The sequence below is a fragment of the Mirounga leonina genome, unplaced genomic scaffold (genome assembly GCF_011800145.1).
Source record: "Mirounga leonina isolate KUSES-001 unplaced genomic scaffold, KU_Mleo_1.0 Mir_413, whole genome shotgun sequence".
Classification (NCBI taxonomy): Eukaryota; Metazoa; Chordata; class Mammalia; order Carnivora; family Phocidae; genus Mirounga; species Mirounga leonina.
Window position 1 is genome coordinate 2223153 of NW_023270734.1, and position 72089 is coordinate 2295241.

Sequence of the window (72089 nt, forward strand, 5' to 3'; positions counted from 1 at the left end):
TGCCTCTCCCCAGTCAGAGCGGCAAAGGCAAAGTTGGTCCCTCCCTCCACGACCAGAAAAGCCCCGGCGCCCAGAAGGGCTTCTCCTCCGGCCGCTGGGGACCCCTTCACCGCCCGAGACCACCTGGACGGTTCCAGGGGTTGGCACGCATCCGCGTTATTCATGTCACTGCATTCCGGGAACTAAAATAATGGGGGGGGGGGTAGGGATTTAGTGCGGACATAGTCCGTCAGCCCTGGCTGTTTATTTGCTGGTTCGGCTCACTTTTACTGATGGGCTCAGCTACTTGTCAATCACTTTTTCAGCCTCATCCCTGCCTGACCGGAAGCACAAAGAAATGATAGGAGTTAAGGTCCTACGAAGGCCTTGCTTCTCACCTACGCTAGCCTAGGTCCGTCAGCAGTTTTCAGTAGGACTCCTCTGGATCGGAACAGCAACTCACTTTCCACAGAAGAAACGTGGAAAGCTCTAGAGCGGGTCCGACGCCGTTTTGAAAGCGCGGGGGTAGAATGAGAGTGGGTACTGGAAAAGACCGGGCGTGGACTCAGAGTCGTGGGGCTTTTGAATGTGGGCTCTCTGCCTGGGACGCCCAACATCCTGGTCGGTAAGACCCAGAGAATATCCACCTTACATTCTCTCTCTTTCTCCGGGCCGTCTTGCAAAATGTCTGGTTTATGGTGGGTGCTTGATACTAGGGAAGTACTGAGAGGCGAGGGGGTAGTGAGTTGCGACTCAGGTATTGGGAATGCCCTGCAGAGTGGATTTCGTGGACAGAGGCGCTATTTGCCCTAGAACTCGCTTCCCGCTTCACCTGGAGGAAACAATTTCCACTCTGCAAGGAAGAGTACTATGAGCACACTTTGATCTTCCCAAGCTGTACAGAAAACCCCAGACTCGCAGCCGGGGTTAGGAGGGGGCGATCAGTACAGGTACATTTCGTAATGGGACGGCGCCGCCAAACAACCCGTTCCAAGAAAGGCTGCAGAGAACGAAACCAGGTTTTGCTGGCGGAGGACACCGGCCCCTCTCCAGGTGCTACACCACCAGGCTCTGGCCCACCTTGCGGCAACCTCTGCCAAATCTTTATACGGGGGGCCGTGCGTGCGGACCACGGATCCTGGCACTCACCGTGCGTGGCCGTGAACCGAAACCTGGCAGGGCGAACGGCGCTACCCGCCGTCGGGTGCACGGACCCGGTTCTGAGAGAAGGCCGGAAGCCCCTGCGCCTCGGTCCTCCGGAGCGTGCGGGTGGGCGCAGGAAAGGGCCAGGGCCGCGCGCCCTCCCCGCCGCGGCCCAGGTCACCGGAGTAGCGCGGAGGGCGCCAGCACATTAGGGACACGATCTTCTTTCCGGGACTAGGAAGGGGTGCAGAGGCGCGGTCGCGGGGCGCCTTACACCACCAGGCTGTCGGGTCCCCAGGTCCGAGGGAAAATCCCTAGGTGTCCCAGGCCCTGGACTGGAGCCGCGGCTGCCGTCCCGGGGCCCCTCGGGTGGCGCGGCGAGTAGCCACTCCAGCCCTCGGCCGGCGCCCCTCCCAGCGCCGCGCTCCGCTCCTCCCTCGTCCAGCCTTCCGCTCCGCCCGGGCGCCCCGAGGACAAACGGCGGGGGGGGGGGGGGGGGGCGGGACGACGGAATTTCCCAGAGAGGGGGCTCCGGCTTCCCCGCAACGCGGCAGCCTGTTTCTGTTTACGGAGTGAAAGGGGAAATGGAAAAGGCGGGGAGGCGGCGGCTGGCGTCCGCTGCGCCGCCCCTCGGCCGGCTCAGACGCCGTGAGTCAGGGGCGGACAAGGGCGGCCCGGGAGGACAGCCTGGGCTGGAGGTCCCGCGCTCACTGGTGCGCTCGGCTCGGGACGACGCGCCACGCTCCGGGATCGGTCGCCCTGGCTCCAGCTGCCGCTGCCGCCGGACCTCGCCGTCCGCGCGCGCTCGACTCCGGGGGGGTGGGCCACCGGAGGCGCACCGAGCCGTCCGGGGGCCGCGGCTGCAGCGCTCCGCCCGCCAGGTAACCCTCCGTTCGGCGACTTCTGGGTGTCTTTGTGGTGGCAGCCCTCCAGGGAGCCCCGACGGCCGAGCGCGGGTGCCCCAGGCCGAGGGGCGAGCTCCCGGGCTCCCGGAGGTGGGGGCGTACCCGCCGGTACGCGCTACTGCGCTTCCGCGGTTCTCTCCCGTCGCGGCTGCCGCGGGCACAGCTGGAAAGCACCTTGCGCAAGGGTCTCACGGGGTGCAGACTCCGACTCCTCCCCCTTCCTCCTCCTTCCCGGATCCCTAACGCGCGAGCAGTGCGGGTCTGGGCAGTGCGCGGGGACACAGAGACCCTCTGTCACCGCGCCTCCCGCCGAATACACCGCCCGGCCTGCTGCACTCTCCCCGCCGACGCCGGTGAGTGCGCCTCGGAGGCTGGGGACCCGGCTGCCGCCCGCCCAGATCGTGGGGGCTCTTTATAGTTTACAAGCCCTTGGTAGGCTTCCCCGGCTTTAAAGAATAGGAGGAGGGGAGTGGGGGCGGCGGTTGACGGAGCAGAGAACTTTTTGAATAGCTGAAACTTAATTTCATGCTTATGTAACCCGGATGCTATTCTGTGACTAAAGGGTCGTTATAGAAGAACGTGAATGCTGGGCTTTCGGTCTAAGAAGAAATGTTGAGGGGAGGGTCGTAATGTGATAGCAGGACTCCAAAATTCTTTTAGTTCTGGGCGGAGAACGACGATTAGAAAGAAGAACGGCGTGCACAGAGATTGCCCCAAAAGTTAATAAGGAAGGCCAGGAGCTGCCTTTAAGAGAAACGGCTATTTCACTTTTGGTAAGACATTTTGGCACGGAATAAAGAACTCCTACTAAAAACAGGGAAAGAAACACGACTACAGTTGCATTAGGTATCTGTGGCCTGTGTCTCATGTATTTGCCAAGTAGAATATAATCTGAATCCAGCAGACGCCCCCAACTCTCTGATGGATTGAGGTTTGTATGCAGTACTTGCGACGGCTGGCCCTTAAGGCCTTTTTCTTACAAGGAAAATTGGATAGTTGAGGTGTCTAGAGGTTCTGAAGCAGAGTGGCTGTGCTCCTATATAGCTAGAATGTGTAATTCTGGGGCTTTTGGAGAAAAAATATAATAAGAGATATGCCCTGAGGGGCAACGTACTATTTTGGCAGTAAAATCTTTTAAATGGGAAGTAACCAAAGGTATAATTATCCTTTGTTAGGCAGAGGTTTATATCTATAATCTTGGCCTTTTTTCGTTCACACTTGCTAGGAATTTCTCCACTTTTGTTTATGTAAATGGAAGTAGCCAAGAGTGTAACAATGAATAAGAATAGGATTTCCTCTTGGTGTTATTGCTGATTTCTGAAATAACTCGAAGCAAATCATTTTGACAATATCTGCCCATTTCTCCATTTCTAAGATGGTTGTAGTTGTCTACTCCCTTGTCAAGTGGGGATTTTAGGAGGATTTTTATAGTAAACTACGTGGGGAAGAGTCTTTATTGGTAAAGTAGAATACCTTCACAATCCAGTTTTTCTAGATGGCTACTGATCTGTATAACTCGGAAATCACTAGCATGCTGTCTGCTTAATGAAGACCTGAAAGTGCTGAGGCTTTTTGCAGGGGCATTTAGCAGGCTGACTGGTCATCAGGGTTGCTGGGGTATACTGATTTGCGTGACAGGAGCCCTGCTGTTGCTAAGGAATTACCCCTGGCATCAGTGTCCTACACTGCCCTCCCTCCCCTCTCCCCTCTCCCCTCTCCTCCACCCTTCCTCCCTTCCTCCGCCTCTCCCTCAGCACATAACTTAGGGGTGTGTGTGTTCAGACCTCTTAGGCTTCACACATAAATGCTCCAGACTTTCTGCAGAACTTGAAAATCAAAACCTGTCTTTACTCACTGGATCAGCTGACTGACTTGTAAACTGTGTGGACTTTTTTTCTTTCTTTCTTGAGTCATGTTACTCCTGGGAACTTTATTTTCTCTCCAGCCAGCCATTAGCTAAGTCCTGGAGCCTTGGAACTTTTCAGCCACTGGGGTCCTCCATCTGGCTGGTTTTGTTTTAACTTCCTTTTCTCAGTAAATTCTACAAGCAGAAACTGCAACTGAATGGCCCATTGAAATCAGAGTCGAATGTTCCTCCGTGAACCTAAGCAATTCCTTTCCTAACTCAAGACTCCAGGAGCCTGAATCAGTCTTCCTCAAAGACACAGGAGATCTGTGAGGGGAGCTTCCTTCGCTCTCTAGATGTGACCGTGGCTAACAGCTATCAAAGCATTTCAGAGGTTTTTGCTTTTTTGTCTTTGTCTCTTGTTCTAGATACAGCATTTAAAACCTTACTGTGAAGAAACCCAGGGAACAGGTAGCCGCATCCCATTTGCAGATAAGAAAGGAGGCCTAAGCAGTATCTGCAAAGCCGGGACTTCTCTGTGTTGTGCACATACCAGCAACTGCAGAAGGCAGAGCTCTTTGACTCTGCACCAAACACCTTACACACCTGAACTTCTTTAAACCTCACAACCGCCCTATGAGGTAGGTGCTGTTATGCCTCCATTTCACAGACAGGGGAAGTAGAGGTGCAGAGTGGGTAAGGTGCCTGCCTAGGAACGTGTAGGCTGTGAAGAAAGGGCTGGGAGTCCAGCCCAAGCAGCCTGAGTCCAGGTGGAATATCAGACTGCAGGGTGCGAGATAGCATGCTTTCTGCAGAGAATGCTTGCACATCAGAAAATGGTCATCAAGTAAGTGAATAGCGTCCCTGGATTGCCTTGGTCTTTTCTCAAATGAAATTGGCTCAGAGACCAAAAGTGGAGTGGTAGTCACGAGAGCTATAGGTGCTCCCCCCAACCCCCCAGGTGGAACATTTCCTGGAGCTTTGTACTTGAGCTCCTCAGATGGAGGCCTGTGGCTTTTAGCACTGAGTATTGAATGTGTTAAAGGTTTGTGCTTTCAGGAACCAGAAGCATCTTTCAGAGAGGCTTTCAGGAGCACAATAGTTTAAGTAGATGTTCATGCCTCTAAATTCTCTTAGATGTCTTAAATCCTTTGATCTTTAATCCTCTGGAATGGAATTGTTCTAAAATCCTGAGCAACAGCATCATTTTTTTTTTTTTTAATCCTGGGTTTACCTTCTTTTTCTCATTTACAGATCCCAAGATGTAGCACCTGATTTTCATACAAGAACTAAAATACAGTATTGGCTAATGTAGTTAGCTTAGCTGGCCTTACCTGTGTCTTGCTTAGGATAGATTCGGCTGTCCTGGCCTCTTTGTAATACCACAGCTTCTAGAGGGTGATTGATCTAAATATTACATTAACTTTCTTGGGTCATTGAGATACATGCTTTGTACAATTAAAGAATTCTGGTCTCAAGAGGAGACAGCTGATTCACAGCTAAAAGAATGTTCCCCTTTCTCATAGGTCGCTGGCAGGAGGATTTGAGGCTTGTGGTCCCCAGTCTAAATGAGCTGTTTATTTGCATCGGAATTATTCCTGAAACTTGATCTATCATCATCAGTTTGCTTAGATTCTAATCCATTTTACAGGCTTTTGGCTCCACGGCCTGAATTTTATTTGCCAAGTTGGCTCCTGAATTTGATAAGATAGTTCTTTTTCTTTCTTTAAGAAAAAAAAAAAAGTTTTTTTTTAAGATTTTGTTTATTTATTTCAGAGAAAGCATGAGTGGTGGGGAGGGGCAGAGGCAGAGGGAGAAGCAGACTCCCCACTGAACAGGGAGCCTGATGTGGGACTGGATCCCAGGACCCTGGGATCATGACCTGAGCTGAAGGCAGCTGCTTACCTGACTGAGCCACCCAGGTGCTCCAATAAGATAGTTCTTTTTCTTTAAAGTCACCAGGGCATGGAAGCCACAGAGGTCTGTATGGGGAGGGTTGCTCTCTTGGAGGAACAGTAGGGTTGGAAGCTGTCAAGGGCCAGGAGCCTCAGCTCCTCAGATTTCTGAGCCGCGCTTATTCGTGTTTATGTTTAGTGAAATTTTCAGTGGCTGTAACTCATGCCACCAGCTCAGTGAGTGAGTAAGGAGTAAGCTCTCTGGATCTCAAGTTTCCCTTCTGCAAAGTGAACGGCCGGACTTAAAGGTTATCTAAGGTCCCTTTCTTCACCATCTGTCAACTTGAATTTACACACACTGTTGACACAGAGCCCTCATTTTATAAACCGAGGCATATGGAAGCTGTTCCCAATCCTTTGATGTCATTTTCCCATTGATCTTAAAGGCAAATACAAATATGGTAACTGTTTGTCTTTTCTTTTGCAGACTCTCTAGAAAGCATAACAGTGATGGAGTACATGAGCACTGGAAGTGACAATAAAGAAGAGATCGATTTATTAATTAAACACTTGAATGTGTCCGATGTAATAGACATTATGGAAAATCTTTACACAAGTGAAGAGCCAGCAGTTTATGAACCCAGTCTCATGACCATGTGTCAAGATAGTAATCAAAATGAGGAGCGTTCAGAATCTCTGCTGCTCAGTGGCCAAGAGGTGCCTTGGCTGTCATCGGTCAGTTATGGAACTGTGGAGGATTTGCTTGCCTTTGCAAACCACATATCCAACACTGCAAAGCGTTTTTATGGACACCGACCTCAGGAATCTGGGATTTTATTAAATATGGTATGTTTTTTTCCTGATCAGTTGAGTGCTGTGTGTTCAGCTTTACTCTTGCAGCTTCGTGTAAGGCAGAGGGGCAGCTAAACTTGGTTTAGACTGGCTATCATGTACGACTTTTAAAAACATAGTATCTGTAAGAATCATCTCCATGTTAAAGATGCAAAAAAGGTCTTCATTCAAAGTTCCATTTAATCTTTTCCATGTGTCAGTGACAGTCGTACAAATAGGTCATTAAGAAGAATGTCTTTTAACTTAACAATTCATTAGAAAGCTCATTCATCAGGTAGGCAGAAGAAGACTTAATGAGAATTCTTCATCTGAGGGGAATCAATACTTTATCTTTAATTAATATTTTTGAAAACTGGATTTTTTTGCTCCTCTCTTGTCACATCTTGGAATGTCACAATATTAATACTGGTTAACTTCAGTTCTTGCAGAAATATAGTTTGCAGTCAGGCAATAAGTAGCAATGCACAGATTCACTCTCTTTAGTGAACTGGCAAAGTATGAATGACAAATGAGATATTTCCTTAGTCAGACCAAGTATGCAAATAGTCCAAAATATTGTGACAACACGTTGTCACAATAGTTGATCAGATGATGTGTTTGGGTGTGCCTGGGATTCTGGCAGTCTTAGTGTGTCAGAGGTGAATGTAGGTGTTGGCTAGGGGTCATCTAATCTTTTAAAAAGGACATTTTACAAAGGAGTAGGTAGTAACTTGCAAAATGTGCATATTGACGGAAGTGACTCCTTTTCCTTTGGTGCTAGTTGTGTGTGGCAAAATGGCTAATGTAGGGGGAGGGCCAGTGTTGAATGATTGGAGTCTGGACAGAGTACTTAACTTTTTTTTTTTTAAGTAGTACATTCATTCAATTGAAAACAACACAGTAATTTAGGTCAGCTATGTAGTAAATTGTTTTGTTAGAAACCAGTTGTGTTTAGCTCCAGCTCAGTTTGGAGCAAGATTACTTTTTGCATAGTTGCATGACTTGCTTTGGTCTGGATATACCAAACTGTGTTTAATAGTTGACTAAGTACTTTACCTTGAGAATATTATTTCTTCTTATACATGGAAGTAATATCGAACTAGGAGCACTACCTAATTTTCTTAACATTAGGACTACCTAATTTTCTTAACATTGTCATAAACAAAATATTTTTGCTTATAAATATGTAGAAACTTGCATTCATTTCTCCTGGCCCATCAGACTGAAGAGAGGTAGGCCATAGAACTTTATTGGGAATGTACAGAAGAGAGTTCAGGAAAATTATAAGGAATACAAAGAAATAGCTTCCTAAAGGTTTTGGAGTGGAAAAAAAAAAAAAAAGCCAATGCAGAAAAGGAGAGAAACAAAGACATTACAAGGAAGTGCAAATTTTATCAGCAAAGGCTAGGAGTAAAATGTTGTCAGTCCCCGCTGTGGAGTCTATGCTCAATAAGTGAACAAATGCGTATTCAGGAGAAAATTTAAGAATAAGACATATCATAAAAGCAGAGATCTTTAAAACTTTAAAAAGATTTTTAATTTAAAAATGATCAAGAATATAAAGCAAGAAGATTTAAAACCAGAGTGGAATAACAGGAGAACCTCAAAATCTGCAGGAATGCAGACCATGCCTCACTGGGAAAATCATCCCAGTGGTCAATGACTCTCGGGGCTGTGGTGGACTTTTCTGTCACTAAGTTAAGAATCGTATACATCCTATGACTGCTAGTAACCAATGCCAGGTCCGTGCTTTATAAATAATGGCATAGGAATCATGACTTGCCATGCTTGATCTTTGGCAGTTTGAGACAAGATGATGAAGGAGGCACGGTTTGCTTTTGGCTCCCACTCATCCTTATATGGTGCTCTCCTTGGAACCATCCTGTGTTTGAGATCTTTGACTTCTTGAGGCCCTCCCCCTAAGACCCTATCAAAACTTTTCCATTCTGGGCTTCACTTGCTTTAATAAATGATCACTCATTATCTAACAGACAGACAGGCTGGTTCCAAGGTAAATTTCATCTATAAAGTGTATCTGCATATAGACCAAATGCCTTCATTCAAGTATTCATCCATTCACTTGCTAGACATAGGTCAGCTATCGACAATGTATCAAGTACTTTTCCAGGTGCTACAGATCCAGTATGGAAGAGTCTGGGTTCTCTGGTAGCTTACTGCCTGGTGAAGGCCCGAGGTAAGTAGAACAGGTGATTATAATGCCGTGTGCTTCTTCCCGATACAACTACACCCTGATTGCTGTGGGGATGCTCAGGCAGGACACCTCACGTGGCCACAAGGGAAGAGAGACTGCCAGAGATGCTTCTAAAAGGAACTGATGCCTAAACTGTTGAGTTGGAATCCGCCAGATAAAGGGGATGGAGAGTAGAGAGTGTTCCAGATGAGAATAGCATGTCCAAAGGCCCAGGGGCATAGAGACATGGTGTGTTCCTGGCAGCCAACAACCATAAAGCCCATGGAGTTAATTAGACAGGGTGGAGGATCAGGAATTACAAAAATATCCTGCAACAGAGGCACGTAAACTGTTGGTCTGCGCGTGTATGCAAATGTGTGCTCTTTTTCTAAAAATATTTGATAAAGATTCTACCGACATCCAGCAGGACCTGGGGAAGAAACTTTAGGAGACCAACCTAGGCGTTGCTTGGTATGAGAGTGCTATGAGTTATTTACACTCTAGACCAATTCATAACCTGAGTGGGGAATGAATAACTGAAAATGGGTTGCAAAGACTGAACTCATTGGTGATTAGATGGGGAGCCGAAGGGCCCCAAAGCGTTCGCTCATAGATACGGGTGTGAGATGTGGGAATGCTGTTCCTCAGGGGTTAGTCATGGAGTCCTGGCTTCTCAGGGTTGGAAAAACCTTAAAGATACTTGAGTCAAGCCCTCTGTCTGATGCTTACATCACTCTGGTCATCATATCCAGTAATTGTTGGAACATTTTGGTCTGTGCCTGAAAATCTCCTTTGACAAAGTTTATCACAGACTGGGGCATTTAATTTCATATTTAGCCAATTCTGATTGTAGGAAAGTCCTCCCTCGTAATGCATTAAAGTCCGTCTCTGACTCTCCTTAGCCCTAGTCCTACTTTTTGGCCATAAAAAAGGTATAGATGTCGAGTAGTGTGAGGATGAAGGCCCATGAATTACAGTGCCTGGGTATGTATTTCAGCTCTGAGATGGATTAGCTGTGTGACTTTGGGCTAGTAACCCCTCCACGGCTCAGTTTACTCATCTGTAAAATGGGTCACATCATAGCACTCACTCTGTGGGGCTGTTGTGTGGGACAAATAAGGAATGCACAGGACCTGTTTACACAGAGTGAGTGTTGAAAGAGTGCAAGCCCTTGTGGTAGTTGCTGTTGCAAATAATTGTTACTCTCTTTCTTTAGGACGGTCTTTCCAATACTTTAAAACTTGCATGTTCCCCACATCTTCTCGCTTTTGTCACAAACACTTCTCATTGTGTCTGCTACTTGTCACTTACTGGAGGGTTACTTTCATCCTCAACCTGGGCTGCACCCTCAGAACTCAAGCCCGGGTCAGTGCCTGCCTTACAGCCCTGAACTTGAACATGGCAGTCCATTGAGTAGGAAAGAGCCACCTTTGCCTTTGTTCTAGATAATATGCCTCTAGATAATAGCCCAAGGTTGTATTTGTGTCCTAGCAGCCATATCCTACAGGTTCTGTATGGAATTTATTCCTATTAAAGTACTTAAGAATTTTTCTCAAGGCCTGCTGCTGGGCCCAGCATTGTTTAGTGTCACTAGTCTGGAGAAGGAACTCAAAAGCATGCTTATAATGTCTGCACTTGATGGTGGCTTTGGTTAAGCTGAAGAATTGGCAGACATGAGCAGCATAGAGTTCCATAGGATTATTTGGTAGGGTCCCTAAAAAAAGGAGAAGGGGGGAAAAAAAAAACCATTGCAAACCCAAAGAGGGAAGGTCTAGGGCCAGGAGAAGAACCGGGGACTTTGCAGAAGTGCTGACTAGTCTGTGCTCGCCTATCACACTGAATGTGTCAGGGCCTATCATCAAAGGAGAACCTGCCTTTGGAGGCATGTCCCCGGAACATGGGAGCTTGTAAAACAGGGATGAAGGAACGTGCAGTATTCTATCTAAAGAGGCGAAGGCTGAGGTGCTCAGTGACTCATAAATGTAGGCTTTTAGTAACTGGCTTTTGATCCTGGCTGAGCTTTAATTCCTGTCTTCTGGAAGATAGAAGGCACACAGGAGCTCTGGCTTTGGGGTCAGACAGACCTGAGTTCCAATCCTGACTTTGTCATGGCCTAATGAGTTACTTAACCTCTTGAAACCAGTTTCCTCATCTGTAAAGTGGAGATAAAAATAGTACTTACCTCCCAGGATGGCTGGGAGATCTAGATGAGAGCTGAGCACAGTGCCCTCCTTATAATTAGCACTCATTGCATGGCTGTAATGAGTCTTCTTCATCCCTTGGGTCAAACTGGGCTATCACAGATTGAGCTGGACAAGAGTAAAACTTGCACGAATGAAACCCTGAGTGGATAGCTGGAGCTGAAAGTGAAACAGGAAACGTAAATACTTAATAACAAGAACGAGGCAATGAGCAAGTACGGTTGAGTGCCGTGGGTATGGTTCTGTCTACATGTGGCAAGGGACTGCATTTATCATGTCCTTAGCATGTTGTAAAAAGAGGACTTCAGTAACTTGAGGTGACACACTTCTTGAAAGGAGGTCATATTTCAAACAAGGCAAGACCCTGGGCTGTGGTGCTTCTTCATTTTCCTGCTAGGGCTCCACTCGGGGGCTGGCTCAGGGGAGTGCTCAGGAAATACTTCATTTTAAATGTAGTGACTTCACATCTCGAAGGATTGGAGTCGTCCTCCTCTTCATTCCCTGACTAAGAGCACATGCATCCATTTGTGGGGTACAGCTAAGATGAGTGGTAATGGAGTCTGAATGAATAACCCTGGGATTATTACAACTATTCTCTTGGCAGTGGCCTGCTGAGGGGCCCGCGCATCTGCCGATGAATCAGGTGTTCATTCTTTTCCCATGTGGTCCGCATTCCCCTTCAGCCTCTTCTGCACTTGAAATAACTTAATGTCATTTGGATAGTTTCACACTTCCTGAATTCATAATCTGAAGTCGTGAAGTTGCTAAATACACAGAGGCAAACCTTGTATTTTTGAGACCCTGTTCCCCTCAAGAGAACATGGTAAACATATTGTAGGCATGTGCTCCAGGTCATAACTCAAAATAACATATCTTATTAATTTATTTTCATATTTATCATTATAATTCTTCCTCCATTTATTTATTTATTTATTTATTTATTTATTTATTTATTTATTTTTACTCTTAAAATTGAGATATACTTTATATGCAGTGAAATACACAGACCTTAAATGTCTGGTTTGTTGAGATTTGACGAAAGCATCCACACTGCTCCCAGGATATATGTCTTTTAATTTTTGAGTCAACTGGTTTTGAAAACACTTGTTCCCAGTGTTGGCCTGTTCAGGAGCTCTCGGAGGTTAAGGGTCATCTCTCTCGTTCACAGCTGCCCTCCTCGGCACCAAACACAGTGCCTGGTGCTTTTTATGCACTCAGTAAATACTAAGTGAGCAAGTAGATGAGAAGTAATTCTGTCCCTTGTTGATTTATGCAGCACTGTCAACTCATAGCTCTGGCATAACACCTTATTTTCCAGAATCCTCTACCATCATCAGTTTATTTCCATGCTCTCTCTCCGTATGCGTCATGTGTGAGTAATAGCTATGCGGACTAACAGGTTAGCACATTATAATTGGAAACGAGTCAACTTGCAGGCACAGTTTATATTTATGCAATCTTTATTTTCAGCCTTTTGGTCACAATAGTCGTGTTCCCTTAGATAAATAATTTTTAAAATGTTGACAATTAATTACTCACCAGGAGGTGGAATACGATCAGGTCTGACCAGGGACATGTTTCTGTTACATGCTTTCTCTGGCTTGCTGAAGCTCTAAGTATAGTCTCCCTACACTGTTAGCATTACGTAACAGTGACATTAATTTCAAACACTGCGTAGGAATGCAGTTTAAAGTAACCAGTTTCTAAAGGTGTGTCTTTTTGATCTAAAGTAGCCAGTTTCTAAAGGGTGTGTCTTAGAAAAGGAGTCTGCTGGAATTCTCACCCTCCTGCCTGTTTGTTTTGTTGTAGGTAATCACTCCCCAGAATGGACGCTATCAAATAGACTCTGATGTTCTCCTCATCCCTTGGAAGCTGACTTATAGGAATATTGGCTCTGATTTCATACCTCGGGGGGCCTTTGGAAAAGTGTACTTAGCACAAGATATAAAGACTAAGAAAAGAATGGCGTGTAAATTGGTATGTACTTTATAACCAGATATCCTGTGCCGTATGTATGTTTAGCATTGTGGCTCTTGTTTGCTTGCATTACTCAAAGGTTGTTGCCATTTGATTGGATCTTATGTAAGGGTGCCCTGTCCGAAAACATCCTTCTTTTTCTTCTTTTTTTTTTTTTTTGGACTTGCTTGCTCCCTGGGGTTCAGTCCCTAAGTCTGTTTAAGTGCATAGTTTGTTTTAATCTAGTTTGCATTGATAAAAAAGAAAACACTGCTGGCTTCTATAGCAGGACCTTGGATAACGTCATCCCTCTGCGGTAGGGTGGAGTGGAGGGGAGCTCTCCTGCAGGAGCAAATCTGTGTGCTGCTCCTTTAATCCCACCCACAGGGAAGGGAACCAGGCAGGGAAGCCAAGCTGGGAAAGCCGCAAGGCTTCTCAAGACTGTAGATTAAAGGATTGAATATAAATAGACCAATTATTGCAAAGACCCTGTCTCTTCTTAAGTAGCCATTGCTGAGGCATCCCTGCTTTGGAAGACTGCCGAAGCTGGACACGTACACACCCTGTGACCCAGCAATTCTACTCCTATAGGCACACACCCAAGAGGCATGTGCACTTGCTCACCAAAAGCTATGCACTAGACTGTTCATCATAGCACTCTTTGTAATAGTCCCAAACTGGAAATTCTCCAGATGTCACAGTGTGGTATATTTACACAGTGGGATACTGTACAGTGAAGAGAGCAAATGGTTTACAACTGTAATAATGTGGATGAATCTTATCACCATATGTTAAGCCCAAACAGCCAGATACCAAGTAAGATCTACTCTATGATATTCCACTTCTATACAGGCCAAAAATAGGCTAAACAAATCCGTGCTGTTGGAAGTCAGGATAGTGGGTGCCCTTGAGGGGCAGTGACTGGCAGAGGTCAGGAAAGGGTTTCTGGGGGGCTGGTAGAGTTCTGTTTCTTGATCTACATGGTGGTGACATGGGTGTGTTCAGTTGAAAATTCCTTGAGTTTGATACATAACCAGTTTTATGCATTTTGGTATGTCTGTTTCACTTTAAAAGTTTTTAAGAGTGCTCAAAAACTAATGATGTACTGTATGGTGATGAAGATAACATAATAAAATAAAAAAGTGATCCATATCCATAAAAAAAAATAAAGTTTTTAAGAGTTCAATAAAATAAACTCCTTTTTGATTTGCCGAATCTGGCCATAGTCTATCTTATTGTAATTAAAAAAAAAAAAGACCAACAATATATTGGCCTCATTTGTTCCTTCATAAAGATTTGCTAGAGTATCTGTTATCAAAAGAAAAGGAGATATTATAATAAGCCATTTGAGGCTTGCATTTAGAAGAGACACGTTCCAATTCTTTTAAGAGACTCTAGTGACATTTTAGAAAGGTCTTAGAACCAAAATGTCCTATTTTACAGTTTCATCACAAAAGGCATGAAAAAATAGCTTTGCAGGTTTGTTTTCCCTAGAGTACTTACATTTAATTTTTAAGCTGTATTTTTTTCTTAAAAGGAAAACCACGTAAGATGATTAACAACACTTAGAAGATTCAAAAGAATGTAGGTTGAAGAATGAGATCTCTTTCCTTGAGGCAACTACTGTGAATGAGTTCTTATACATCTTTCCAGAAAATTTCTATGGACATGTGTCATGTATAGCTTAAGAGATTTTTACAAATGGGAGCATAATACATGTACTTGCGCATCTTGCTTTCTTCATCCGACACTGTATTTTGGAGACATTACGTATCTATCTGCACTGAAAGATCTACTTTTTTCTTTATTAATGACTTTTGATTTTCCTTAGAATAGATTTTAAATGCATTGCCAGAGCATGAACTGTGGGTCCAAACACATTATATTATTTCATAACAAGTGGAAATATTGAAAAGACAACCTAAAATCTAGGTGCCATAGAAAGTACATGCAAAATAGATGGGAAATTATCTCTCTTTTGATTCAATTGTAAATAATTCTTTGGTTGGATTGCTACATTCTAAATGAAAATAATATTTTACATTTTGTTCTTATTTTCTTATTTTGAACTGTTTACCTAAAGCTGACGTCATGTAAAAGCAGGTTTGAACATTATTTTAACTTGGCAGTATAACTTCATGCAGATCATGATCTCCTTGAAGGCATTTATCTGCCCTCTGGATTGTGAGTTGACCTATCTTGTATATATTTTTGTCTAGAATCTTACTGGTATTTTTGTGTTCTAGATCCCAGTAGATCAATTTAAGCCATCTGATGTGGAAATCCAGGCCTGCTTCCGGCACGAGAACATCGCTGAGTTATATGGCGCGGTGCTCTGGGGTGAAACTGTGCACCTCTTTATGGAAGCAGGCGAGGGAGGGTCTGTTCTTGAGAAACTGGAGAGCTGTGGACCAATGAGAGAATTTGAAATTATTTGGGTGACAAAGCATGTTCTCAAAGGACTCGATTTTCTACACTCAAAGAAAGTAATTCATCATGATATTAAACGTGAGTTACATTTGGATGTGTAACCTCTTTGGCTGAGAGATGAGTTGGACAGGAGGCAGATGGGCTCCTCTCTTCAGTCTAAAGATCCTCGGTGGTGAGGAGGAGAGCTGCCCTCGAGGGCTTTTCACCTTCCTCCCCTGTGCTCCTGCAACATGTTTTAGCACCAAATGGGATCACTAAAGCTTTCAAAGTCATGAGGAAGGATGATTATCCAATTGTGGAAGATTATGGCCACACGTCTATTAAGTACTGGCTATGCCCTTGTTCATAAGGCTTTAAAAAATAGTAATGTACTTTAAACACACACAGAGTTACATAGTTCTTGAGAAACAAATAGCTTTTTAATTCTGAACACCATTTTGGTAATAATTCATTAAACAAGCCTTCACTGACTGCTTTCTAGGAGTAAGAGATGGTGGGAAATGCACAACAAAGACCCACTATCAACCCTTAATATTTAATGCTACATTGAACTAACAAAACCTTTACTTTAAAAAAAATGGGTATTTTATTTTTTCATTTTAGGAAAGTGGCATGATAATAATATGCTTATATCTTAGGATTTGAAAGTCCAGCTCTTGAGCATTATTTTATTTTTCCAGCTTTATTGAAATATAACTGGCATAACATTGTGTAAGCCTAAGGTATATGATGGAATGATTTGCTATATGTATATATTGCAAAAAGATTACCCCATTAGGCTTAGTTAACACATCCATCACCTCACATAGTTAAAACCGTGTGTGTGTGGTGAGAACTTTTAAAATCTACTCTCTCAGCTACTTTCAAATATATAATACAGCATTATTAACTATAGTCACCATGCTGTGTATTACATCCCCCAAAACTTGTTCATCTTATCACTGGCAGTTTGTACGCTTTGACTGCCTTCACCCATTTCCCCCACCCCCGTACCCCTGGCAACTGCGATCTGTTCTCTCTTTCTATGAGTTCATTTGTTTTAGATTGCACGGACTAGTGAGATTCGTACAGTATTCATCTTTGTCTGACTTATCTCAGTGATTTCACTTAGATCTTCAAGGTTTCATCCATGTTGTTGCAAAAGGCAGAATTCTATCCTTTTTTGTGGCTGAATAATATTCTATTATATATGCATATACACACACGTCATATTTTCTTTATCCACTCATCCATCGTGGACCCTTAGGTTGCTTCCATGACTTGGCCATTGTATCTTGAGCGTTATTAGTGTGTTCAACCATTTACTCCCACATTGGCTGCACTCTTGGCACATATGAAATGATTTTCACTTGAATTCTCACCTGGATTTATCCTCCTCTTTTGAATATAATATAGTCATCTCAGTAGGGAGCACATTTCAGTCTATTCTGATTTGGGACTCATCGTTTCAGATGATGTTTTTATTTTATTTATGGGTATACAGACAATTTTATACTAAAAAATGTCCTCTTTTTATAGCTAGCAACATTGTCTTCATGTCTACAAAAGCTGTTTTGGTGGATTTTGGCCTAAGTGTTCAAATGACTGAAGATATCTATTTTCCTAAGGACCTTCGTGGAACAGAGGTAATTCTATTCCCACAGGAAAAGTCAATACCTTTTTAAGAGTAAAATTTAAAAATGTTCTGGTGTTATTGCAGAAAGGACAAAAAAGGGGAGGAAAAACATTGCATCAAATGTTATTATCATTGAAACATATTTAATGAGCAGTTGCTCTGTGCCAAGTACTAATTTTAGCATTTTATTTATTTATTTATTTATTTATTTTTAAAAGATTTTATTTATTTATTTGACAAAGAGAGGCAGCGAGAGAGGGAACACAAGCAGGGGGAGTGGGAGAGGGAGAAGCAGGCTTCCTGCTGAGCAGGGAGCCTGATGCGGGGCTCGATCTCAGGACCCTGGGATCATGACCTGAGCTGAAGGCAGACGCTTAACGACTGAGCCACCCAGGTGCCCCTAATTTTAGCATTTTAAATTAATTATATTATTTAATCCTTGTTACAGTGCTATTATTAGTAAATACTGTTATTGTAGGCAAATACTATTATTTACAATAAGGGAATAAGCTTGAAGAAGTTAAAATAAATTGCCCAAAGTTACTCAGCTAGTGACAGATCTGGGACTTAAACCAATTTTTTTTGGAGTCTAAATTCTAACTACTATGTAACTTTTTAATATAACTAATGTATATATTCTTAGTATAACATGTATATATATATATATATTCTTGGTATAACTAAGTATTATTGTTTCGGTTCAATTATAGTCATAATTGTCATAGTCATTAATAATATATATTGAGGAACAACAATATTTTAGGCTTATCTTTAATTCTAGAGAGCCTATAATAAACATCAATATAGCACAAATAAATTGTATTTAGAGATATAAACTAGCTCTAATACTTATTTCATTTGTGAAGCAAAAGCAAAACTAAACCACAAACTTTTCTGAATGTAAATGAGGTTGTGAGGAATGCATTCATGGGTTTTCAAATAATATATTTAATTTAACATATACATGATTGGGCTGAAGAGTGGATTCATGTGGAAGCATCTATTGAGCATCGTTATGTGTCAGGCTGTTGTAGGTATCAGGAGCACTGGCCAGGGGTCAACAAGGACTGTGGACTTGGTGGTACTGCAGCAACCCCCACTCTTCGCTGAGAGGACCTATTTTAAATTTACCTGAATTATTAAAAGAGCAACAGTTTAGTTCATAGTAGATTATGATGGGCGTGGGGTTGGATGAAACTGGGAAGGTAAATGGGAGTGGAAGCTGCCTCCCTGGCCCATGCTTAACTATCAGACCCTCCCAGCCCCATGCCCTCTCTCTGCTCTAAGTGCCCGCAGCAAATGGAGAGAGGGCACTTGGCTGCGCCTTTGCCTTAAGATTACTAGGTCAGGGGTCGGCTCGGCTCATGACCTCAGGGTCCTGGGATCGGGTCCCAAGTTGGGCTCTGCGCTCAGTGAGGAGTCTGCTTGTCCCCCTCTGCCCCTCTGCCCTCTCAATTAAATAAATAAAATCTTCTAAAAAAAAAAAAAAAAAGATTACCAGGTCAGTCTTAGTGTTCAACCAAATGACAGCCCTTAGTCTAGCTCGTAGATATATTGCACTGAACCCAATTGCAGTGCAAAAACAAGCAAACAAATAATCATCGTCTGAAACCAAGATTGTATTAGTTTTTCCTTAATTCTCTCAAAGCAACAACTCTCCTGGGAAGCAGAAGAAATTGCTGGTATTACTGAAGTTATTCTGTAAAAAAACTTGAGGAAGGATCCTCGATAGTTGTCTTTGAGCAGAATGATATTTAGAAGAGAAAACTGTAGACTTCTTTAAAAGAATGTTTTAGTCCCCAGATCTTAAGAATACTTCACCGAAGCACAAAATCTAATAAGACTTAATGCTTATGACATGTTTTTTTTGGAGAATGTTTCAGCATATTTTGGCATTAGTCAGAAGTTCAGATATGTGACATTCTACCCTTTTTCCTGGAGCCAGTTTGAGAAACAAACTATTTATGGTATTAAAGATAGAAAATACCTTTCTCTTCCCGGCAGTGTGATCAGATTGAACATTTTGCAATGGCTGGACAAAGAAATGTCTTCCCTGGGATTCTCTAACAGAAAGAGAGTGTGTGCTTGAACATGAGATAATAACATAGTGTTTACTCTAAATAGTATTTTGGATTGAGTTATTTTCAGCAAATGTAAATTGCTTTTTACAAAGCACTAAACTGACTTTGATGTTGAGAGTTATAAACTTCCTTCAAATCAGCCTGCATTTACTATCTGTATGGTGCTCACCAGTCAAAGTTTGATAATGGTGTGAAATCACCATTGAAAGCTTTCAGCGAGCTTATTTTAACTCTTCCTAGTTAAAGAGCCAATAAGATGTTGTTAGTCAAAATCAACCATGTAGACTTACTTTCCTTTGGAACTTGATCACTTGACTGCTGAATAGCTGTAGATGATTGCTGATCCTTGCAGTGTAGCTGGTCTGTGTTTGATCTCTCCCAGCATTCATATTCAGAACATTATACTGTAACCATAAAATATAAGCACAGGGTTAATCTGGCATATATTTAACTTACTGTTTTTTAATTACATCATACAGAGAAAAATAATGAATGTAAATAGCTAATTAGAATTACCTTTTTTTTTTAAGAGAGGGAGGGAGTGGGGATAGAGGGGGAGATGGAGAGGGAGAGAGAGAGAATCTTAAGTAGGCTCCATACCCAGCACAGAGCTTAACGTGGGGCTTGATCTCACGACCCTGAGATCATGACCTGAGCTGAAATCAAGAGTCGGTTGCTTAATCAACTGAGCCACCCATGTGCCCCTAGAATTACTTTTATAGCGTGATTCTTTTTTAAAAGTTCTTATTTTCTTCTGAGTCTGTATTTGGGCTTACTTGATGTAAGTTAACGTGTCATCATCACCTCACGCGCGCGCTCGTGCACACACACACGTGACACATTTCTAATAAATGTGTTGAGAGGTGAAGGCCTCGACCCCCGGACATATAGGTTCCCTTGCTCCAGTGCCCATGCCTGAGGCTGTGCAGGTCTCAGAGAGCCTTCATGGTTCCCACCGGGTCTGTTTCATGCTTGCAGTCAGCCAGCCTGAAGAGTTCTCGAACACCATGCCCCGTTGCTCTGGCTCAGGTATGGGCTGCGGAAGCAGGAGCTCTGAGCCATGGAACGCTGGGGGATCTGCCTGGGGGGGAGCAGCTACGTCACCAGGTGGAGAGAATGCTGCATCCCCAAATGTGACGTCCCCGGGGGCCTCCAGAGCCCTGTATACAGAGCCACTGTGGGTTACCCCAACAGTAAATACTTTGCCTGATCTTTGCTTAGGAGGGCAAACAAGGGGAGAGGAGATAGACATCCTCTATGGACAGATAATCCTTCCCACTGCATGTGTTTAACTTTGTAATTATATTTAGTAAGAAAGTCTGTGGGGATCCAAATGCTCTGCCTTCACTTCAGGAAATGTTTGAGAACAAGGAGCTCAGTTTAGCCTGTTCGTTGAGACAGACAGACAGAATGAGCAAGGGAACAAAAGCAAGCCAGCCAGGAAGTGTGTTGTAGGATGGTGTTGAATATGGTTGGGATGGGGAAACTGGGAAATTTTCCCAGTTTTTGTAAGCCAGTTTTTTTTTTTTTTAACTTACTGTCTCTGAAATATATTCCAGGAACACTTACCCCTTTCTCCATATTCAGATGATGGGCAGCATAAACATTTCTTTTTTTTTTTTTTAAAGATTTTATTTATTTATTTGAGAGAGAGAGAATGAGAGAGAGCACATGAGAGGGGGGAGGGTCAGAGGGAGAAGCAGACTCCCTGCCGAGCAGGGAGCCTGATGCGGGACTCGATCCAGGGACTCCAGGATCATGACCTGAGCCGAAGGCAGTCGCTTAACCAACTGAGCCACCCAGGTGCCCAGCATAAACATTTCTTAATGTTAAATATTGATAATTAGGATTTTAACTACGGTATCTGTATCAGCCATAAATACAGATCATTGGTCACCAGCATTTGCTTGCTTTTTCTTTCTTTTTTAAATTTATAAGCAGAGACTTCTTAGAAGAACTGTTTCTGAAACTAGCCCTGCTTTTCCAGCCTGAAACCAATTTTAAAATGGCATGCATTTAATACTTAGTCACAGGGCTACGTGGTGGTAGAAATAAGAAGTAGTTTGTATAAATGACCAATTAGGACCACTTTTACAACATTACACTCGAAGTGCTTCTCTTCCATGTGATTGGTGTTAATACCCAATGGATCTCTGCCACCTTTTATCACGGCAGATAAGTAGAGGTTTGGCAATTTAATGACAAACGTGAAGACACGTATTTGTAGTATCCATTTAAATATTGAAAGGAATTTTTTTTTTTAAGATTTTATTTATTTATTTTTGTGCTCGTGCGTGAGAGAGCATGCGTGTGTGGGCGCATGAGTGGGGGGGAGGGGCAGAGGGAGAAGCACGCTCCCCAGTGAGCAGGGAGCCCGATACAGAACTTGATCTCAGAACCCTGGGATCATGACCTGAGCTGAAGGCAGACACTTAACTGACTGAGCCACCCAGGCCCCCAGAACTGGTGTTTTAATAGAGAAGTTAAGCCTCGGTCAGTGCCTTCCAGAACCTTGATGAGTGGGTGTCCCAGATGGGTTCTTGGCTGCAGGCCCATGGCTGCCAGGTCTACCTGTGTGTTCAGTATGTGGAAAAAGAGTGTTCTTCATTAGGCTGCAGGGACACCTCAGGCCAAAGCTGCCTGACCCCCCTCCACCCCCAAGGGTGTCCCTCTCCCTAGCTTCAGGGAGCACAGCCGTGACATGCTCTTCTGGAGGGCTGAAACGTGCAGTAAATATGGTAAAGGTGGATGAGCCAGCTTCCAGAAATGGATGAGGGAAATGGACACCCCAGGAAATGGGGGAGAGTCAGACTGATGTTTTCTCCTTCTGTTTTAGATTTACATGAGCCCAGAGGTGATCCTATGCAGAGGCCATTCAACCAAAGCAGACATCTACAGCCTGGGAGCCACACTCATCCATATGCAGACGGGCACCCCGCCTTGGGTGAAGCGCTACCCTCGCTCAGCCTATCCCTCCTACCTGTACATAGTAAGTGGGGGTCAGCCAGGGCTGAGGGTGCAGGGGAGGTCCACCTGCTCAGGAGAGCTGCTGTCCCTCTTGTAACACACCCGAGTGGGATGATGTGAACTAGTAACTCAGGAGGCGAAGCTGAAAGTTCTTCCTACATGGAGGAAAGTCCCATTCCCGCAAAGAAGGCATTGCTATTGCAGTGGGAATTGGCTGAAATGTGCGTGGGGCATAAATTATATGCTGTTCTGTTATTCATGACTCATAAAATGCCACTTAGGAGAGTCTGAGTAGCGTAGATCTCTGAGCCAAAGAAACTGTGTATATGTGCTTTGAACACTCGTAGAAGAGAGATGAGATTATAGATCCCCAAGCCAGCATGCCACTTCCATTTTACCACTGAGAGATCACAGAGCGGATCCTTCCCCTTTACAGCACAGTGACCCTTGAACTTCATGCACCCAAAGGATGGGTTTAACTCGGGGTGATTACAGAATTAAAGGGAAACTCGTGTAAGGGCATGACTGTATTCGCTGCAGGGCATGTAGTGGGAAACAAAATAACTTTCCAGGTCTTGTTCACTAGAACACTTGAACTGTTGAGGGTGTCTTTTCATACCGTTGGTGCTAAGAGAGCTGGTGTGTTGCTAGATCCACAAGCAGGCGCCTCCGTTGGAAGATATTTCGGATGATTGCAGCCCTGGCATGAGATTGCTGATAGAAGCCGCCTTGGAGAGGAACCCCAATCACCGCCCGAGGGCAGCAGACCTACTCAAACACGATGCCCTGAACCCCCCCAGAGAGGATCAGCCACGCTGTCAGAGTCTGGACTCTGCCCTCTTTGAGCGGAAGAGGCTGCTGAGTAGGAAGGAGTTGGAGCTTCCTGAGAACATTGCGGGTATGGACACCTGCTGTGTGCCGTGCCCCTTGCTTCCCTTCTTTCTCTGTCTACCTCAGACTGCCGACGTTGTTCACGAAAGCAGTGGAAAGAAAATGCAGTGACTTCTTGAGTGCCATAAGTTGTCTAAGAAGTCTCAGCAAGAATGTTATTTAGCAAAAGCATTAAAAAAAATTGGCTAAATGACCAGCAAATCCTAACATGTTTCAGCACAAATGTAGGTAACAACAGTCCTTGAGAATCGCCTCTGACTTGCTTTTTTGCACTAGGGAGTATCATTTGCCTTTAAAAACAAATCAAGCCTGGCAGTCTTGCTTGTTGGTTCTGAACAGGGTTCTATTTCATGCAATTACGGTAAGCCACGCCAGTCCTTGGTTGGAGACATCAGGGCACTGCTCCTGTATAGATAAAATATTGAGTTTGAAGTCAACTTGCATTTTTGTCTTCCTCTGCTTAAAATCTCCTTGCCAGCTATGAATCTTTCCCACTTAGCAAAGTCAGTACACATTCCAGGAACATTAAATATGCACGGAGAGGGTTTCTATTTTTATTACTGAAATCTGTGGCATTCTTAATCCATTTAGGTCCAAACCCAGATGTCAAGCCTGGAATGTTTATTTGCATTTCATCCTCTTCTTGTCTGACTTTTCTGTATTTAAAGAGAGCCATCTGGGGTGTTGGAAAACATGCCAGAATTTCTAGCTAATTTCTTGTCCTCATTGACTCTTTTTCGAAACCTTTCGTCTATGTCATATTACATAAACTAGCCCACAGTCTGTAACTCTAAGTCTGTAGGTTTTTAATTAAACGATAGCTTGAATGCTGTTTGATTAGGGCCAAGTGTTCGTTGTTGTTTTTTTTTTCCCCAGAAAAAAACAAGTATTTATTGTTGAGCATGTCACCTGGTCATTAATTTTAGTTTTTTCAATGTTTCCCTTTCCAGATTCATCATGCACAGGAAGCACTGAGGAATCTGAGATGCTAAAGAGGCAGCGTTCTCTCTACATAGACCTTGGGGCCCTGGCTGGCTATTTCAACCTTGTACGGGGTCCACCAACACTAGAATATGGCTGATCGGTGGCATCATTTGCTCTAAATAATTAAGACTCATCACTGGGCTCCTGGAAGCTGGTTCTGCTGACTCCACACCGGGGCTCTGTATAGGGAATCGGCCTCTGTATAGGGAAGCGGATATGGGCTCCCTGTGACTCATGAATGTGACTCCACGTGGCTCCCATGGGTTTGATTCGTGAAGCTGCCTTGGTAGCCCCCAGTCTAAAGGTTCTCATGTCTCAGGTGGTGTAACTCAAAGGAAATTGAGAGTTCGTAGAAGGATCATTTCTGGTGACTGATTCCATTCACTGTGCACTTTGCTCAAAATGTTAAAAATACCGAGGGTATCACGAGGATAATGTCTTAGCCTGAAATTACTATTCTTGGTTCTAATTTAAGGATGAGAACTTCATTTAACTCAGAATAGTTGTTTTGTATATATTGGTGTATATTATATGATAACTCCTTGAGCCTTTGTAGGTAGGTTCTAGTATAAATTAAAGTCATTGTATTTTGGGTGAATAGAACAACTTGAATATTATAGCAATAAGCTGGACTAGTGTCTTAAAAATGGCTGATTATTTAGGAGCCATCTGACAGCAGACCACTAATGACAGGTTCTGTTATGTTCCTATGGAAACATTTTGTACTGTATATGCTATGCTTAAAACATTTAAAACATGATGTTTTGAATGTGGATAAAACTGTGTAAACCACATAATTTCTGTACATCCCAAAGGATGAGAATGTGACCTTTAAGAAAAATGGAAACATTTCTAAATTCTTAATGATGCTACTTTTGTAACTCTTCTGACTCTACTTTCTTCTAAGCATTTGTGTATTAAAATAGCATACTGTGTATGTTTTATATCAAATGCGTCCATGAATCTTTCTTACCTATACATATATTTTTACCATTGTTAATATGTGAGTATTCCCACTTAAAGTATGTTTTTACATCATGCAAATGAAACCAACACTTTTATCCAGTATAATTGATCAAATCAACCAAATAAACTCAGTATTTTACCTTAATTCTTGGAAAGAGTGTGATTCTCAACTGGGACTGGGGGTGGGTTATGGGGTTTGGGATATAGGTTGGAGGAGAACGTGTATCCTGAGGAAGCAAAGAACACCTGAGAGGTTTGCAAATTATTTATAAGCCCCTCTTCTATTGTTGCAGCCTTAAGCCATTGTTATCTGGATTACGCCATGTCCCTCCCGCGCATGGGGCAGAAAAAGAATCGTCAGTCACTGGTTCAGGCTAAGTGTGGTTCTGTTTTGCATCTTGTTTTTATACATTTATACTACCTTTGAATACATGCTTGTCGGTGCTGTGTCTGTTGTTTGTCAAGTTAATAACTAATTTGTCTTGGGGGCGCCTGGGTGGTTCAGTTGGTTAAGCGTCAGGACAGTGGTTTATAGCTCAGGTCCTGATCTCATGGGTTGTGAAATGGAGCCCCGCATCGGGCTCCACACTCAGCGTGGAGCCTCGTTAAGATTCTCTCTCTCCCTCTCCCTCTGACCGCCACCCTGGCTGTTTGTGCACTCTCTCTCTCAAAAAACAAAATGAAATGAAATAAATAAAATAACTAACTTGCCTTGTATAAGGTAAATTTTAATCCTGAACACAAATTCTGATGAAAATTGTTGGATGGGAGTTGGATTCACTCATTCTCTGAGCAAACCGTATGACGCACTTCTATGTGTGTTACCTAAAGCCATCCTTGGAATCCTCACAGCACATGCATGAAAGATGGACCATTGCCTCCGGGTTTTTTTCAGAGGGGGAAGTGAAGCACAGTGAGGTAGGTCACTTTATGCTTCAGATCACAGAGCAGGTAAAGAGACAGAGCTGGTCGTGGAAGCCAGGCCTTTCTACTTCTAGTTCGCCTTTTCTTCCTCTTTGTGCTCCTGGCAGGTGATAGACCATCGTAGGTGATGGATTGTCTTGCTGCAGAAAGCCCTGTGCTCTCGCTGGGATTCAGATCTCCAAATAAGGGCAGAGGTGGCTTCACCACCAACCTAATGAAGCTTCAGCCTCAGGGCCCCTCGCTTGCCTGGGCGCCCCCATGGCCCTGTGCCTGCTTCTATATTATCCTACATCAGGTCCAACAAAACCTGGACCTGTCCCTGGGCCAAGGTGTACAACCTTTGATGATTTTCATGAAAAACCGAAACAGTCAATATGAATTGTCTAGTTAACAAATTCCACTGGGAGAAAAAGCATGCCTTTTAAATAAACTGGAGCTCTCATGGAAAGATCTGGGAATGTTTGCCAAAAGATCATCAGGGGCGGTGGGGGCCGAGAAAGCGGTCTTGAGGGCTAGCAGGGCACGTTCAGGGCTGGCATCTGTGCACGGGGCACCTGCGGAGCTGTTGACCTAAGAAGCCAAGAGCTGCAGCCTGGGGTGGGCCAGCAGACAGAGTCAGATTAAGAGAAGAAGAAGGCCCTGAGTTGGCCCTGAGGGAATCCATCATTTGCTTCCTGAGAAGGCAAGCAGGGGGGCTGTCAGGCTTGAGTGTAGCTGGGACAGAATGATCACACCCTGAAACCTACTTCTTGCCCCCTTGATAAATCATGCCTCAGGCAACAAGGCTTCCGATTATGTGCGGACATTGAAACGCTTCATGGAAGACAGACTGGACCTTTCCCGCTTGGGTCTGGAGATCATCGTGTCTAAGCCCCTTGTTGGATAGGGTGGTCTATAGATAAACTTGCTGGTCCTCACGTGGCACATGCTGGAGCCATGCCTTCTGATTATCACTCCCCACCTTGTGCTTGCCTGGGGGTCTGCACAATAACCTGAAACAGGTCAGGAAGACTGCCTCCCAGGAATTTGCTGGCCCTAGTGGCGAGTTGCCCAGCCTTGGACAGACAGCTCTCATCGGGGGTCAGCCAGCGCATCCACACCTCTGGAGTGAAGTTTCCACCAGGTGTCTGCCACCGTGCCAAGCGCCGCAGTCGGACTTGAAGTCCGCGGCACGGATTCCCGTCAGCCCCTGTGTTCCTCCCTAGTGCATGCCCGTTATCAGACCGACCGAGCCAATCCATCTTTTCTTGATAGCAGATGTCGGTCTCGTACCTCAATACGAAAGCCAGTGGTTGTGTACAGACTTGCTGTGATTTCAAATCCATGTTTAGAAAGCTCCTTATGGACAACGTTGTTTGTGGTTTGAACTTGTTTTGAGTAACTTGTTTTGATCAAACGGTTTTGAAATTGGATATTAGGACTTTGTTCTCGAACACCTGGAGCGGAAAGGACCATTGTGTTACAGACACCACAGTAATGGCTGTGGTGTCCTCACTCGATGGACTTTTAAGCTGCAAAACCAAGAGCTTTGACCAGCAATTCGAGAGGCATCCGGCTAGATAAGACTCCTCTTTTCTGATCTAAAGTGCTCTCCAGAGATCTTGAGACGCCTGCTTCTGCCGTGGCCGGGATATTCTCGGTCAGGAGGGCTGACAGTCTCAGGAAGAAGAGGGGACATCTATTCCTACCTTGGCGAGCCCACTCCTTGTAGCCCGTGGTGCAAACCGTGGAACAGTCTCTGGACCAATAACCCTCAGAGCAGCCCACCTTGCCTTCCAACGATGGCGCCATCGCCCGCCAGCTCCAGGCCCCAGCAGTGAGGGACCTACGCCGGCAGCTGATAGCCGGCTTTTAGTTGGAAGGACTGACTACTCCACTGAGAGCCAGCGTGTACAAAGGTACCCCTCAACGAAATTTGGACTTTATTTCTTTCACCTTCCCTTTGCCTGGAACAATAGTGTAATTTATCTGTCATTGGTTTGGAGTGTGTTATTCCTTTATTGGCTTATTAAGAGGCATTATCTGGTATGCTATTGGCTTGTGAAATATTATTATTATGAATTTTAATTCCCATAATGAGTCTGTGTCAAATAAATTATTGGCAAAGAATCTCAGTCTCTGAGCTTAATTTGCCCTGAACAAAACACCGGTGTTTTCTGAAGGACCTGGGGGGATTTTTTTTTGTAGGTCTGCAGTGTGATTGGGAGTAAAGACTGCTTGACGCCACAGGTCCACGGCCAACCCCTCAAGGGCAGCCAGGAGGGAATGCACCCAGGGGAGAGCAGACCTCGTTAGTGGAGAGCAGGCCAGCTCTGGTGGAGAGCTGAAGCCTTATTGGAGACCTACGTTGTGCCAAGAACTGTGCTGGCCCCTGCAGGGTAGAGAAGTAGGAGAGGGCCCAGCCCCTCAAGTATCCAGTCCCCGCTGAAAGGACACGCCTTCTATGTTGCAACTGTTAGGAGACTATTTTGACACACGTCCCCGCTGTTTCAACAAAGACTTCTTTGGCCAAGCATTTACTTGCAGTTTTACCTTCTGCCTGTGAGCTAGATTTTTAAATGTCGATCTAATCTCAAATGCACAAGAAAACCATGATTACAATAACATGGTTTCAAAGCGCACCCGGGGCCAGAGAGAGGAGAGATGCAAAGTAGCTATGGACAAAGCACTTTTGTACTCATCTGTATGCACCCTCAGTGGGGTTTTTGATGGGCTCTCGGGAGGGCGTGCAGGACAGAGCGAAGAGGGAGAGAGCATGGGACAGCCAGCAATCCTGCTCCCTACTCAGCTGCTCCTCAACAGCTGGAGCTTGGCTCGTCCCTCTACACGGACTACAATCTCCCCCCATGTTACCCATAGTTAACCCAGATGTGGGGAATCTGTTTTGTCTCCCTCCAGAATCAGTTAGACGTGACCGCTCGGAGTGATCCCATCTGAGAACAGAGCGCATGCTTCACTTATTTTCAGGGTTAGTTTAAAGTTCTGGGTACTTAGGAAATTCAGAGATACCTGTTGCATCCAAAATGCCATGAGATAAAAGCTGGTTATGGGGCTGCCCAGCGCGCAGTAGCTGGTTTCAGGAGATCCCATTCATTCTGGTGAGCAGACTACGGAAGCCCACTGGAAGCGCGGATCAGAGAGGCGTCAGCTAGAGAGCACAGCATCCTCTCATCACAGCTCCGCGGGGAGGTGCCCTGAGCCCGCCTATCACTGTCTCATTGCACGAATACCACTAACGATTACGGGAGTTACAGCATTGCTGTACCCATGTTGGCTCTTATTATTTTCTTTAACTCATGCTAGATTTTCTCTCTGTGTGGAACATGCGAGTCCTTGCCAGGGCCAGCGAGCCAAAAAGGCCCAGTTGTTTCTCTCTTAATTAAGTTACATAGGAAAGGAAGAGAATGAACGAGGTAATTAATTCAGATTTTCTCACTGAAACCCAAAGTTTCTTTTCTCGTCTGGCCGGCAGGCAAGAGCAAACAGAAAAGATTTGGCAAGTGCTTTCATCACTCACCATTTCAGCCTGACCTCTCGAGCCTGACACCCACTCCCCTCCCAATTCCCCAGGCCAGCTCTCCAGAAGAAATTGCTGCTAGCGGGCGCCTGGGTGGCTCAGTTGGTTAAGCGACTGCCTTCGGCTCAGGTCATGATCCTGGAGTCCCGGGATCGAGTCCCGCCATCGGGCTCCCTGCTCGGCAGGGAGCCTGCTTCTCCCTCTGACCCTCCCCCCTCTCATGTGCTCTCTCTCTCATTGTCTCTCTCGCAAATAAATAATAAAAAAAATCTTAAAAAAAATATATATATATATATAAAAAGAAATTGCTGCTAGCAAAGATATTCTATGCATATACAAACATGTGATTCTGCAACACCCTTCTTTGTAAAACAACAATAAAATGTACACCTGCTAGCATGATTTATACATAGCTTTAGGTCTTGTTTTTTTGACAGAATATTTCCCATTATGGAAGGAAGTGTTTTATAATAAGAGTAATCTTACTTAACGCAAGTCTTACATCTGTCTTACACAAAGCTTTTACCAACCACTTCTTCCGTAAAGCGGGAGACTCGAATCTGGCTCTCCTTCTGCTTTTCTTTCCTCCTCTGGGAATGAGGCATGGAACTAGATGACCTCTCAGTTTGCTTTCAGATATTAAAATCTTTAAAATTTAGTTTAGGGACACCTGGGTGGCTCAACCAGTTAAGCATCTGACTCTTGATTTCGGCCCAGGTCATGATCGCTGGGTCGTGAGGTTGAGCCCTGCGTCGGGCGTGGAGCCTGCTTGGGATTTCCTCTCTCTCTCTGCCTCCCCCTGCCTCCCTCCACCCCCTAGCCCCATACTCTCTCTGGGTTTTGTTTTGTTGTTGTTTTTTTTTTTTTTACTTTATAGGAAGGGAAATGGAATGGTAACAAGTTTACGGATCTAAGGTCTGAATCTAATTGTGCACAGAGCAGGGATGGGGATCAAAGTCCTTCTCTTCTACATCAGGACCTTGACACAAGAGCACACAGCAGTCTGCCATTCACGGCTGCCTTCAGGCTATCGAAGGCCCAGGGAATCCTAGAGCCGAATGAAGCAAGATAGCAGTTTATACTCATGTAAGCTTTGGGGTGTGGGGAATTGATAGGAACTACGTGGCTAGACTGATCAAGTTTCCTTTGTCCTGACACCAAGAGGCTGGATCTTATCTCTGGTTGATGTCATGGGATGTGATCTATGTGGATGAGAATAGGTTCTGGGGTAAAGGACGCAGGGGAGAAAAGGTTCTACACATGGAGGCAGATTCAAGGTGATGGTGACAGGGGAATAACTGATGGTGTTTGGTATAGAAAACAAAGCCAAGAGCTGCTCATTAAAGTTAACGATGACAAAGGGTGTTGCTAAGTGCGAGCTGCGTGCTCAAGATCTGGGGATGTAGCTGTAGCTATAGTCATATTCTAATGAATACCTCTGTGGGAATCAAACTCCTTCCATGTAAATCACACTGTAGTTTTGGCATCTAACCAGATTCTAGTCACCAATTCGATGTAGAGGGTGGTTTCCCCATACCACCACCAATTCTGAGATACCTGCTGTGTTCCCTATAATTCAACTCGATTCTGACACCGCCTTCCTGGAGACAGTATCAGATCCCACAGGCTAAGGGTTCAGTTCCACGAAACTGCCCCCCCGCCCCCACAAACACACTTCAGATGCCAATCACAAGTCTGAGTTGTCACCCAGACTGCTGACTCACTGGCTATCCTTCAGAGGTCCCCATGACTTCCTCCTTGGGTTTGATTGATAGAGTGACTCAAAAAACTCAGAGAAATATTTTATTTACTAGATTGCCAGTGTATTACAAAGGATATTAAAGGATAGGAATCAACAGCCAGATACATATGGCGAGATTCTGAACAAAGGAGCTTTAATCCTCATGGAGTTTGGGGCCTGGCGTGGTGGTACCTCACGTGTCCTGGGTCACCAACATGGAAGCTCTCCAAACCCCATCCTTTGGGGTTTTTATAGAGGCTTTATTACAGAAGTTCAATTGGTTAAATCATTGGCCATTGGTGATTGATTCAGCCCTCAGCCCCTCTCCCCTCCTGAAGGTTAGGGGAGTGGGACTGAAACTTCCAATCCTCTAATCACATGGTGGATTTCTTGGTATCTGGTCTCCATCCTTAGGTGCTTTCCAAAAGTGACCTCATTAACATAAACTCAGGTGCGATCAAGAAGAGTTCATTATGAAGATCAAGACCCCTTTAATCACTTTTATAAATTCCAAGTGTTTTACGATGGGACACGGGGACAAAGACCAAATATATATTTCTTATTATAAATAACAGTATTACAACATTATTATTTCTGTTTAGAATCAATAGAATCACAGAATCAATCAAATCAATTGTGAATTCAGCAAGTGATGCCAAATGTCCTAAAAGCAAAGCTCTTCCAAACTAACCTTAACCTTAGAGTTGGCAGGTATGGCGGGGAGTGCTAGTCTCTTTTGTCACGTAGCTCGGTGGCTGAGACTCAGAAGGCCGAGGCCAGAGTGGATCCTGTTTGCCTCCTGTAAGCCAGAGCCCTGGCCTGGGCAGGGGAAGGCTGCGTTCAGGATTTCCAAAGTCTGTTTCCTTAGATGTGGCCAACCTGTCACTGAGCCATTGTTATGTGAGGTTTCATACTGTCAAGCAAGGGAATAGCCTCAGAAGAAATGAGCCTGACATTTACTGAGTGCAGGCATTGCGGCTGACATTTGGGACATTATGTATATTACTAAACCAGGGAACCGAGACTCTGGGAGTTTGAGTGAGTCATGTGAGGATATATTCCCAGTACATGGCAGACCTGAGATTTGAACCCAGGTCCGTGTGATTCCAAAGTTCATGCCCTTCTCACTACACTCAACTGCTTCCCCATGTCACTGGGGGAAGAAATTACCTACCAAACCTCATTAAGGTAAGAATCCAAATCCCCTGACTGCTACCTTATGCCTACCTCTAGAAATAGTTACTTGAATTATTGTAATATTTGTTACTGGGACACAACCTCTTCTCCAGTACAAACAGAACTGTATAGAATGTGGTCTTAGCTCCTAAAAAATTTACAGTCTGGCTGTCCAATTAGACCAAAACCCATAAACAAAGTCACTCCATGTAATTCAGGACATAATGGCATGGCACAGAGTTGTGTAGAGTACACAGAGAATATAAAGTTGAAGGAGGAAGAGCTGTGATGAGAGCAGGAAGGGGTCTGCTTCAGTTAGGGTCTTTCTTAGACAGGGCTCCCCAGAAGAGAGAACATGAGCCCAAGTTTACGTGCTGATGTTTTATAGGATGTACAATCCTAGAGCCGTGAGAGGGAGGGAGGAGGGAAGAGAAGGAAGAAGGAAATGAGACAGGAAAGGATGGGAAGCAAATGAACAGTAATACTACTGAACAGGCCACAGCTTTAGGAAAAGACACACAGCTGGTTGCTTCATCACACCAAATATCTTCAGAGGGGCCGTATAGAAAGAACACTGTGTCCCAGAACAGCCTCCTGATGGGATGAAGAGACAGAGACTCATTCTCTCCCCCTCCTATCTCCTCTTTCATTGGTTGAGCTTCCTGCATGAATGTTAGCCTCCCTACAATCTGGGTTGTGTCTCCAGACACCTTGGCGCAGTTCCTGGGAAGCCAGTTTCCATGTGCTGTAGCTTATCACTTCATCCAAATCCATAAGTGACGGGAGGGCCTGTCAGGCCTGGGCATCTAACTGCTGGGGCTCCCACCGGAGCCTGAGCAACAGAGACCATGTTGGCACTTTGGTGGAGACTTGGAGATGGTAAGCAAACCAAGGGCACTGGAGACAAGCGGGGTCAAGCGCATCTGAGGAGGTGTGTAAATTGCATCTGATACAGTGTTCCATGAGAAGAGAGATGGGGCATTCAAGAGATAGGATATTCTGGAGTATCCTATTCAAGAGATAAGGTAATCCGAGAAAACTGTATTCACAGTGACACTCTTCCAGAGATAGCAATGTAGGGGAAGCTCGGGGGAATATGCGATAGCTTCAGGCTAGTAGCAGCAGAACTGTCACCAATGCCAGGCTGGAGGGAATTAGGGGAGAGAGAAGTTACTGAACTCAGAAAGACAGTCATGCAGAAGAAGTCGCCTTGAAAGGCGCAGTGACCTTTGGTCAATGGACATGGCCAACCCCAGGGCAATAGCACAAAGGAGTTAGAAGGTATCTATCTGTTCCCATCAGAAACCAGAGAGTAAGAGTCTACTGAGGTAGCCATGGGGGGTCACCCCCTGGGCTAAAAACTGGTGGAGAATGAGGAGGTCCGATCTGGAGGGGCATTTGGCAGATCTCTGGCACAGGGTCTCAGAGAGCACCTAGTTTAGGTCTTTCTCACTCCAGCCGTTTTTTCTTTCTTTTTTAATTAGGTGAGAGATGATATAGCTTGCTGGAGGCTATAGCCCTGGGAGAGACCTATGAGTAGGATATGGCTGGGCGTAGGGAAGCTTACCACAGGCAAAGAAAGCGGAGTGAACAAATGCCCAGGGGCAGGAATGAGCAAGACAAGTTTGTGGAGCACCAGTGGGGTCATCCTGACCCAACAGAAGTTGAAGGATTGTGAGAAATACTGGCAAATGGGTGGGATCATCCTTTGAAGGGCACTGAGAACAGGCAGGTCCATTTCCCCTTGGTGTGGCCGGAAAGAGGTTGTTATTGAAGGTTTTGAGATGAAAGCAGCACTCAGGCACTTCAGCCGAGGCAGAAACAATAAATCCATTTCAAAAGAAAGGGGAATTGGATCCAGGGAGTCTGGCTGGGAAACTGTTATATATTTACTTAAAACTTAATGCAAGCCTGGATCTGAATATGGTAGAGGATATATCATAAGACGTGCTTCAAAGGGAAAATGGGTAGGAGTTGTGTATTGCTGGATGTGAGGTGAAGGAAAGGAATGAGCCCGTGAACATAAATGTTTAAGTCTGGGGGACTGAAATTACATGGCTCTTGACCGAGAGAGGAAAGTGAGTTGGGTGGTCCTCTAGGGCAAGGGTGGGGACTGAGGTGATGACCGGCTCAGCTGGGACCTGTTGAGATTGGGAAACCCACCACTTAATCATCTCTTCATCTTGACATGTGCAACCAGGGTTATTATCAAGGAAAGGACAGAACGGTGGTGCACCGAGCCTGGGGCAGTGGGAGCTGCCCTCCAGAGCTCAGGGGACAAGGACATGTGTTGTCTATAGGGAACTCACAGACAATCATGAAATCAACTAGAAGTCAATGTGCTTTTGATTATTACTATGCCCTAGTCAGTGATAAAACGCTGCTTCCTGAAAGAACTCTTTTGTTGCTCTAAATTCTAAACAATTGACTTTTAACAATACAGACATGCTTAAAGTTACCACATTTTAATTACGCGTTCCTTTTTTTTAAACTAGTTATTTTTTCTAAAAACTGTGATAAAATATACCACATTAAATATAAAATTTACCATTTTAACCACTTTTAAGAGTACAGGTCAGTGGCATTAAGCATTTCAAGGTTGTGTGACCTTCACCACCAGCCATCAGCAGAACTTTTTTCATCTTGTAAAACTGAAACTCTGTCCCCATTAAACAGTAACATTAAACAAAGTTCCCGTTGCCCCTCCCCACCGGCCCCTGGTGACCACCATTCTGCTTTCTGTCTCTATGAATTTTACTACCCTAAGTGCCTCCCAAGAGTGGAACCATTACTTATCTTTCACTAAACATCAGGTGGTAGCTACTTTGGGGAACTAGTTATAAAGTTACCCCCACAGAGAACTCAGCCACATGTATGCGTTTCAAGAGTAAGTTTTTAATGTCACAGAATGAAGTTCCCCCAGGTGTGGTTGGGGTCTCTAGCCCCGTGATCTCACAGATCCCTATGTTTATTTTATTTTATTTTTTAAAGATTTTATTTATTTATTTGTGAGAGAGAAAATGAGAGACAGAGAGCACGAGAGGGAGGAGGGTCAGAGGGAGAAGCAGACTCCCCGCTGAGCAGGGAGCCCGATGCGAGACTCGATCCCGGGACTCCAGGATCATGACCTGAGCCGAAGGCAGTCGCTTAACCGACTGAGCCACCCAGGCGCCCCAGATCCCTATGTTTAAACAGGAGATTCACAATGAACAATGATTGATAGCCCAGTGGTTTTAGAGAAGAAGCAACAGAATTTATATCATTTTAATTCAGTCACTCTTTGTGACCATTTGGAATTCTTATTTGTGTTTTAAAATTTAAAATGGTAAAATAGAGTGCACACTGTGAGGCAAAGTATTTTTGGTTGGTAAGTGTAAAATTTGGTTCATACAGGACATATTTTAAATTTAAATAACATCTTTAAAATTAAAATCATTGTGTGGTTCCTACTTGTTGGTTTCATTTTTTTATTGAACTGTCATTGACACATAGTGTTACATTAGTAATTGTCGGTTTTAAAGCTAAAAAATAGATCAAAAACCTTTTTTGGGGGAGGGCAATACCATTTGAAGAATAACCTGGTGCAGAGGAAAAATGAGCCTCTCACAATAAAGATGGTTCCTTCTCTGCTGTTCCACAAAAAGGAGAAAAGTATGAAACAGAGAGTTGACATCTGACAACTTCATGGTTTTGTAAGTATCTCCCAAGTACCCAAACTGCAGAGAATATAGATGGTTTACTACAATTTTAAAAATGTGTTTTGTTTCTGTTGAAGACTGCTTGCTGATGAGATTAAAAAAATGGAACATTCAATTTTGTGTCTGGCTTTAAAACCTGAAGAAATTTGATCTTCAAGTCCGTGAAAGCGAGATAGCTGCATCACATCTCTCTTGCTACAGAAAACCCTGGCAACGGAATGCAAACTCTTAAAAATTATGATCAGATCTATCAAGTGAAAATAGATGAGGAAAGAGAAAAGCGTGAGAAATCTTATATCATCATTTGAACCTAATTCTGTTTTTAGCCCAGCTGAACTTCTCTGTGGTTAAGGAGCAGATACATCATTCTGAATCAAAGGAAATTTGTTGGACTGGTGGATATTTCCAGTCTCAAACTGCAGTCCAGTTTTGAAGGAACATTTTGTCAAAATTAAGCATACTATTCTCTTAGAGGAGAGTTTTATTTCATGCACATTTCCAAAATATTCAAAATTCATTTATTCAACTGAGAAATTACATCAAATTGAAAATAGTGGTAGAGGTTTAAAAAAGCAGAATACAGGGGCACCTGGGTGGCTCAGTCGTTGAGCGTCTGCCTTCGGCTCAGGTCATGATCCCAGGGTCCGGGGATCGAGCCCCGCATCGGGCTCCCTGCTCAGCGGGAAGCCTGCTTCTCCTTCTCCCACTCCCCCTGCTTGTGTTCCCTCTCTTGTTGTGTCTCTCTCTGTCAAATAAATAAATAAAATCTTAAAAAAAAAAAAAAAGCAGAATACACTGGCATTCTTTTTCTTGCACTCCTGATATTTCTCACAGTTATTTAATATTTGAAGTGATTAGGTGTGTCCTTATGGAAGATGGTCAATTAAAATAATCAGTTTTGGACATCTTTTGTATTTCAGGGAAGATTGCTGCCAAATGCATCAAAGAAATCTTGGAACAATTGGATATGGCTGAACATACCGAATTTGGTGCCGGTGTCCAACAAAGACCAAAGAGATAGATCACGTTCTTATTTGTGTCTTCTGCAAATCATTCTCACTTTTGGACATGTTTATTTCATGTGTGATTTTTTTGGAATTATGGGAAATTGTGTTTATTCTTTGTCATCCCACCTCATCAATTAAAAATGACCATAGATTGTAGGTAACAAACCCAAAGCCTTTCCCAGAGAAATGGAGTGTTCAGTATGAAGCTGTGCAGACCACAAAGACTAATTAGGAAAAAGTAATCCCAACTCTGAAGTTGGGAGGATCAGCTTAGATTTTATGGAGAAGACCTTTGACTCTGCAGCCACAAAATATTGAACAAGGACTGTTGACATAGAAAATAGAATTAAATTTTGAAGAAGAATATGGAGAAATGACAAAAGATGCTGGCCTTCCATTGCCAGAAGAAACCCAAAGTGCAATGTTTGAATGCCCCAGTTGTTGTCCCCAAGAACTAGACACTAAAGGAATAGGTCAGGGGTGCCTGGGTGGCTCAGTTGGTTAAGTGTCTGCCTTCAGCTCAGGTCATGATCCCAGGGTCCTGGGATTGAGCCTTGCATCGAGCTCCCTGATCAGCTGGGGGGTCTGCTCCTCCCTCTCCCTCTACCTGCCGCTCCCCTGTTTCTGCTCTCTCTCTCTGTCAAATAAATAAATAAAATCTTTTTTAAAAATTTAAAAATAAAGGAATAGGTCAAATAATGTCAGTGTTCACGCTCTGATTTTTGCAGAAGAAGGAAAACTGTGGAAGTTTTTAGCAAATATAGAGAAAACTCTACAGTGAATTTTCTGGAGAAAATATTTACAAGATAATGGAAATTTTTTTAATGCGAAGACTTTTGAAAGCCACTGGGATCAACCCCCAAGAAACAAAAACATTGACAGTATTCCGATTTCTTATTGTGAAGTGCCATTTATATGAATCTCTGTTAACTATATTCTTTTTGTAACTATGTGTATATCTGTTGTCTCATGTGGAAGAAACACTTTGTAATTAAAATTCATAAACATTGCTCTTCAATCAATCAACTTCACTTCTGTAAGTGAAGAAAGATGTACACATCTGACCTTGCTATAGAGTGTACTGCACATGCATATGCAGAGAAGATTGACCAAAGATCAGTCTGTCATCGACAGATTTGCATGAGTAACAGCTGGAAACCAGAAACTATAATTTATTCTTTACTGCAACAGAAAAGAAATAGTTTTTTCCTCTCTCAAAAACACATTCATGCAATTAAAAATATCAATCTTTCACATTCTTCTCTCTTTTTAAAATTTTTGCTTTTTTAAAAATTAGTTTCACAGGTAGGATTTAGTGATTCATCAGCTGCATATAACACCCAGTGCTCATTACATCAAGTGCCCTCCTTAATGCCCACCACCCAATTACCCCATCCTTCCACCCACGTCCCCTCCAGCAACCCTCAGTTTGTTGCCTAGAGTTCAGCATCTCTTATGGTTTGCCTCCCTCTCAGTTTTCATCTTATTTTATTTTTCCTTCCCTTCCCCTATGGTCATCTGTTTTGTTTCTTAAATTCCACATATGAGTGAAATCATATGGTGTTTGTCTTTCTCTGACTGACTTCTTTCACTCAGCATAATATCCTTTAGTTCCATCCACGTTGTTGCAAATGGCAACATTTCATTCTTTTTGATGGTTGAGTAATATTCCATTGTACATATACACCACATCTTCTTTATCCATTCCTCTGTCAATGGACATCTGGGCCCTTTCCGGTTTGGCTATTGTGGACATTGCTGCTATAAACATTGGGGTGCAGATGGCCCTTCAGATCACTACATTTTATCCTTTGGATAAATACCTAGTAGTGCAATTGCTGGGTCATAGGGTAGTTCTATTTCTAACTTTTTGAGGAACCTCCATACTCTTTTCCAGAGTGGCTGCACCAGCTTGCATTCCCACCAACATTGTAGGAGGGTTCCCCTTTCTCTGCATCCTCACCAACATCTGTTGTTTCCTGACTTGTTAATTTTAGCCATTCTGACTGGTGTGAGGTGGTATCTCATTGATTTGTATTTCCCTGATGACAAGGGATATGGAGCATTTTTTCATGTGTCTGTTGGCCACTTGTATGCTTTCTTTGGAGAAATATCTGTTCAGTCTTCTGCCCACTTCTTAACTGGATTTTTTGTTTTTTGGTGTAGAGTTTGATAAGTTCCTTATAGACTTTGGATACTAGCCCTTTATCTTTTAAATGTAGTATTTCTGTTTATTTATTTATTTATTTTTACTGGCATGGTTATATAGTTGAAGTTCAGTAAGAAACTATTTTCATTGTCTGGGCTTATTTTCTGGTCACAACTATAATTTACTTCATTTTATGATTACAATCGAAAGCAATTTTGTCCTATAGAGGAGGTGAGTATTAAAGAGTGATCTACTCCAGGGGTCATGGTAGGTCTGCCACTGTGATAGAGTCATCTTTGCAAGTTATACAAAGAGGTCCTTTTTTGTAAGGTATTCAGAACAGAGAATAACTTCTTAACTCTTTAGTTTGTTTTCTTTTTAAGATTTTATTTATTTATTTTAGAGAATGAGAGAGAGAGAGCATGAGCAAGGGGAGGGGCAGAGGGAGATAGAGAGAGAGAATCCTCAAGCAGACTCCCTGCTGAGCATGGAGCCTGATACGGGGCCTGATCTCATGGCCCTGAGATCACGAACTGAGTCAAAATCAAGAGTGGGATACTCAACCAACTGAGCCACCCAGACACCCCTAACTTCTCAACTCTTGATTGAATTTTGACACTAGGGCTGGGACTTAGATCCTGTTTCACTATAGCCAGATTGTGGTAGGTGAGAGGGTGTATCACAAAGTTTACACATAGTAGGTGCTTTAATAAACATCTCTTGAACACATGAGTGAATGGAAAAGTGAATGAAGAAGTGAATGAAGCACCCTTCTATCTGGCAATCCCTGTTCTTCATAAAGGAACATGTGGAATCTTAATAGGGCTTGGAAGGGATTTGAAAATACCCTCAAAAGATACCAAGGATGAGATAGTTTATTAGTGAAGGGGCTCCAGAAGTTTTATAACCTTTGGCATGGCTTTTAATATCTTGGTTGTACACAGCCTAGTTAGCAAAAAATTATGAACTATAAAAAAACCCAAAAAATTATGAACCATAAAAACCAAAAAATTATGAACCATTTCCTTAATGAATTAAAATTTAACTTGAGAGGAAGCTAAGTGGTCAAGAAAGGGCAAAATAACAGAAAGTTTGCATGAGTAGGAAATAACATGGAGGGGAGGGATCCCACTGTACCTAAATAGTTATAGCCAACACATGTTTTGGCTCTTTGACACCCAAACTGGAGAAGTGAGGTTTCGTAATTTACAACACTGGTGTGAAACTTAGTAAGACTTTTAGTTCAAAGCTTTAATTGTGGATTCCTCACGTTAGACCTAAAATAGCCCAACTACTCAAGAAGGGTGGTATTTGCTTCCTTCCCCTTCTACTCTCACTGATGGTAATTAAGAACTAAACTGGGATAACTAAAAAAAGGTCCCCCCCCAAAAAAAGAGGAAGTGTGTGAAAAGGGTTGGTGTGAGTTTTCAGTACATCTTCGGTCCGTGTGTACACTGTCAATTTATCACTATACTTTCTCCCTACTCCAACTCCTGACTCCTTTCAAAAGCACATGCAGGGGCGCTTGGGTGGCTCAGTCGGTTAAGCATCTACTTTGGCTCAGGTCATGATCCCAGGGTCCTGGGATCGAGCCCCACGACCAGCTCTCTGCTTGGCGGGGAGCCTGCTTCTCCCTCTGCCTGACACTCCCCCTGCTTCTGCTCTCTGACAAGTAAGTAAAATCTTAAAAAGAAAACAACTATATCTTCTAAACAACAGGAAGGACATACCACACAACAAAATGTTAATATTTTATTTATTTATTTTTAAAGATTTTATTTATTTGACACAGAGAGAGACAAAACGAGAGAGGGAACACAAGCAGGGAGAGTGGGAGAGGGAGAAGCAGACTCCCCACCGAGCAGGGAGCCCGATGTGGGGCTCGATCCCAGGACCCTGGGATCATGACCTGAGCCGAAGGCAGACGCTTAACGACTGAGCCACCCAGGCGCCCCAAACCTTTAAAAATTCTTGAAAGGAAATTTCAGTGTTTCTTTTTTTTTTTTTTTAAAGATTTTATTTATTTATTTGAGAGAGAGAGAATGAGAGACAGAGAGCATGAGAGGGAGGAGGGTCAGAGGGAGAAGCAGGCTCTCCACCGAGCAGGGAGCCCGATGCGGGGCTCGATCCCAGGACCCCGGGATCATGACCTGAGCCAAAGGCAGACGCTCAACGACTGAGCCACCCAGGTGCCCCTAAAATGTTAATATTTTAATTGCTACATTTTGATTGCAACTATGTGTTATTTTTACAATGACAAAGAATCACGCTTTGTGATTTTTAAAATGCAACAAAAAAGAGGAAACTCTGAATTCAACCATGCAGTTGAGAGTAGTGTTTCAGGCGTAGTGCCAACAACTGGGATTTGACTTAAAAAAAAACCAAAAAACACCTGGGGTAACCTTGGGGTGAAGGGAAGTTTACATTTGTATAAACTACCCATGTGCTGGCTGCAGCAAAGGTGGGCCCAGAGTGAGAAGGGAAATAAAACACAGGGCTGGTAGCACGTGCCCAGAGGGTAGGCCGGATGCCAGACAGCAGAGCCTGCCAGAACGTTTTTAGGCAGGACTGAGGGATGTCCCATAGGATGCTGAAGAAAGGCGAAGGGAAGCTGGGGAATGACCTGGAGAAGCCACAGGACACTGCCTGGAGCCGATCAGCCCCACGGGCACAAGGATGGCCTTGCTTGGTTTAGATCCCTAAAGAGGGAAACAGGGAGGGACAGAGGGGAATCTGAGCGAGTTGAGTGGTGGTGGTGTGTGCGTGTGTGTGTGTGTGGTGGGGACTGTGTGTGTGTGTATCAAAAGGCACATGGGCAACAGGGCCCTCAGAAAAGACCCCTGGAGAAATTCAAAGAAGGGTACATGCAGCTTGACAAAAGGGAACACCAGATTCTATCTACCAAAAAAAGTGCAAGGTGCCAGAAGGAAGGGTGTCAAAGGTGAAGAACACTTGGGACGGGAGCAAAGATGAGTAAATCACCATGAGGTGACACTCAGTGAGGAGCCCGGCAGGCGAGGGCAGGAACTGGAGGGGTGAGCCAGGGCGAGGAAGTCAGGGCTTGTTTGTTGTGCTGGAGGAGTCTGGGTGGAGGGGAGTGTCGGGGATGGTTTCTGGCTTGTTTGGTGGCAGGCCGGGGCAATCATGTAATGACAGCTTATAGGGACCTTCCTAAAATAACAACCTCAGCAGCAGCTGACAACAACAAATAAAGTAAAACAACAACACAAAAGGAAGCTTGCCTGGGTTCTTCTGAGGGTGTGTTTCACGCTGGGCGGGAGAAGGCACGCCCTCGGGGGTGCGGGTATGAGAAGTGGGGCGATGAGAAGTGGGACTTCCACAGCTGAGGTGGGCAGTGCCAGGGGTCCAGGAGACTCATCGTCCAGGAGCCTCTGGACCTCTCTGCCTGGCAAATCCATCCTCCTGGAAATGCCCCTCCACCCTTCTCGCTCCAGCTCTGGCTGATTCGCTTAGGTATGCAAAGTCGGATCTTGGGACTGGATACCCAATGCCGTGATCTTAATGTTGACCTCTGGGTCAAAAGCACTAATGCGTGTCAAACATTCACCAAGGACATCAGTTAAACAAAATTAGTTCTTCCTTCCCCAGGTATCAACAAAACTTGGCAGAAGAATCTGAGAATGTAAGCGACATCACCAGTGTCCATACACCACCAATAAACCTATTTCTTGCAGAGGCCTTAATAACCAAGCAGTTAGGAAGTCTCTCCCCTGTGTCCAAGCAGAGATCTCATCGATCCTCCTGAGAGGAGACTGAGAGGAGATATGCCTACACGCGCTGGGTCCTCTCAGGGGTTCCTGGTTGTCCTGCCCCAAGTTCATACATAGGAATTGATGGAACTATTCCCATGGCCATACACACACGCACACACACACACACAACACACACATACACCCCACCAAGGTGCAAAACTTGGGAGCTCAGAAACCACATTTCCTGGCATATGGTAATGCTAACCATCAAAGAGAGACACTCAAGCTGATGCCTCCAAATAGGACCAGAGCTACAGATGGAGTCCAGGTGGCACTCAGATCTCTGGTTCTAAGCTTTCCTCCAGCCCCGCTGCATCCCTGTCCTTCCTACTTAGATCCTTGAATCAATAAATTCCCCTTTGGGGCTAAACTAGCTTGCCTTGGGGGTCTATCCCTTACTGTTGACATGGTGAGGTTACTGAAACACATGTGGCACTTGCCAGAAGGTATCTTATCTGGCTGCCGAGGAAGAAGGGCACAGACCTCACAGCAGAAGCAGGCTGGTTACGGTCTGGGGATTCGTGAGCCACAAGTTCTTGCTCGTGACTTTGGGAATGTCCTGCTGGATGTTGCTGCAGGTGCCTGGAAAGCTGGGGCAAGATGGATAAGGGAAGTAGCATAAAAACTTGGGGGAGGGGAAGGGGAAAGTGGGGGGGAAGACCAGGCAGCAGATGCCCCTGTTATTGCAACTACAACTTCAATGACTATGACCGTGAATATGACAGTGGGTTTAGCCACCCATTTGGGGAGCTTGTCATTCAGAGGAGGAATCTGGCTGATCTGGGGGACAGTCTGAGACGTGCAAGACGTGACTCAAGAAACCATACACTCAGGAGTAATGACTCAAATCTGCAGGATTAGGACATACACGCATCTCATAAAAGAAAATTCTATGAAATCTCAGCAGTTTGGCAGGTCATAGGTCTACAAACACTGGGTTGACCATAAAACCCCATTTGGGACAGTCCTGGTTTACACCTCTTGTTTTGGTGTGCTGACTGACAGCACCCTCTTTCGTACTCAAAGTATCCTGGTTTGAGGGGCGCCTGGGTGGCTCAGTTGGTTAAGTGACTGCCTTCGGCTCAGGTCATGATCCTGGAGCCCCGGGATCCAGTCCCGCATCGGGCGCTCTGCTCAGCAGGGAGTCTGCTTCTCCCTCTGACCCTCCCCTCCCTCATGTGCTCTCTCTCAAATAAATAAAATCTTTAAAAAAAAAAAAAAAAGTATCCTGGTTTGAATGATAAATTCTGTGGTGGCCCCAGCAAACAGCTAACTTGCCAGTGTGTCACGATGGAAGTGAGGGTTGGGTTTCAAGGTCCCAACATGGCAGTTAATGGTAACTTCTGCGCAAAGGAATGCAGGGAAGCCACAGGGAACAGTGAGAGGGCAGGGGAGGAGGGAAGGAGCAGCTTTGGGAAGAAAGGGGAAAAAAATGAAGCTACTGCCCACTGTTGGTCAGAAAAAAGAGGAAGGTAGAAAGAATAAACAAAATGATATGGGACAAAATCAGCAGCCAGAAGAAAATTGTTGAGGACAGAACAGGTGGAGCCACTGAGGAGATATGATGAGCTCAGAACCACAAGGACACGTGATCCTGGGCACAGCGTGGATGACCTTGGAGAATACTGAAGTGTCACAGATGGAGATGAATGAGTCATGGGGGTAGAACCAGACGGGGCAGAATCCCGGGGATGAGTAATTTGCTGCAGGCAGTTGGGTCGGCGTGTGTCACTGCCAGGGACCAGAGTGGTGCAGAGCTGAGGACAAACAGGTTCGGGACTAACTAAGGTCAAGGACAGAAAACAGACACCGTGAGCCCTCCGAGCAGGCAGGCTGTTGCTCTGAGTTCTCCGGAGGATTCAAGCTTTTTACTCTGAGAAATCCAGGGTGACTGGGCAACTCTGGCTCTGGGATAGACATTGAATCCTAAAAAGACGAACATCTAAGATCCACCCCTTAACTCGGGCAGGCAATGTAAAGGAGATCCCTGGGAGTTAGGCATCTTGCAGTGTCCACACCGAATTTAAATTCAAGAGGTAAAGCTGCAGTGGCCTGATTCTCAGGGCAGGGCTTAGGTGTATTTTGAAGAACTCACCGGCCCATGCGATGCTACCAAGAAGCCCCCTCTTTTGGAAATTAACCATGTACACTAGAATAGTAAAGGGCTTCACAAACCTTGAAGTGAAAAAGCAATTTAACCCAGGACTTTTGGAACTTATTTGACTCTGGTACCCACTTTTTTTTTTTTTTTTTATGTAACACAGCTTCTTTTTGAGACACACATCTAAGAAAATGCTTTGGAAATGAGACCCATCTAGGCTTTGACTGCTTAGAACAGACCCGATTTCTCCAGGGCTGAGGGTCCCTCTTTGCCTTTGCCTCCAGGAGCCTTTGCACTATGGGTGTGAGCCAACAGCCATGCTCTTTTGGTTGATAGGAGTTTCAAGTGGGAGATGCCAGTGTGTGTGTGTGTGTGTGTGTGTCTGTCTGTCTGTCTGTTTTGTTGGGTTTTATAGTCCTTATGTTGTGCATTCTCCATCCACCACTCCAGGTCTGCCCCCACCTCCTCCCCTGCCCTCCACTAAGAGGGCTGACCTGTACAACCACATTAGCGTGCTGGGGATCCCTTGTCATCCTCCCTCCTGGCTACTAGTTGTATCTGGATGAGAAGGGCCAGTAGGATAGGAGGAGAAGCATGAGGTTAGGCACTTAGTTCCTTGGTTCTCCTCTGTAACAAGATCCCAGGTGCTGCCATATGGCCCTCTCTTGCTCTCTCTCCTGGCTCTGGTGACCCCTTCCTCCATGCTCCTTGGGCCTTGGGATGGTAATGGAGCCCCCACTGCTCCTCGCCCAGTGGATTGCACTATACCTTCTGGTTTCTCCTCACTCTCCCACATCTGACAAGCAGTCCCTTTACTAAATTCTCCTCAATTTAAGTTCATCATTGCTTCCCGTGGGGACCTTGCTGATATGGTCCTCTTTTGCGGAGACTTTGGATTCATTATTCACTCATTTATTTGGCAGATGCTGATGGAAGCCTGTAGGGAGCCAGGCACTGCCCTGGGCGCAGGGCTACAATGGTGAACAAGACAGAGCAGAGCCCTGCCGGCATGAAGCTGGGTGCGGGAAAGCAATGACATCACTACATGACTGACCACAGGCGGCCCTGAGTACTAGGAAGGGAATAAGCATGGCTCTATTAGAATACGGGTACACCTGTCCCACCCAGAAGGCCAGGGAAGTCCTCTCTGAAGAGACCTGAGGAACCAAGTGGTGGAAAGCCAAAGGACAATTTTCCAGGCAGAGGACATAATAAGCACCGGGTCCCTCGGGTGGGAGAGACTTTGGCGTGTTGGCCATGCTGTTCTGCTGTTTTCCATGATGGGAAATCTGTTATGGCAGCATCTGCACAGCACTCTGCCCGGAGGAAAAGGAGCCAGCACGACATGGCAGGCAGCGAACAGGTCGTGAGGGGTGAAGCCTTCACATGGCTGCCATGCTTTACCGGGGACCACACAGCTCTAGACCACCTTCTCCTCTGCCCTCCTCCGCAAACCGTTCCGTCCTGAGGGGGCTTGGCCACCAGGGGTCCATGTCGCTCTCGGCCTCTCGAACTCCGTGTGGTCCCCGCCCCCCCACCATGTGCCAGTGCCCGCGGGCCTTGCACCTTGACCTGCTCCAGATGCAAGAATCGCCCCTGGATGGCTGCGCTCTTGCTGATGAAGGTGGGGGTCATTTTTAGCCCCCCCAGGGGTAGGACATCACAGACAGCTGTTCTCACTTTATTGGGGACTCACCCAACAAAAGAGCTGCTGTCCTTGTTGTGGACATCAAGCATCTGCTCATCCACTTCCTTCACGTGCATGTGGCCCCTGACACGGAGGCCACGGTCAGGCGGCAGCCATGGGACTCCTGGCGTCCGATGTGCTGGATGAGCTGGGGCACGTCAGGGGCTTCTACTGCTGGTTACGCCAGGCTGGCAAGAAATGGCAGGGGCCCCAGTGGTGGTCCTGTCAGGAGGAGTCAGGGTGGGTAGCGGCCAGGTTACCCAAGGCTACCAGCTCTAGGGAGACGAGCCCTTGGTTTACCTTCTCTGCGCCCACCCGCCTCCACCCCATCCTGGAGACCTCAATGGGTCCCTCCAGCCCAGACTCCCCCCGCCCAAGCTCCATTCACCCCCATCTGGATCATCATACAAGTCAGGGCTGGGTCAGGAGGAAACTTTTCTCCTATTCTCCTGGGCCCACTCCTTCTCCCACATCTTTGGGACTCTCATTACTATGCACCCCGTTCATTGCCTTTGCTGGAATTCTGAGAGCTCTTCTGCATTGTCCCCTCTTTGCACCTTCCACTTGCTCACTGAATCCTGTACCTTCTATGTCTGAATTGTGTCCCCCACTCCCACATTGCAGCCTTTGTAACGTGCCTCACACTCCCCTCTGCTTCCTTGCTCCTCCTGCCTAGGGACTCTGGACATGCCTCGTCACTCTACTACTTAAGCATAAGGGCTCTACATCCTTTTCACATAAAATTAAAATTCCTTAACCCTGCACATCATGCACAATCACCTTGCCTTGGCACTTCTCCAGGCCCGTTTCCTAACCTCCTCCCCCCCTCATGCCCTACCCATTCCGGCCCTACTCCTGGCAACCCCGGGCGCTGAGCACACGGCCCACTCTGACAAATGTCCTTCCCACCTTCCAGCCCCATCTCTGCCTGCTTAACCAGTGGGGATTTAGGTTCTCGGGAATCAGCTCAAGTGTCAACTTCTCCAGGAAGGGTCCCTGCCACCTTCAGTCTCTCCTCCAGGCAGGGTTATTCCTTGTGCTATGTGACAAAGACTGGTTGATTCCTCTGTCACCCTCTACTGTGAGTCCCTTGAAGAAAGACTGCACCTTTCATTTCTGTTTCCCCTGAATTTATTACCATGCCAAGTACATGCTGTGTGTTCAGTGAATTCATAAAGAAATGAAGGTTTCCATAGGGAGTGAGGAAAACAACAGTGAGAAATAGACACGTGGGACGTGGCGCGGACGCAGAGGAAAGAAGAAAGGACAGAAACATCAAACAAGGACCTAGGCAAAGAGGGAGGGAAGTGGAAAGAGGACCGTGAATGTACCATGAGGGCTAGAGGCGCGGGCTGCAGGGATCGAGACGCGAGAAACAGTACGGGAAACATTGTCGCTTACTGAACAGTGGGAATTCGAATAAATCAGTGGGTGAAGACTTCAGTGGGGTTAGTGAAGACAGCATCTTCATTCCATGTGTATAAAAGCAGACAGGAAAAGTCTGTTTCCTTTAGACGCCCAAACTACTATGGAAGACCAAGGAGTTGTGATCCTAGTGTATGATGTAATCAGCCACGTACAGTTAGAGCACTTATAAATGAAATGGCAACAGAAATATTTGCAATAATAAGTGATCTAGAGAGAAGTGAGCTCCATCCCAGTGCCTTCCGTATAAGATACGTTTTAACCTGCTTGTTCTGCTGACTTTCTTTAACCCCCACCTCCAGTTAAACTGGAAGCCGGAAGCAGCCCAGCCTGTGTTGAACAGGTGCCGATTTCTTATGAACTTTATTTGGAATTTCTGGTCATTTGGACATGAAAGCTACCCTGTGAGGAAATCTAACTGTGTGGGAATGAATTAATTCAGTAGAAACACTGAAGCACTAGGGAAAGAAGGAAGGAACGTTTATTTGCTGAACACTTAGTAAGTGACCAGAACCATGCGGAACCATGCGAGAGGCTCTACTGTTTTTTTCATCTGGCATCTTTCCTTTGCCATATTGTTTTCAAACCTAGGCCATCTTCGGAATATGCTTTAATGATTCAAGAAAACACACCCATGATCTCAGATTTTCCCTTGCAGTGGGAGGAAAGTGTGTGGCATAGAGATGGGGCTGGTTCCAGGCACATCTGTGAAGTTAGGAGGTTTTCCCCTAGTAAGACACCACCTCCCCCTCCTATCTGACCTCTGTCCCCTCTGGCCTTCCTTGCTTCACAGTACCATGTAGTAGACTTATTCATGGTAAAGTACCAGCGAGTGAGCCAGGTCTATTTCCTGGGTATTTATAATTTGAATGAAAACTGGAGAGAGGGCAGCGCTTGACTAAGAGAACAAATGACAGGTGGCGAAATTCCAGGCATTGTAAAGAAGACTGTGCTGTAGGAAGGACGGGGGAAGAGTTATCCTTCCCAAGCCCTTCAAAGCACACGGTGTAGGCAGCCGGATCCCCACCCACCTGCAAGGTCGATCCACCACGAAGGAGGTGCTGTGTGGTCTTGTTGTACCTCAGATCTCCCAGGCACCTCTAGGACCTCTAGGTACCGAAGAAACAGAGTGAGAGCAGATCTCCCTGGCCGCCTGATGTAAGTAAGCCAGTTGGTCAGTCAAGGCCCACAGCCAGGTCTCAGCCGAGGGTGCCCCGGGGCACTTCCGGAAGAGGTGTCTAGGGGAATCACTCTAGCATGCAGTTCTGTTTGCAGGGCCGAGGAGAGAAATTTCCCCAGACCTCACTGACCACTGTTTATCTCCTTGAGCACACTACAGGTACCTCACCTTTACCACTTCCTTCCCACACCTTCCCTTGCCTTCCCTGCCAATCGAAAAACATTACAGTATTCGTACCTAAGTCTTTGGAGAGATGAGTTTTCCTAATTCAGAAAACAGTGTTGATTCGAAACGACTGCATTTAGAATTAGAATTAGAGGTATTTTGAACTCAAGAGAACAGTTTAGCACCTTTTTTAAAAGTCTTATGGCAACAAAACCCTGAAAAGTAAATAACACGAAAAGATCACTGAATTCCAGAGCAAAAAGAGACCTTAGAAAGGATGTAGTAGAATTCTGTTAATGCAGAGCTGCTGAGACAATCTTGCAAGAAGGGAAGCTGATGGTCTAAAAGACCCAGAGCTGCCAGGAGTCAAAACCAAAAGGAAAGCCTCAGGTTTATCTGACAACGGACCCTGTCCTACTTCTATGACAACAGGGTCCAAAAGACGGAAGAGAGAGGCCCATCATATCATAGTTTATAGTGCGAGGATGAGGCTGGATGGATTCAAATTGGAGATATTTTTCAAAGTGAGATGTAAGAAGTTTAAGGTGGTCAGTAATAGGAAAACCATGAAGCTTTCAGCCTGGTGAATTTATCTTCAAAATTTACCAGAATCTTCAATGGAAGCCCATTTGGCTGGAGAATATAAATTCTTTTTTTTTTTTTTAAAGATTTTATTTATTTATTTCAGAGAGAGAGAATTAGAGACAGAGAGCACAAGAGGGAAGAGGGCAGAGGGAGAAGCAGACCCCCTGCTGAGCGGGGAGCCTGATGTGGGACTCAATCCCGGGACTCCAGGATCATGACCTGAGCCGAGGGGGGTCGCTTAACCAACTGAGCCACCCAGGCGCCCCGAGAATATAAATTCTTATGGGAAGAACACCGTCATCCAAGGGCGTTGTGTGCAGTTCCCGACATCAGAATGTGGACTTTGAGCTCTTGCCGAGCAGTGGGCTATGATATCTAATGTCTATGACATGCTGATATCCTAATCCAGAATTTTTGAAAGATAGTACTCTAGTTGGATTTGAACACAAGTATTCAGTTGGAAAACAATGTTGTATAGAACAAAGAATTTCAATCTTTGAAATTGGACAAACATGAATCCATAACTCACTCCAGTGGGAACTTGAACTGTCTGAATCTCCAAGTCCTCACCTGTAAAGTGGGATTCAGAGTATTTACCCCACGGGTGTGAAGATAAGGTGAGATAATACATACAAAGTAAGTGGAATATAGTAAATGTCAATGCAAGATAATTCTCCAGCCTTTCAACATTTTAAGGAGTAGAAGGCGGCAAAGGAGAGATTGGATGAAACAGGCAATTGAAAATACATTCTTATCTGGAGTGCAAGCCAGTACTCAGTGCTGAGAGGAGATGAATAAGACAAGCAGGAACAGAGTACAGGGGAGACAACACAATTTTTAAGGTAATTTCCCTTAATTTATTATTCCCTTTGATAGAGACCAGTCTTGGTGATGTTCTAATCTAGACTACATTAGATTTGATTTTACACAGTGGGTGGGGCTAGGCTTGCTTTCAAAATGAGAAAAAAAAATTGGCCTTTCTAGTCTTTATTTGTAACAGCTCCAATTTTGCTCATAATATGAGAATGCTCATGGTAAGAGAAGCTTAACAAAGCGTTCAAAGCCAGATATCCAATTTTAATCCCTATGCACTTGAGATCCACCGTGAGTTAATGAGCACACTCTCAACAGATATTGTAGCTTAAGGAAGTGTTGAGATCTTAAAGAATCCATTTATCAAAGGAAGTAAAGAAGGAAGAGGGAGCAAAGAAAAGAAGGAAGGAGGGAAAAACATCAAGCAGGCAAGCCAGGAAAGAAGGAAGATGGCCTGTTTAATTTGTCCACGTGGAATTAATGAAGTGGTCCAATGAGAAGGGAATGGGAGAAAAAAGCCCTGGGGAGAGAAATGGGAGGTGGAAATGAAGAATAGGTAGGCTTTGCTCAGGAAACAGCTGCAGCCGGAATGATCAAGCAACCTCTGCAGCTAGAAATGGATGGCTAAGGGGGTCCCCATGTTTCTGATGCATCGCCCTAAGCACGGTGTCGTGTAGTATTTTTCACACTTTGGGGTTGTCTTAGTCTGCTAGGGTGACCAGAACAAAATACCATAGACTGAGTGGCTTAAACAGCAGAAATCTATTTTCTCATTGTTTTGGGGGCTGGAAGTCTGAGATCAGGGTGCCAGCACGGTTGGTGTCTAGTCAAAGCTTTCTTCCTGGCTTGCAGAGGGGTGTGTTCTCACCTTCTAGCCGTGTGCTCACATGGCCTTTCCTATGTGTGTGTTTGTTGGGGGAGAGATCTCTTCTTCTTATAAGGCCACCAGTCCTATCGAATTGGAGCTCCACTCTGATGACCTCATTTAACCTTAATTACCATGTAAATACCCTATCTCTAAATACAGTTGCATTGGGGGTTAGGGCTGCAACATCTGAATTTTGGGGTGTGTGTGTGGTGGTGGGGAGGACACAATCAGTACATTGCACGAGTTATGAAGTCAATTCAGTGGTTTGCAATGAACATTTACAAAAATTTAAATAGAAAAAACAAGAACAAAGTGCACTGCACACAAAGCCGCCAGGTATGGTTGTCAGGTTGTGCACTACACACTTTAAGGATGTCATTTGCATTTTAGTTTATGTGGATGACAGCCCTAGTGTATTTTGTGCACCACCCACAGGTCATAAGGTGGTGGGTCTGATAAGTAATGATAAGTATCATATGAAACTTTTCTTCATATGCATGGGTATGAGTGTGTGTGTGTGTGTGCTGTAAGTGTGTTTCTTACTAGGAATCGTAGTCAAAAACATTTGAAACTTGTTATGGTGGTCATGTCATTTTTTGGTTGTCCGTCATTGGAACACCCTTTCTGGTATTGAGGAATGCCCAATTGTATGACTCGAGGAAGACAAGACCCTACAGAATGCAAATGGAAAAACATATTCTGTAGCCTCTCTCCCTGGAGTCCAGAGTAAGATCTCATTAGCCAGCTAGCACAACTGGATGTTCTTACCTAAAACCTTGAATTTTGAAGGGTTGACGCAGAGACTCAGGGCAGGTAGAGATTACTACGGTGGCAGGATGGGGTTGAGTGGCAGAAGGATGGCCAATCAAAGATGGAAAGTGACTGGGATCTGGTAGCGAAGGCCAGTGGCAGCATTCTAAGCAGCCTGACCTGTGGTATGCTCAGCCACCTGGCCTCCTTTGGCCGCTACCTGTTTTCTGTGCCCAAGCCATTCACTATGCTTCCAATAAGTTTGGCATAAATTTACCAGAGATAATTTTTATCATTTGCCATCAAGGATTGTGATCAAAATACACAGATTTTTCCAGGTAGCTGAACTTTGGGTGTGATTCACCCATCCCCTTCGCCTACATTTTCAAGCCACAGAAATAATGGAATGCAAATGAAGAAGTAAAGAAATAAATGAGAAGAGAAAAATATATATATTCCTTTATTTTTTTTCCAAAGCATTATTTAACAAGCATTGTTTTGGGAAAACAAAATAAAAGAAGTAAGCATTTCCTTTTAATTGCAGCATATGACCATACAAATGTGGCCTATGTGGTCAAAACCATTTTTCTGTGATTTTTCTGATACCCTATTTTTACTCCTACGAGTCAGCATTTATTAGTATGAAGCAGTCTTCCCCTGAGGCATTTACTATTTATTTACTATGCACAACAATCAGGACAATACGCAGAATCTATGCAGAATATACCCAGATGCCCCTTCCAAAGACCAGAAGCTTGTGCCCACTCAGCTGTGTTGATTTTTTTTTTTCTGAAGGAAAATGTTATAATGCCTTCCAATCAGGTTTTTTAAAATGTTGTTTTATTAAGACAGTGTGTAGAGAAAACAGCAATCGATAAGACTTTTTCCACAAAAGACTTATTATTTTCACACATTTCAAGTAGGTATTCCAATTTGGCATACTATTATTCGGTTACCCTTTCAAGAGGGCTTGTGTTTCTATTTTATGTTTTACCTGAGTAGAAAAACATCTCATTTCTCATACTTAGGAAGTGGTTTCAGCAGTTGGAAAAACCTCAGTCACAGAGGGTGATAAGTACAGATGGCAGAATGGGAGGTTCTGACAATATACACCCCAGGCTTCCCACTGATGGGAGGAACCATCCAGAAATGACACATGTCAGTGGCTAGGGTAAAGCAATGTGAGCATTTGCATCAATCTGACCAAATAGGTGACAAAAAAACAAAGAAATCACACAGGTTAGTTTTCATGCATCAAAAAACAAGCCCGTTGGTTACAACAGTTCTTCACCTATGAAGTTGGGTGTCAAACTCTCAGAAGTTTAACTAATTTCCAATTTGTCACAATGTCTTTTTTTCTTGTATTTTTTTTTCTTTTCCTGCATCATTTCAACCTTCTTCTTGCGCCCCAGGCTTTGTGACCAGCATCACGCTTGAGAGAGAGCGTGAGAGTCGTGAGAGAGAGAGAGGGAGAGAGTGTGTACAGAGGCAGAGGGAGAAGCAGATTCCCCACTGAGCAGGGAGCCTGACGTGGGGCTCGATCCCAGGACCCTGAGATCATCACCTGAGCCAAAGGCAGCCACTTAACTGACTGAGCCACCCAAGTGCCCCTAGGCCAGATCTCTCTGTTAAACCCATGACCTGTGATTCTAATTGTTTGCTTGACGTCTTGACTTAGATTCAGGCAAACTTAAGCCCATCGTCACCAAAACTGAAATTATCTCTGGTCCCACATCTGCCTCTCCTCAGTATATGCTTCGTGTGCTTTCCTAGCAATTCACAGCCAACCCCCCCAAAGCTTCAAGGAAGACAACTGGCCATCATTCGGGACTGCACCCTCTTTCTCACCCTGCTGCTCTCCTCATCTCCCTCCAACACATTCTCAGCACCCTCGACCGTGACCTTAAACATGAATATGAGACATCCTCCCACGGGAAAACTTTCAGAGTCTTCCCATGGCTCCTAAGATAAGGTCCTGAGATAATGCGGCTGACAAGGCCCTGTGTGTCCCCATCTGTGTGTCCAGGCTCCTCGCGTGCCTTTCTCCTCACTGCTCAGCCCACTCCAGCCATGCTGACCTCTAGTCTCTCTATTTCAGGCACAGCATAGGCTGCTGGTTCTAGCCCCCAGGCCTTTCCCACCCACCTCCCATGGCTCACTCTTTCCTCTCTTTCACCGTCTGCTTAGGTCCTTCCCCTTGCTTCACACTTAGTTTCCTTGCAATGCCTTCTTTTGTTTTGCAATGTTTTTTTTGATGAAAGTTATAGTTGTGCATAGTTTAAGAGTTAAATTGTTCTTTATGGTTTTTAACCCCCAAAAAAACCCAGTTCCCTGAACTACCCCCTTCCATTATCTGCTCTTCAGGGACAACTCCTTTCAACGATTCTGATTCTTTTCGTAACATTCACCTTATTTCACCATGTAACATACTTGCTGCTTCTTTATTTTCTTATTGTAGGCATTATCTATTATTTTCTCAATATTAAAGGTGAAGATATATTTTTTATTTTTTTAAAGATTTTATTTATTTGAGAGAGAGAGAGAGAGCGCACAAGCAGGGGGGAGGGGCAGAGGGAGAGGGAGAAGCAGACTCCCCGCTGAGCATGAAGCCCCACATGGGGCTCAATCCCAGGACCCTGAGATCATGACTTGAGCTGAAGGCAGACGTTTAACCGACTGAGTCACCCAGGTGCCCAAAGGTGAAGATTTAATTCTTTTTCACACCCAACCACCTACCACATTCTTGGACACTTCCCATCTCTCTGTTTTTCCAACAGAGGGGGGCTAATTGTCTATGTATTTATCACTGATTATCCCCAGCTTGCCTCCATTTGTGTTAATATTGCTCAATAAAATCAAACATATTGGGTATTTGAATAATTTTGTCTTCTTGATGGATCTTTCCCAGGAGCTTCCGAACCTGTGTTTTGGATTTGTGTTAGTTTGGGTCCTTGAGGAAGTAGACATGAAGATGGTATTTGAAGAGTGAGAGATTTTGGGGGAGAAATACCTGTGGAAAGATAGAGGGTGAAGGCAGGGGGAGGCAGAGAGAGCCTTCAGAGCGGGATGCAGTTCTGACATCTGGGAAAGGAAAGAGGGAAGGAAAAGCCTCAGGCTTCAGGGCAGCTCTGAGGAAATCCTGGCATGGCTGGTTGAGAGCCTCACTAGAGGAATCCCATGTTGGGCAAAAATGCTCAGGTGTTGGCGGGAGCAGCGTGGGGAAAGCACAGCCCAGCATGGCAGCTGGAGGCTGTCCCTGACCATTCCCTTTCCAGCAGGTGCCCTCCTGAAGGAAGCGCTGAGGGGCTCACCCACATCATCCCAGACTGGTTGATCTCTAGGTCCTCTGCTCAACGTTGTGCCTTCTGCTCCACAGAACCACAAGAAGAGGCTGGAGATCTTGAGAGTACCTTTCACCATCAAGAGGTTTCCTACCATCAGTACGTTTCTTACCTACTGATTTCATGAGAGTACTTTCCTCAGAGCTTCCTGAGAGACAGTGCATGGGAGACAAAGTTGTAAGAACCTGTATTTTGGAAAATGTCTTGATTCTACTCCCATGCTTGATTGATAGTTGCCTGAGTATAGAAGCCTAGATAAGAAATGATTTCCCTTCGACATTTTGCAGGCATTTTGTTCTATTTTATCCTATCTTCTAGTGTGGTTCTTGACAACTTTCAAATCATGCAGATTCTTGATCCTTGACTGCAGTATTCTGAAACTTCATGGCCACGTGTCTCAGCACATGATTCTGGACTTCTAGACTCTTAATTTGGAAACCAGTTTTCAGATTTGGGAGATGTATATGCATAAGTTTTTTAATATTATTCTCCTGTTTGGGCACCTGGGTGGCTCAGTTGGTTAAGCGACTGCCTTCGGCTCAGGTCATGATCCTGGAGTCCCTGGATCAAGTCCCGCATCGGGCTCCCTGCTCAGCAGGGAGTCTGCTTTGTCCTCTGACCCTATCCCCTCTCATGTGTTCTCTCTCTCTCATTCTCTTTCTCTCAAATAAATAAATAAAATCTTAAAAAAAAATTATTCTCCTATTCATTTTTTCAGTGAGCTTCTTCTGGACTCTTCATTAGATTTTACAATTTTCGTGTGTGTGTGTTTCCTTCTACTTTTACTTTTTAATTTCTGGGATATTTCCTCAATTTTAACTTTAAAACTTTGCAGAGATTAAAATTTTTTTTTCTCTGATTATATTTTTATTTTAAAGCACCTTGTTCTTAGAAAAACCTTTTTGAAAACATTGTTCTTATTTCATGGAGAGAATATCTTGTCTTATTTTATTCTGAAGAAATTGATGGTAGTTTCTTTTTTAAGTTTTCTTCTCTTTTTCCTTTATGTTTTCTTGTTGATTCATTTGCTTTGACCTCTATTTTTCCTATTCAAAGCCTTCTTCAAATGTCTGCCACTCCTTGGCCGTCCACTCATAGTTAGCAGTTGGGCACTCAGAGCTGACTGGCTGTGCTGGGCATCTGGGCCTGGTTTTTAACTGTGGGGTGCACTTTAGCATGATCAAGATATGCTATTTCATTGGGAAAAACTCACTCTTTGTACCAGTATTTGTATCTCTAGGTCTTTCCTTTTGAAGTGGATTTTGGATTGTCTGGTCTGCTGTCCAGGTGGTTTAAGTCTGGCTGTCAGCCTCTGGGAGCCGAGTGTGGTCAGGGTCTCAATATTTCGCACGTCTTCACTGAATCCTTCTTTCCTTGGAACCTAAGCATCACCTTCAATGATGCTTGGTTTCCCCCAGCCCCGATGCCCTCTGTTCTACCCTTTCCAGAAAATATACCTCCAGGCTTGCACCAGGAAAGGAGGGACAGTCTCAGAAGTAAGGGATTAGATGTGGAGATTTTACTGCTACTTAAACAGACTTTTAACCAACTCTCTGGTGTTCAGTCTTTCTGGAAGTATCAGATGATGCTGTTTCTTCAGCATTCTGGAGGTCTACCATTTATATCGGGTTCTTTCTTGACTTTTCCCAATACTGGGTTAGTGTTCAACTTCTTGGTTCTGCAAAGTCTGTTGCCATATAACTTTCCAATTCCTCCCATTTGTTTTGGTCTTTATGGTTTATGCTTTTATTATTTTTTTATTTTTTATTTATTTTTTTAAATTTTATTTATTTATTTGACAGAGAGACACAGCAGGAGAGGGAACACAAGCAGGGGGAGTGGGAGACGGAGAAGCAGGCCTCCCGCTGAGCAGGGAGCCCGATGCGGGGCTCGATCCCAGGATCCTGGGATCATAACCTGAGCTGAAGGCAGACGCCCAATGCCTGAGCCACCCAGGCGCCCCTATGGTTTATGCTTTTAAAAAATCCTTTCCTATATATTAGTGGAACTTCAGGAGAACATGGAGATTGAAACGTGTGCTCAGCTCACCATCTTTAAATGGAAGTCATTAAGGTACTCTTCCAGCACAATTAATCTCTCCTTTGTTATAACAACATCACTCTATAACTTCTCTTAAGTCTCCCAAAATCTTTATACATTAAATTTTTTTTGATATGTGTGTAGGTTTTATTTTCTACCAAGTCATTTCACAATAGTAAAGGAAGCATTTGGTGTAAGGTGGAGAACTACTGAAATATAGTATGTAGAATATGCTGTATTTATTATCTATGCTCTGCCACTAAATGATGACTCCTTATGTTAAGCATTAGCTGAACACACAGATAATTCAGCAAATAATCATTCATAACAATTTACTCCTCAGCCTGGAAACCTTCTTTATGGCTCTGAAAAAGTAAAAGTTCCATATTCCTTCTTCGTCATATGCTATCTGTTCTTGTTTGTATTTGTCAGACAAGACAAATGTCCCTCTAATATTCTATATGCATGGTGTTAGGTTGCCCAGATACATAAAGTACGCAAAACTCAGTGTGTAGAGTGTGTAGTGGTCTACACTTTGGTTAAAAACCAGGTTTTATAATGGGAGAGATATGGCTTTAAAGTTGACTTCACTCTCTGAGGAACTTGGATCATCAGACTCTCACATGGAAAATGAGGATACCAGGTCACTCATTCAATCCCTTGTTTGGAGATTTAAGGAGATGTGGTTGGAAAATTCATTCTGGTTCCTTTGGAGCAGAGATACATTTGGTATATGTGTTTTTGTTTCGTCATTAGTGCTCTGTTCTTCAAAACAAACAAGATCTAGATTGTTACTTAAGAGTGTATTTAAAAAATAAATTTGTGGTCTGCAGCATCTAAACATCAAGATACCTTTCATGCAGATGGCGCTGAAGGTGAAGAAGGAAGCCCCTGTCCCTCCCACCCCCACACCACTACACCCCCCCAAGCTGAAGCCAAAGCAAAGGCTTTGAAGGCCAGGAAAGCAGTGCTCAAAGGCATCCATAGTCCCAAAAACAAGATCCGCACATCACCTACACTCTGATGACCCAAGACATGCGTCTGCGAAGGCAGCCCAAATATCCTTGAAAAAGCACCCCCAGGGTAAAGAAACTTGACCACGAAGCCATCATCAAGTTCCCCCAGACTACCTAGTCAGCCCTGAAGAAAATAGAAGACAACAACACACTTGTGTTCATTGTGGATGTCAAGGCCAACAAGCACCAGATCAAACAGGCTGTGAAGAAGTTTTGTGACATTGCCATGGTCAAGGTCAATACCTTGATCAGGCCTAGTAGACAGAAGAAGTTCAACTGGCTCCTGACTATGATACTTTAGATGTTGCCAACCAAATTGGGATCATGTAAACTGAGTCCAGTTGGCTAAGTCTAAATACAAATTTTTTCACCATAAAAAAATAAACTTCAATTCCAAATCCTCATTAAATGTTTATTGACCCTTTGTACCTCCACCAGACAAGAGGTCCTCAGCTGGTTCCACAGCCCAGGAGAACCAGAACACAGCAGCAAGCAAATGTTTGCTAAGCTCAAGTGAGAAAAAATGTCTGATTTGATCCTATGGAATAACAGTAACAATGAAACTGAAATTTAGGCTATTAGTTTTTTGGGGGTGGGAATGACGTAGGGATAGCTTGGACATTTCATTTTAAGGAAACCAGCAGGGCATGACCCTGTAAGGATTGGAAGCAAAAGTCAATGATGCAAGCAAGCTCATGCCACTCACACACAAGATTCATTATCATTGTAGACTTTCCAGCAATGTCTTTGCTTTGATTCCCCCCACCCCCACTCAGTTGTCTCTTCCTGGAAGATACACATCTTACCTTAGATCCTTTTCATAGGAGAAACTACATTTCATCTGCCTCATTGGAGTTGGTAATCTTACTGTAGCTTTAAAAGTATCTCCAGATACTGCAGATTTTTCTGGCTTATATCCGGGGAAAAGCTAGGCCAAAGTAAAAAAAAATGTTAAAAATCATAGCCAAAAACACTCAGCAGGCTGACTGAATATTTAGCTCTTATTTTAAAAAATAACCATGACTTTTCAAAGGACTCTTTTTAGTTAAATCTGCAATACAGGAAATAATTCACTAGAACATACTAACCCTTAAATTGCTTTGAAATGCGCTTAGTAGATATTTGATTGTTTAGAAATATGTTTTAAGTATTTCATGCAAAACTAATTCAAGGAAGCACATATGCTTAAGAGGACATATGCTCTTAAGGAGCATAAGTGAAGTAAACATGTTTTCCTTGGGTACACTGAAAAAATTAATACACGCATTTTTTTCAATGTGCAGAAAGAACACTTTGTGCAAAGGGTGACTTAAATATTCTGGTCGAGAGGCTTCACAGTCTTGGACTCAGATGGGTGGTTTTGTGAGTTCGCAGGAGTGAAGATGGCAGGAAACACCATAGCCTTCTCCTCGCATTCCCTGCCCACAAGTAGAATAGTGGACAATGTTTCACAGAACGATGACAACACACGTTTTCCCTGAAACTGCAGGAAATGTAATTTCAGTACTCATATTTTTTTTTTCTGCAGCCTCTTGAGATTCCTTTATCTATTGCATTTTTTTCTTCCCTCTTGAGGCCGCTCTCAGACGGATGTTCCCCATGTTGCATTGTGTCATGTCTAGCATCTCCAAACAAACCCATTCCTCCCATGGGATGTGCCAGGCCACGAGGCTTGGGGTGGGGTAGGGCCGAGCTGGAGAGGAGTGGTTTTCAGAAATTCAGAATTTCCTATCGGGGCTCTCATTTTCTCTAGAGCACATCTCATCTGCTCGGACTGAAGTTGATTACCACAGTATGAATTGCCAGTACAGTCATTCACAAGATGAGTCCTCTAGATACTCACAGGTCATTTGCAGGGAGTTCAGGAGTTGATACTGTTTACTCTCCTTCGGGAAACACTGCTCACTATTCATTTGTTTTCTTTGGAACATCATTTTTGGGTAGAGAGGGAGACATGTAACTTACATCCGTACAATGGTTTTTACTTTTCCAGGCTTTCCTTTTGCTGAGAGCAACACAGACCCTGTATTGGAAGGAGACTTGTCCTTGAAGTCAGAGTTGAAGATCTCTTACCAGCAAATGTTTGAGCTGACTGCTCAGAACTTTAGTTTGTTACTTCATAACATCTGCAGAGTCATAGTTAGTCAAGGGCCATCTGGAAGTTTAAATAGCTTTGTACATTGCAGGGCACTATTTATGTATAAATGCTTATCGTGAACAGACTAGGTGCTTGAAAGATATTAGTTGAGTGTATTATGCAAGCTAGCAGTTACCTTCCGCGTTCAGTATTTCTTATTAGGGAGTCACTTGCCATCAGATAAGGGCCCTGAGTTTAAATAATTTATCTTCTGGTTTGAGCTGGACTGCCTGGGTTTAAACTCTGGCTCTGTCACTTACTATCCCTGGGACTCAAGGCCAGTTGCAGTCTGGTCTATAAGAGGGAGTAGTAACAATATTCTATTAATGTTGACAGAGCTGACTTGCTTGGCCCCACTTTTTTCTTTTTTTTTTTTTTTAAGATTTTATTTATTTATTTGACAGAGAGAGAGAGCACATGCAGGGGGAGCGGCAGGCAGACGGAGAGGGGGGAAGCAGGCTCCCCGCTGAGCAGGAAGCCTGATGCGGGGTTCGATCCCAGGACCTTGGGATCATGAACTGAGCCGAAGCAGATGCTTAACGAACTCAGCCACCCAGGCACCCCAGCCATAACTTTTTCAACGTGTGAAGCACAAGTATAAGAACCCCATTGAATTTGCTGATAAAATGATATATGTGGGATTTACTTTGAAATAACCCAGAGGATGGAGTGGGGCAGCAGGTGGGGGGTAAAGATAAAATAAGATTGTCCATGAATTCATTAACTGCTGAAGCTGAGTGATCAGTACATGGCAGTTTGTTTTATTATTTTCTCTGATTCTATATAATTTTAAAATGTCCCATAATAAAAAAGTTAATACAAAGAAACAAGATTCCTTCAAAATAATTTGGACTGGAAAAATTTGGAAATTAGCTTCTGAAATCCCGTCTGGTGTTGTCGGTGACTTTTTTTGTTTTAAAGGAAAAAGCCCCTCGGTTACTTGAGATTAGTGGGGGAAACATCAGCTCAGAGATTCTCAGGAGTAGCTGTGGACTGACTCACTGTCCCCCCGCCATGCCATAGTGAGGTTTCTCTCTAGTGGACAGGGTATTCCCCTGTCCCATGCTGGCTTACGGTGACTCATACACCAAATCAGAGTTTCACATCTAAGTGTTATGGGCATTGATTATCAAAGTTGGAACTCAAAGGCCTGGTTGCAGTGAGGATAGGCTATTGAATACCCTTCTTTAAAGGTCAGAACTTTCCTCCAGAAAAGATTCCTCTCCATCTGGAAGCCTCTGCATGATGTCACCGTAGATACAAACTCTTTAAAAGGGGACGTTTCCTAAGAGTACACTCAGCTTTTTGTAACATTCATTTTAGGGATGAAATCAGCCTAAACCATAAATTGACTTGTTTACTTAAATGAAGAAATGCTGGGTGGGCAGGGAATTCATCATAACCTTCATTATTTAGACTGTCTGCCCAGCTGACGAGCTGTTTTACTTTGCCTCTGACTTCATGGGCATTTAAAAGAGGACAGACCGCCACTCTTGCTCCTGGCCCCTTGATGGAGTTGATATTATTAAACATCCTGTGTGCTCCTCTCTGACCCCATGTCCTTCCCACCACCCAGACAGGAACTGGCCAGGACTTTTCTCTCCCACAGAAGCTAAAGGCAGATTCAGAAACCCTTGCTCAGGCGAGGTAGCCACAGCTCATGGATGGCAAGTGAGATGAAATCTATGTATCTACCCTGGATTCAGTTTTCCTCTTGCTTTTCAAGTGAGGAGACTGAGGCTCAGGGAGGTCAAAAACTTTCCTGCAGTGCTATGTGTCATGTCTGGGTTGGCTTTGAGGCCACTGGCTCTCTGAGGCCAAGGAAACAATATCTGTTCTACCTGGAATTTAAAGATAAAGTCAAGCCAAAGACAAAAAATCAAGCCACTGACAGACATGTGTCCTGAGAATAAGGAGCTAACATCCACCTACATTTTTCATCCCTTGAAGTAACTCTTTGGTACCTATGACGTCTCCATTTTACACAGGAGAATGGGGTACAGCTGAGAGTTGGTGAGTGGTGGAACTATAATTCAAACCACCATTCTTTATGCTCAAAAGCTGTGCTGTTTCTATTTCACTGGAGAAAATGAGTATGCCCTGCATGTGGCAGAAGTTGTTTTAAGGTGCGGGGGCAGGAGAAATAGCAAAGAGATGGAATCATGGATCATCTCCCTCATTTCCCAGCATCCTCTGCAGGGAATATGCTAATATGCTCCAGCCCTGGATGGAACTGTCTTCTCTCCCTCTCTCCTCCTTAGAAATCTCCTCAAAGCTCATCTCAAATGTCACCAGCTTCTCCTGATCTTCCCAGTTATAATTAGGTATTTTTCCCCCCGATGCAGTTTTCTCATACATTTTGTATTAGAGTTTGTTTTTATATGTCTGACTTCTCTTCCTAGACTGTGAGTAGCTTGAAGCAAAGGATTGTGGCTAATAAGTTTTATTTTTTATTTAAAAATTAACTATTATATACATAGAGCACAATCTAGCACACATGTTATTAATGGAGTTGATATTATTAAACATCCTGTGTGCTCCTCCCTGACCCCATGTCCTTCTCTCCACCCAGACCTAACTGCCTTCCTGAATTTCCTTGCTTTGCTTCTAGTTTTTATCATGCTTGTATGAGTCCCTAAGCATTGTCTCTTTTGCTTAATTTTGAACTTTATAAAAACAATGTCATACTGAGTGTATTCTTCAGCAATTTGTTTTTTAAAATTTTGGGGACTCAGTCATATTGATGTACCTGTAGTTTGTTCATTTTCATTATTGGTCTGGTAACAGATAGTATTTTATTATAAGAAAATACTGTTATTTCTTTATCTATCCTCCCATTAAGGGACAACTGGGCTGTTTCTGGTCTTTTTGATTTTTTAACAATGTTGTTATGAACATTCTTTTCATGTTTCTTGGTGCAACTGTGTAAGAGTTCTTGCGGGTGCAGGATCAAGGTGGATCCATGTAAGTCTGGAAAAAGGAGTGTCTGTCAATACAAAGAAACTCTCCTGTTATGGAGGAATGAAAACGCTGGTGAGGGCCCAAGAGCAAAGACTTGGCTGGATGGCTTTGCTCAGGAAGTGTTGGGTCATGCTAACTGACGTAGAGACTGTGGAGGAAGGGACAAAAAAGGCCTGGAGAGGCGGGTCTGCAGTTCTGGATTTACTGTTTAAGACCGGGAAACCACCAGCTGATACTGTTCTTTGGGAGGCCCTGGAGGACTCTTTGTTTACCAAGATAATAAGGAATGTGCTCTTCAGGGGAGCGCGGACATTGCGGGGAAGCTCAATGGAGGTTATCTTCTTGGGCCAAGGCGGATGGGAGGAGATATTTGTTCCAGAATTGGGATTTCTTGGAGCCAAGGTGATGCCAGCTGGCAGCATTTAACTCTCAGAAGACAGGTGAGTGTAATGACCAGAATGGACAGCAGAGTTGGAATGGCCCTCATCCCCTGAGGCCTATCAAGAGGGTTAATAGAGTATGTCGGTCCTAGGACAAGAGAGATGGGTGTTATTCAATATGTAAAATCAACAGATCTCAAAAATAGGTGGACAGAAGGTTGAGATCAGTCACCACAATGGAAAGTCAGGGCCTCTTTCTCTGTTTCTGGACTTGAAATGCCCTTAGGCTTAAAATTCATCAGCTGATGGAGAGGCCACATCACCATAAAGGATCCTGAAGCATCATGGTAACTGCATAAAGTAGTGATTTCCCTAGTCCTTTCCCCAAAGCATCTACTTGGCTAATTATATACCGAGGAAAGTGGTAGGCTCACATCTTTTGAAGACTACTGGATAGAGGGCCAAGTTGAGCTGGTTCCTGCCATCCTGGACCTGTGTTAGAGGAGGGGCACATTGAGATTAGGTGGTAAGTGGAGTCCTAGCCCAGATCCATCTCACAGTGGGTCCACGAAGTGCACAGACTCATCCAATGGCTACTTCCTGGATTCCTGAATGAATGTACCTAGTAGTATTTGGAACTCTTACACTTGTATCTTGATTTTTAGAGTAAGAGCTATTGTAGCAGAAAAAGCCAATTAGTATCCCCTAAAATCATGAAGGGGATGGTGATTGGTGCCATCCTCAGAGACAGAGAATGCAGACATAGTGGTCCTCATCATATCCTTTATGTTGCCAGTCTAGTCCCCGCAAAAAAATTCATGGATCATGACGGATGACAGTGACCCATAGCAAACTTTACGAAGTTTAAGTCCCAGCTGCACTTGTTGGGCCAGAGGGGGCATCTTTATTAAAGCAGATTAACAGATTCTAGTACGCAGTTATTGATCTGGCAAATGCATCCTTCCTGATATTTATTGGAAAATAGGATCAGAAATACTTTGCATTCACTTAAGAATGGACAACGGGATACATTCATTCACGGTCTTGCCTGAGGGCTACATGAATTCCTCCCTCTGCTTTCCGTCACAAGGGACCTGGACCATTTGGACATTCCACAGAAAATCTCATTGGCTAATTATTTTGATGACGTCATGTTATTCAGATGAGCAAGAAGTGGCAGATATTCTGAATGCTTCGGTAAGGCATATGTGCTCCAAAGGGTAAAAGAAAAACCCTACAAAGATTAAGGACCTACACATTGGTGCAGTTTGCAGTGGTTCATGGTCCAGAACATGGCAGGGCATTCATTCTAAAGTTAAGGACAAGTAATGTGCGTTGCACTTCCTACCACTCAGAAGAGGCACAATGCTTGGTAGCTCTCTTCACATTCAGAGTCAGCATTTTCCATGCTTGAGAATACTGTTCTGACCCACATGATGTCAAATGATGCTGGTTTTGAATAAAGGCCAGATACAGAAAATAATCTGTAGCAGGTCTAGGATGCATTATAAGCAGTCCTGAAATTTAGGACATATGACTCAGATCTTTGGTATACTAGAAATCTGTCACTGTTAAAAACATTTTTTGGAGTCTCTAGCAAGTATTAGTAGGAGGTCAAACGTTCCTAGGATTCTGGAGCAAGAACAGGCTATCTAGAGCAGAGGACATTATACTCATTTGAAAAGCAGGTTCTGATGTGCTTCTGGGTCCTGGTAAAGACAGGGTCCAACACCGTGACACCAAATGATCCTGAAGCCAAAACTTTCCATCCTGAGTTGGACGTAGTCAGACCCATCAAGTCTCAAGGTCAGATAGGCCAACAGAAATCCTTTGTAAAATGGACATAGTACATGTAGGATTGAAATAGAGAAAGTCCAGAGGCACATGTAAGTTTCATGTCATCTACCAATTAACATTTTTTATAAGAAATATGTTTATTATTGATCACTGCAATTCAAAAATACTCGTTCTTTCAAGGACTTGTCCAAACATCTCCTCAGATCACACCCGTGGCATACACTGGTGGGTGGGGGACAGGGTGAATGTTTCCAGTGCTCAGCTTATAGTAAAACGCCTAGGCTCAGTTCATAGAGGGATGGTAAGTAAGATGAGGCAACTGGAGAATGGGCTGCTGCTTTTCCCGAGTACCACTCAGGAGTGGAGCTGAAGAGTCGTGAGGAAAAATCCTCTGAATAGACAGAGCTTCAAGCAGTCCACCTGGGCATCTATCTTGTGAGGAGAGAAAAATGAAGAGGAAAGGGTATATGTGGACCAAATGGCTTTGCTGATTGGTCAGGGGCTTTGAAGAAGCATGGTTAAAGATTGAAGAAATGCAGGTCTGGAGAGGCGGCACGTGGATGACTGTATGGGAGGGGACACCAAGTGTGAGAATTTCTCTATCACTTGTTAATGCTCTCAAAAAAGCATCCACCATAGAAGAGGCACGAAACTACCATGTGGATAGGATGACTGGGCCAATAGATGCCAACTAGTTCCTGTCCTCGACATAACGGTGTGGTTCAATGGGCTCAGAGTAGAGATGGTGGAGAGATGCAGGCCACATGTCAGTACAATACCAAGGCTGACCCAGCCACTAGCACTGACCTGCCATTCACAGAGACCAGTGCTGAGCTCCTAATATATGAGCAGCCTTTGAAGAGGCCACCAGCCACTGGTGGCAAGTTGATTAATCAACCTCCTTTAATCCCAGAAAGGACAATAATTCACCATGACTGAGACTCTCATGTGTTTGGGGCATGGTGTTGCCTTTCTTGCCTGTAGAACTTTGGCCCGAACCACGACCCAAGATTTCACAGAATGTCTGATCTATTGATAGGGGATTCTTTTTGACATTGTCTTGGACTAAGGGATTCATTTTATAGCCAAGTAGGTGTGATGATGGGCACAGATGATAGGTACATGACTTTAGGTCCTACTGTATTCTGTGTCATTCAGAAGTGGCTAGCCTGGAAGGATGATGGAATGGCGTCTTGAAGGGGCAGCTAGGGTGCCAACTTGGAGTGGACGCTCTGTGGGGCTAGATTACTATGCTTCAGGACTCATTATACACCTTCAACCAATGACCATTATGTGATGCTGTGTCCTCAACAAGTAGAATTACTTTTGGCCTAAGAAAAGCTGCTTTGCCAGAGATTAATAAACTCTCACTCCCACCTCCCCTGCTGGGGTAGCCCATAACTAAGAACTGAGTAAAACAGGGGTACAAAAGGCTGGTTCCCTAGGCTGCCTAAAGGTGGGATCAACGCTGGCGCATACGATGCTGCAGAACTTCCTATGGGATCAGACTGAAGCTAGACTTGGGGAAATCACATCTTTTCTAGCTTCTTTCCTTGCCATATCCTGCTTCCCTCACTCTCTTTCTCCTGAGAACCCTGTCAATAAATACATGCACCTGAATTCTTATCTCAAGCCTTTTAAGGGAACTTGACCTAGAAGATACAATATCTCAACTGGTTTTCCTTTATTGTGCCCTTGCCATTGCAAATCATTAAATTCTTCTCAAATTACCCCATTTGAGTGTGCAGGGTCCTAATATATTTGCTAAGAGTTTTTTTTAATGCATTGCTGGTGAATTTTATCAAATGCTTTTATAAGAGCAAACACTTTTTATGAGATAAACATAAACCTTCTCCTTTGATGTATTTAGTGGTGAAATATATGAATGTTTCTAAAATTAAGCCATCTTGCTGCATTCCTGGAATAAATTAAGTGGTCACAGTGTGCTTTTAAAATATGTTCTTGGATTCATTTTGCACATATTTTGTATACAAATTTGCATCTGTGTTCAGGAGTCATATTTTCCTTCTCATACTCTCTTTGTGTGATTTGGTAATGATGAGGTTCTATTAACCTCATAGAATATGATGGGGAATTTTCCTGTTTTTTTTTTTTTAAGATTTTATTTATTTGACACACAGAGAGAGAGAGAGATAGTGAGAGAGAGCACAAGCAGAGGGAGTGGCAGGCAGAGGGAGAGGGAGAAGCAGGCTTCCCACTGAGCAGGGAGCCCGACGTGGGGCTCGATCCCAGGATGCTGGGACCATGACCTGAGCTGAAGGCAGACGCTTAACCGACTGAGCCACCCAGGTGCCCCCTGGTTTTATATCCTCTTAAAGAATTGGTTTATTCAACTTTTTGAATCCTTGAATAATTGGATAATTGGTAAAATTACCTGTAAAATTTTGGGGCTTGAATTTTCTTTGTGATAAGATACCTAATTATTGATTAGTTTTCTTTAAGGGCACTATGACTATACAACATATCTACTTCCAATATTAACTTTTTTGTACTCAAGAAATAATTGGTAAATGAATGAATGACCCACTTGGGCATATGTTTAAGTCACCATGTTTAAAAAAAGAAATAAGTGTATCAAGTATCAATGAACACACTGAAAAGGAAATTAAGAAAACAATTTCATTTACGACAGCATCAAAAAGAATAAAATACCTAGGAATTAACTTAACCAAGGAGGCAAAATGCTTGTATACTAAAAACTACAAAATTTTGCTGAAAGAAATTAAAGATACCAGTGTATAGAAAGACATCTTATCTTCATGAATCAGAAGACTAAATATTGTTAAGGTGTCAATACTACCCAAAGCAATCTACATATTCAGTGCAATCCCTATCAAAATCCTAATGACATTTTTGCAGAAATAGAAAAACCTATCCTAGACTTCATATGTAATCTCAAGAATAGCCAAAACAGGGGCGCCTGGGTGGCTCAGTTGGTTAAGCGACTGCCTTCGGCTCAGGTCATGATCCTGGAGTCCCAGGATCGAGTCCCACATCGGGCTCCCTGCTCGGCGGGGAGTCTGCTTCTCCCTCTGCCCTCCTCCCTCTCGTGCTCTCTGTCTCTCATTCTCTCTGTCTCAAATAAATAAATAAAATCTTAAAAAAAAAAAAAAAGAAGAAGAAGAGCCAAAACAGTCTTGAAAAGAAGAGCAGAGTAGGATTGGATTTCAATATTTACTACAAAAATACAGTAATCAGAATAGTTTGGTGTTGGCTTATAGAAAAGTATATAGATTAATGGACTAGAATAGAGATCTTAGAAATAAACCCTCATGTGTCGTCAAATTACTTTTGACAAGGATGCCAAGACCATTCAATGGATGAAAGAACAGTCTTTTCAGCAAATGATGTTGGGAAAACTGGGTATCTACATTCAGAAGAATAAAATTGGAACTTTGTACCATATAGAAAAATTAAAGACCTAAATGTGAGACCTAAACATGAGAATTAAAACTATAAAACTCTTAGGAGAAACCAGTGGAAAAGCTTAGGTCAAAACCAAATTATTTTCTGAATCACAGCTTTAGATACAGCAACAATTTTTTTTTTAAAGATTTTATTTATTTGACAGAGAGAGACACAGCGAGAGAGGGAACACAAGCAGGGAGAGTGGGAGAGGGAGAAGCAGGCTTCCCACCGAGCAGGGAGCCTGATGTGGGGGTCGATCCCAGGACCCTGGGATCATGACCTGAGCCGAGGGCAGACGCTTAATGACTGAACCACCCAGGCGCCCCCCCCCCTTTTTTTTTTCGGCAATAATTTTTTTGATACAGCACCAAAAGCACAGGGAACAAAAGAAAAAAAAAATAAGTTAACTGCATTATAAATAAAAACTTCTGTGCATCAAAGAACATAATCAACACAATGAAAAGGCAACCCACAGAATGGGAGAAAATATTTGGAAATCACTTACCTGACCAGAGATTAATAACCAGAACATATAAAGAACTCTTACCATTCAACAACAACCCCCCCAAACCTGATTTAAAAATGCACAAAGGATTTGAATAGACATTTCTCCAAAGAATATATATAAATAGCCAATAAACATGAAAAAATGCTCAAAATCACTAATCATTGAATAAAGGCAAATTAAAACCACTGTGAAATACCCCCTCACACTCATTACGATGGCAACTATAAAGAAACAACATCAACAACCAGAAAAGTAACAAGTGCGGTGAGCATGGGGGGAAATTGGATACTTTGTGCACCCTTGGGAGCAATGTAATGTGGTGTGGCTACCATGTGAAACAAAATGGTGATTCCTCCAAAAATTAAAAATAGAATTACTATCTGATCCAACAATTCCACTTCTGGGTATACACCCCAAAGAAACAAAATCAGGGACTTGAAAAAATATTTGTACACTCTTAATCATAGCGGCCTTATTCACAATAGCCAAAAGGAGGAAGCCACCTACATCTCTGTCTATGGATGAATGGATAAACAAAATGTAACATGTACATACAATAGAATATTGCTCAGCCTTAAAAATGAAGTAAATTCTGACAAAAAGATGAGTCTTGAGGACATTATGCTAAGTGAAATGAGCCAGTCACAAAAAGGAAACAAACAAACAAAAACCCAGGTGTATGATTCCACTTATATGAGGGACCTAGAGCAACAAATTCGTTAAGACAGAAAGTAGAATGGTGGTGTCCAGGGACTGGAGGAATGGAGGAATGATTGTTATTTTAAAGATTTTTTTTTTTTTTTTATTTACTTGAGAGAGAGAGCGTGCACAAGCAGCAGGATGGGCAGAGGGAGAGGGAGAAGCAGACTCCCCACTGAGCAGGGAGCCCGATGCAGGACTCGATCCCAGGACGCTGGAATCATGACCTGAGCCAAAGGCAGATGCTTAACCGACTGAGCCACCCAGGTGCCCTGAGGAATTATTGCTCAATGGGTAGGGAGTTTCAATTTTTCAAGATGAAAGCAGTCCTGGAGATGGCTGGTGGTGATGGCTGCACACAATGTAGGTGTGCTTAATACTGCTGAATTGTATACTTAATCATGGTTAAGATGGTAGCTGTTATGTGTGTTTTACCGCAATAAAGAAGGAAATAAATGTGTTGAGTTATTGAACTTCTTAATTTCTTTTTTTTTTTTTTTTAAGATTTTATTTATTTATTTGACAGAGAGACAGCGAGAGCAGGAACACAAGCAGGGGGAGTGGGAGAGGGAGAAGCTGGCTTCCCACGGAGCAGGGAGCCCGATGTGGGATTCGATCCCAGGACCCTGGGATCATGACCTGAGCCAAAGGCAGACGCTTAATGACTGAGCCACCCAGGCACCCCTGAACTTCTTAATTTCTTAAGAGCTGCAATATGGTACATTATTGACCTCAAGTTTTCACTTCTCTCTTTATTAATAACTCTTGCCATTTGACTTTACAGTTCCTCCCAAGCAACAGAGCATATTTATTTCTCTTCCCTTGTCAAACCCAGCCTAGATTAGCTGAGCCCCAGAGAATCTGCAGATGCATGAGCAATTATAAAAGATTCTTGTTTAAAACCACTAAGTTTTGGTGTGGTGTGTTTCTCAGCAATGGTAAGCTAATTTAAGTATGAACACATTTCAAATTTGGGAACCAGCTCTAAAATGCCAAAGTACATTTTAAATAATAATACTAATACACTAAAATTAAGAAAAGCACATACATGTATTACCCCAAGTTAGGAAATAAACGTTACCAAGTATCTTTTCACATTCCTTTCCCAGAGGTAAGTAATCCTGATTTTGTTAATCACTCCTTTGTCTTGCTTTGTAATTTTACCAATGTTTATGTATCGCTAAACAGTAAGTGTATTACTTAGTTTTGTTTATTTCTTAACTTTATATAAGTAAACTTCTACTGTGTGACTTGGTTTGACACAAAATTATGTTTTTGAGACTCATCCATGTGGAGTAGGGCCTTTTTTCATTCATTTCTCCCCTGCATTTGTAGGTTACC

The 72089-nt window shown here is 43.9% G+C and overlaps 1 protein-coding gene across 4 annotated transcripts; it reads left to right on the forward strand.

Annotated features, from left to right (window-relative positions):
• The first annotated feature begins 252 nt into the window (after nt 1-252).
• MAP3K8 (mitogen-activated protein kinase kinase kinase 8) lies at nt 253-24905 on the forward strand. Of its 4 annotated transcripts, none has more exons than XM_034987208.1 (9): nt 253-604; nt 4302-4514; nt 6256-6614; nt 12801-12968; nt 15194-15455; nt 16896-17002; nt 21910-22062; nt 22692-22938; nt 23882-24905. In XM_034987208.1, the coding sequence occupies exons 3-9, from the start codon at nt 6279-6281 to the stop codon at nt 24010-24012; spliced, it is 1404 nt and encodes a 467-aa protein (XP_034843099.1). In that variant the 5' UTR covers nt 253-604; nt 4302-4514; nt 6256-6278; the 3' UTR covers nt 24013-24905. The 4 variants fall into 4 exon arrangements, with proteins under 4 accessions (XP_034843099.1, XP_034843096.1, XP_034843097.1 ...); XM_034987205.1 differs by lacking the exon at nt 253-604 and adding an exon at nt 1641-2003; XM_034987206.1 differs by lacking the exon at nt 253-604 and adding an exon at nt 2220-2958.
• The last annotated feature ends 47184 nt before the right edge of the window (nt 24906-72089 follow it).

Coding starts and splice junctions, on each gene's coding strand:
- MAP3K8 (XM_034987208.1), top strand. CDS start 6,279: ATGGAGTACATGAGCACTGGAAGTGACAATAAAGAAGAGATCGATTTA. Junction 12,969..15,193: donor AAAGAATGGCGTGTAAATTG/GTATGTACTTTA, acceptor TTTGTGTTCTAG/ATCCCAGTAGATCAATTTAA. Junction 22,063..22,691: donor ATCCCTCCTACCTGTACATA/GTAAGTGGGGGT, acceptor GTGTGTTGCTAG/ATCCACAAGCAGGCGCCTCC.